Genomic DNA, 60,948 nt, shown 5'->3' with positions numbered 1-60,948 from the left:
GGCAACAATTCCAGCAGGTCCTCACTAGCTCGTGCAGAAATCAGCTAGAAGCGCTCCTGAAGGAGAGGTTCTGAGGCAAAAAGAACTCCAAGCAAGAGGGTCGAGCATTTAAAATGGATGAAATCGTGCAAAGAGGCTGCGAGCTGTGCATGCTCCACTGCAGGACAGGCGGTGACTCGCCTGGCAGCAGCAAGTCCTGCCACAGGTCAAACATGCCACAGACTGAGAATTTCACACACACAGTGGGAGCAGGGAGGGTGGAGGGTTTGATATGAGCATATCTATCCAGTTTCTCAATTGCATGTTTGCAATTAACTCCTTATACATAACATGGAATTTATTAAATATTAACAGTTGTCTTTGAGGGTTTATATTTCATTGCATAGAACATTAGAGATGAGACTTGTGGCTGTGCCCATGATGAAGGGAGGCCCCCAAAGGAAGGGCCTTGGGGAGGAATGCCACCCAGTCCACCAGGTGGATGGACGGTGTCACTCTCCCCCACACAGGGCTCTGGGCCCTTCCCTTGGCTGGCAGAAGCTCTGGCCCCTCTGCTCTGAGCACACCCACTGGTGATGGCTTAAGAAGGACTGGAATTGCACAGTAAACAGAGGCGGGCTGAGTGGCCTCCCTAGACCTCGCCCTGGGGTTGTGCTCTTGGTGGCCTGCTGCCCACTATTGCTTCTAAGTCAACATTCTCCCTGTGCTGAGCAGGGGCAGAGCAGAGAGGAAACCATCCATCAGTCACAAAGTGGTGGTGGAGGGGAGAGGCAAGGCGGTGAGCAAAGAGAGAGAAGGGAAGAAGGAGAAACAAAAGAAAAATGTTTATGAGGTATACACGTAAATCAAACTGAAATGATTAAGGCTGTTCTTGAACTCAAAAGAAATCCCCAGGTGTACGAACGAGGAGCCGGCTGGTCGAGACAATGGCGATGCTGCTGGGATGCTCACGATGGCTGGGGGGGGGGATGGCTTTGAGATGGTGGCAGGCATGCTAGCATGCTGCCATCCACGGGCTGGGAGAAGCCTCAGCGGGCACCCACGCTGCTTTTCGGTGCTATGGCCTCTTATTTCAGCAATGAGACAGTGTTAGGTCCTAATGTTTGTAAAGTTCTCCCAATCCCATGCTAGCCACATGGAAGTCTGCTCCGATGTCACCGAGAGGGCAGGGTGAGGGGACCAGAGCCCTGTGGCCACAGAGGGATCTGGGCCAGCTGGAATGTGAAGGAAATGGAGCCCATGGCCCCCGCCCTCAGTCAAAGCCCCTCTCCAAGGCTGTGGAAAAACTTCTGGCATTGTGGAGGGAGGGCAGCATCCATCAGAAACAGGCAGGCTGTGCCTAAACTCTGTGTATAACGCATTAGAAGCCTGGCTGGCCAGGCCGCAGAAAGGCGGCTGTGGGAAGAGCAGCAAGACTGCCGTGGTGGCAGGGTTTCCGAGAGGGCTCCTCCCTCCCAACAAAGGCTGTGCCTTGAAGGTGGTGCCTTGAGGAGAGCAGGGTCTCTGGAAAGACAGTCACAAGTCCCAAGGCCAGTGGTCCCATTTGTCGAGCAGATGCTTCACCCAGGCAGCTGCTGTTAGAAAACATCCCATCCTCAACTGAGGCCCGCCTGCCACGTCCCACCTGGTGTGAGTCTTTGGGCCAAGGGTTTGCCAGACTGTAGATGATGCTTGGAGGAAAAAAGGAGGGAGGGGCGAAGGAAAGAAGGAAAGAAGGAAAGAAAGAAGGATTTTGTCAAGAACTGTGGACAGCTGCTTCCCACCCCCCCACTCTTCTCAGCTGTCTGCCACATGCCCGCAGCCTAACGCCTCCTCACCTACGGGATCCCACCTCACTGAGGCTTGGGGAACTGGGTGCCTAGGCAGGTTTGAGGTCAAAAAGAAAGACAGGAAGAAAGAAGAATTAGGTTGGCCAGGAAGGGATATTTCTTTAATATAACACAAGTTGTTTTTGTTTTGCTTAGGACTGAGGGAGATGGGATTTTGTTTAAAATGGCAAGCCTTTCCCAGCCCACTTCTGAAATTGCCATAAAAGACACCAGGAGAGGGACCCCCACAGAAGTGCTGACTGCTTAGCGCAGTCATTAGCCAAATGCTAAACCCTAAGAGAGATTCCTTTAACTACAAAGTTGGTGGTCTCAGTGGCCCACCCACATCGTGGGGCAGGACACAGAACAAAGCCATGCCAGTGGTTCTTTTCCCTCCCCAGGATGGAGCCTCGGCCCTAAACCCAAGGTGGGTACTGCCATGAACGTGGCCCATGGGCTGCCCCAAGTCCTTCTCCTCCCCTCAGCACAACGTCTGACTTCACATCTGTTCCAGGGCAACTCCAAGGAAACATCTGCTGAGCAGGAAAGAGGCAGGGAGCCCGCTGTCGTGGGGTGAAGGCAGGAAGAAGGCTAAGGGTGCTGCACTGTGCCTACTGTAATTAGAATAAATTCCGGGCTCTTTACTTTGGCCTACAAAGCCCACCCCAGCTGGTTTCCCCCGCTCCAGACTTCACCCCTGACCACTGTGGCTCTGGCTGTGCTGCCTTTTGCCTGTCCCTGAGGCCCGCCTGTCTCATCCCCACATCAGAGCCTCTGTTGGTGGTGTTCCCTCACCTGGGCACATACCACACCAGCCTCTTCTCCTCCCTCGAGCCTTACCTCACACTGACCACTTTCTCTAGAGCACACGACTCTGCCCCATAACCCTGCTTCACTGGCTTTATAACACTTACCACCTTCAGAAATTATCTTTTTAATCTAATTTTTATTTTTTAACTCATTTATTCTCTGTCCCCCTTAATGGACAGTCAGCTTCAGAGGGCAGAGACTTGGTTTTGTTCCCTGCTGTAACCCCAGCACCTGGAACAGGGCCGGCACCTGCCGAGGGCTTGACAAACATTTGTGGAATAAATGAAGTGGATGGAAGACTGGGCCTTTCCCGTTCCCCCACTGTTCCTCCAGAGACAGGCAGCCTTTTTGATATTATACCCAGCACCGTCCCACAAGCAGTCCTGGCCTAGGGCCAGGGCTCCCTTGTGATTTGCTTGCTGACTGCCTGGCCCTGCCACACACATGCCTGCCCACCATGAGAAGCACCCAAACCTACGTACTCTTAACCTGAGAATTGGCAAAGGAGGGAGAGGAGGAGGGCCCCAGGGTTATGGAATGGTAAGAGGTGGTCCCTGGCTGTTCACAGAGCAGTGCCAACAGCCAGGCTACCCTCCCTGCCATCCTGGACGATGCACCACCTCCTCCTTCCCCACAGAGGCAGGGCTGGGGCCAGAGAAGGCTCCAGGAGGCTTCTCATCCTGCCTTGGCCACTGCAGCCCAGACAGAGCCAGGGCTCCCGTCCTGAGGCCCTTCTACTCTCTCCCTGGGCTCACCTGATCTGGGACTGAGACTGCCTGTCCAGGCGACCTCCCTTTCCTCTCTGTCCCTGACTGCCTCTCTACTCATTCTGCTCTTCTACCTTGCTGGTCATGAGCTCGGCCTGTGAAGCCAATAGTGTCTTGACGTTATGCCCAGCGCTGCTAAGCTCTGCAGAGTTTGGGGACTCTGGCCTCACTTTTCTGGCTGAAGCAAAGTCACCAGGACCAGGCCTCAGGGAAGGGGCTTTGGAATCAGTGCCCAGTGCACAGACCCCAAGTTGTGGGGGACAGTTGGCTTTGCTGGGCCCTTCCCCAAGGTCACTACCTGAGTCATCTCAGCCAGCTCAGGGGTCTCTGCCTCCCATGTAGCTGCTGGGCTTGTCACAGCTGAAGGAAGCCCACCAGGTCCCTCCTAGTTCACACTTGTAGGAACTGGGTGGGTCTGGTCAGCCAGGGCTTGGCCCTTCACCCCTTCCTCTGCCCCACCTCACCCTGGTCCTGACACTCACTGTTATACACAGAGTCCAGAGCTGTGCCCAGGCCTCTGACTCCAGAGATTTTTCCACAGCAATGATACCATCTCCTTTCATCTCTTCAAAAGCCTGTGGAGCATTTACAGAGGCAGGTTGGGGAGAAGCTGCATCCCAGGAGGCCCCACCTACAACCTAATGCCAACTCATAGCTGTGAGAGCTCTGTGCGGGGAAGGGGGTGGTGAAGAAGGACAAGGGGACATTAGCCCTGGCTTCCCTTTGCTGAAGACCTCTACTGAGTTGGCCCCATGTTTGGGCCTCTGTGCCTAGGGTCCCTCCTTTTCTTCCTCTTCCTCCCACACTCATAGGAGAGGACAGTGCAGCTCTGGCCATATCAGCAGCAGCTAAAGACCAGACTCTCCCCGGAGGATCCCTCAGGACTTAGAGGCTCCCATATGAGCGCCTCAGCCTTTCCCAGGGGAGGATGGGTACAGGTAGTTCATACTCACCCTGCAGGGCACAGTCACCAGAATGAGGAAAATTTTTTTCCAAAAGCAGAGACGGCTGCAACATAGAAAAAGAAGTGAAGTGTCAGGAATTTGGGCCAGACTCCCTCCTAGTCAGGGTCATTTGGCACAGTGAAGCCAATCTCAGCCCAAGGGGCAGGGATCACTCAGAGAACCACCAGGCAGCAGCAAATGGGCCCTTGGGCTGGCCTGGGCCTGAGTGACTGAGCCTGGAATCATTCCTCAGACCCAACCTCTCCCGGAAGAGGGCCTTGGAGCAGCTGCCCACCATGGACCTGGCCGTAGGCAGTCCATACCTTCCGTCAGCTTGCCGGCCTGCTCTGCTGCCCCACCAGGGAGGATCTTGGAGAGCACGCTCTCCCCATCGGCACCCGGCTGGCCGGCAGGAGCCCCTGGGGTCCCTCCAGGCCTGGCTCCAGCCTTCGTGCCTAGAGAGAAAGAAACCATCATGAGCGACACTTGGTCTGGCTCTTCAGGCTCTGAGTGAGAGAGGAGCCATGAGGGAATCTGAACACAGCTACCCCATGAGATGAGAGGGTGAGGAGGAGGATAGAGGAATAAAGAAGAAGATGAGAACAGGAAGAAAAGGAGTGGGAGGAAGCAGAAAAAAGGAAGTTGAGGAAGGTAAAGAAGGAGAAAGGGAGGAAAAGGCAAGGGAGGATGAGAAGGCAGAAGAAAGTAGGGAAGGGGAAGGAAGGAGAGAGTAAGAAGCCATGGTCCTGGCCCTGTGCTTACCAGTCCCTTCCAGGTTCCCTGCCCAGAGCTGCCTGGGCCCTAAGCCCCAGGCTGGTGACCCCATTGGCTCATTCTAACTCCAGGCTCGTTTTGTGTTGGGAGGTCTGCAGCCCATCGGGCACCTTCTCAGGGAACAGTGAGGGCATGCAGTGCAGAGGAGCTCAGAGCACCGGTAGGTGTAGGGAGAGGGCAGCCCAGGTATCCTAGGCCATAGCTGAGGGCACCAAAGTGTAGGCTCACCTGCAGGTCCAGATCCTGGTGGTGGCTGGGCCTGAGGAGGCCTCCCCTGCTGGGGTGCTTTGGTTGTCCCTTTAGAGCCATTTGCCTGTTCTGCCCGTGGCTGCAATACAGAACCCAGAGCTGAGATACCACCCATCAACTCTGCCCATGCCCAGCCTGGAATCAAGGGGATGTCCAACCTGCAGTGGCAGCATCCACCCTGGGTAGGATCCATGCACTGGAGCCCTACTTACCGGTCCTGCTGGCTGAGGGCCTGTGGCTGTCATGGGGCCTGGCTGAGGCTTCCCTGCTGGCTGGCTGGCAGCAGGGGCTGGGCCCCGGGTGGTTGGCGGGCCCTGCTGCTGCAGCCGAGCCTGCGATGGGGCCTGCTGGGGGGGCTGTAGCCCAAGACCTTGCTGCTGCTGCTGCTGCTGTGTTTGCAGCTGGCGTGATGCTGTCGCTGAGGGCGTCTGCTTGGACTGCGGTGGTTGTGACTGCTGTGGCCCTGGAGCTGCCTGCCGACCTTGTGGCTGTGGCTGTGGCTGTGGTTCTGGTTTTGGCTGCAGTGCAGCGGGCCCCGAGTGGGCCTGCCGGGAGCCCTTCTTGCTGTCAGAGGCATGATGGTATGCTGACGGAACACGGGATAGTTGTGAGTATTCAGCAGAGCTGGGGTACCCAGGCTGACCCTTCTTCTGTATGACCGTGGAAGGGCTGAGTTGAGAGTGAGGCCGGGCCTCATGATGACCCAGGTCCCGAACGTGTGGTTTGGCAGCACGCGGGCCAGGCTCCTCACCAGCGTGGCGGCCTGAGTGCCGCCCGTGGTCACTGTGGTGCCGGTGTTCCTTGGCTGAGGCATGGCGGCCTGGGCCACCCTCATCATGTGGCCACAGGCCCTCCTCGGGGGGCTCATCGTAGTCATGGTAGCTGTGCCTGGCAGGGCCTCGCTTCTGGGAGGAGGAGGAGACTGCATGGCCCCCATGGTGCCTGAACCGGTCAGAGCGGGCATCCCGGGGCTTATCAAACCAGTCTGTCTCCTCCTGGCCCAGGTGATAAGCTTCAGAGACCAAAAACAGAACACCATCAACCCCTGGGCTGGCCACAGGGGGAGGTCCAGCTGAAGCCATGCAAGGAAACCAGAGAGTGGGTACCACAGCCACAAGCATAACACTAGGCCCCCAGCCCACCCTCCCACTACTGGGGCCAGGACGCAGGTGGAATAGGCAAGAAGGGCAGCCTGCAGCAGGGCCCACTGGATGAGGTGTCAGGCCAGGCCCTACTGGGACATCTCGGGACCCAGGGCCCCACAAGCAGGCAGGCCCCCCAGGTGCTGAGCATCTGCAGAAATCACCCCCGGCTGCCATTACCTTCACTGTCGGAAACTACGCAGTGGGAATCGTCCAGGATGTAGCCCTCCTCACGCTTATATGCGTGGACCCTCGGTCCATCCTTGACATGCTCTTGGACATCAGGCATGGAGTGGCTGGAGCAGAACTGTGGGCAGGTGTCCCCAGGAGGAAGAGGGCCCCCGGCGGGGCGGGGCCGCCCCAAGGGGCTGACAGGGCTCTCCTCTTCAGAGGCCTGGCTCCGCACCGGGGGCCGGGCCCTGCCGCGGGCCATACTCAGGGATGAGGGCTTGGCGCCTGCTTTTTGAAGTCGCTCTTCCTGTTCCCGCTCATATCCCTTGCCCCGGCCACTGAAGTCATGGCTGGATAGCTTCTCCCCACTGTATGCAGATGCCACCCGGGACCGGCTGCTCCCACCGTACATGTGGTCATCCTCCTCCACCGGGTCCCGGCCAGACGCCCCATAGTATCTTTGCTGCTCATACACGTTCTTCTTGAGCCCATGGGTGATTTCATCCTGGAACTTCCTGCCCCGAGAGGCCAGGCTGCTGCTGACTGCAGGGGTTGGGTAGGAGGCCAGGTCTGACTCCACATCCTTGGCCTCTTCAATTGGTGAGAACTTGGAGATCTTTTGCTCCATGCCCTGCTTCCGGTGCTTGCTGCGCTTTGAGGAGACAGCAGCTGGGGCTAGGCTCTTGGAAGGATGCTTGAGCCCCATGGGGCCTGGACTGTACTTCTCTGCTCGAGCCCCATGTCTGTAGTCACTATCACTGTAGTAGTGGGCACTGGCTGGTCGGCCATTCCTCTCCACACTCCGGTGATGGCCACTCTTCCCACGAGGGTCATACGAGTCCTCCTCGGATTCTTCCTCCCCTCTGCCGTAGCAGCAAGACAGTGTAGGCCCCTCAAAGACACCTGGTTCTCCTGGCTCTTTCCCTGGATGCCCACTGCTGCTTGGTCCCATGGGCTCCAGTTGCTGGCTGTCAGGGGCAGTGGAGGTGCTGTCCTTGGTCAGCTCACTGATGTCATCAATCATCACATAGTTCCGAGTGACGTTCTGCTCCAGGCTGGTGTAGTGTGAGTCAGAGGGGTAGGTGGGGGCTGGGCTCAGGCTCACACTGCTATGGTCACTGGCCCGGGGCAGCTCAGGGGCTTTGCCTTGCTCATAGCTGCTGCTTACTGCTGGGCCACTGTAGCTGGTTTCAGATGGGGCTGAAGACATGGCCACGACAGCGCTGGCAATCACCTCATAGTTGGTGGGCACCTTCTGCTCCAAGTCAGCCAGTGATGTTTGGCGTGGCTTCTGGGGAGGAGCACGGCTGTCAGCCAGGACCGGGAAAAGGGTGCTCTGTGTGGTTGGCATGGGTGTTTGGGCTGCATAATGGCCTGTGGGACGGAAAGTCTGCTGACTTGGCAGGCCAGGCTCAGCTGGGTAACTGGTGCCAGGAGGAAAGGCAGGTGCTGGGTATGTGCTGGGGCCAGGGTAGGTGGGTGCTTGGTGGGCTGGGAAGCCGTTCTGAGTTGGTCCACTACTGCCTGCAGTGTACTGTGGGGCTGGAGGTGGGAACCGGGACTGCTGGAAGGCAGTGGGGCCAGAGGGGGTGGTAGGAGCTGCAGCAGTGACAGGGAAGTCTGCATACTGGCCAGCTGGAGTGGCACAGCCCTGGAGCCGCAGCTGGTGGAGCTCGCTGTCGGACAGGTAGTCACGATGCTCACCGAGACCACGCAAGGGTGGGTAGTCACGGACACCCCGGTCTTTGGCCAAAGACTCTTTGCGCTGTGTGATGCCCAGCTCCAGGTACTTGAGCTTGGCGTCGATCTCCTTCTCCTCCTCATCCAGCTCTGCCTGCTTCTTGCGCAGCTTGGTGGACTCATGCTCCACCTGCCGCAGGTCCCGGTCCAGCTCCCGGAGCAGGCTGGCCTTGGTGGCAGGGACAGCGGTGGGCCCCACCAACCCACGCTGCAGCAAGCTGGCCGCATACAGCTGTGGGGGGGCCTGGCCAGCCAGGGGTAGGTGAGCCTCCTCTGGAGGGGGGCTGGGCAGTGTCCGCTTCACCTTGCGGACCAGGCCGTTGGGTGGCAGCGCCGACACCTGAGACAGAGGGAAGGGCGGGCAGCACTGAGACCCAAGGCGTGGGTGGCTTGGTGGGGTACAGAGTAGAAGAGCCCTGGCCTGGGCTGGGGTAGGGGCTGGGCTCCACACTGTCAGCACCCTGATTCACCAGGTAGACTTAAGGCCTACCCAACCCACCCACTGGCCTTGGAGGGAAGACCTGTGATCATTTTACTGAGCTCTGGGCAGCAGGAGAGTAGGGAAGGAGCAGATGCCCCTCTGTGCTGGTGTCTAGTACTGGCGTGGCACATAGCGGCTCTAAGAACCCCTGCACATCTCCAGTGGACCTGCCATCCTCCACCTTCCACTGAGTGTCCTGAGGTCAGGAGAGTACAAGTCTGGCTCTGGGTTTGGGTACTAGCAGCTGGTGGGGGCCAAGCACAGTGCAGGGCCATGGACAGGAGTGGAGTGGGTCCTGGGCCCACCAGGGCCCCTAGAGGACCATGGGAAAGGACCCATGCTGACTGTCAGTTGCTGCAGGCTCTAAGTCTTTTTCTGCCTCCTGCTCTACTCCTCTCTAAAGTGACAGGCAACTCAGCCGCCTGCCCAGTCTCCTCCTCCTGCTGCCCTGCAGCACCCTCTGCCCAGCTGTGCTCTCGGCCTGGCCCCCAGCTCCCTCCACATCCCTGTCAGCCCACTTCTCTCTCCAGCCCTATCTCCAGCTGCATGGCTTCCTGGCTAAGGTTCCCTAACACTGTCCTCCATGGGGCCCTCCTCACCTGCCTGATGCTCCACATTGCCAGAAGGTTTGCCCTAGGTCCTCCCTTTGTCTCTAGCTCCTAGCCTTCCCAGAATGCCGAAGGCTTTTGGGTGTTATGGACCACCAAAATCCCCAAAATACACTGGGGACTGACATTGAGCTTCTTACTTTTTACCTTGCCAGGCAACTACTGAAAAACCTCCCACCTAATCTCACCATATATTATAAAGGAAATGATAATGTGCCCCAAAACCTCAGAATGAAAGGTGGGCCTGTAATATATTTCACTTTCTGAACTCCTCAATCTGTTGTCCCTCTTTCATTATTTTGGCTGCACACCATGAGTGCCCATTGTGGTGTGACCGCAAATGGCCAGCTCTCAGGAGCTCTGTGCTTACCCTAGCCTAAAGCCAACACCACCTGCCTCTCTGACCTGCCCTCCCTGGCAGCCCAGACTCTACTCCATACTCTGCCCAGAAAGCTTTCTAAAATGCTGATCTTGTCCTGTCTCACCTGCCTAAAACCTCCAGAGGCTCCAAGGGCCTTCAAGTAAAGCCCACCCTCCTCAGCCTAGCACTCAAAGTCCTTGGCGTCAGGCCCTCGCAACCCCATCTTCCCCTCCACAGCAGCCCGTGGCAGGCTACCTCTCACAGTCTTATGACATCACTGGCAACTAAAGCCACAGACAACGGTAAGCTTATGCTCCAGGAGCCCCTATTTAGGGGAGCAGACAGGTGTGTAAAAAGATTTACCGAGGCCCAGATAGGGGCAGGGGACAAGACAAGGCAGAGAACATGCTGCAGCCAGTTGGGATGGGCCTTGAATGCTAGGCCAAGGGGCTTGGGCTTCCATGGGGCAATGGAAGATAGGCCATGGCTGGGGAGTCGGGAGCAGGCAGCCAGGTCCGTGTTACTGATTTTCTCAGGAAACATCCACAGTAGAGGTCTGGAGTGGGAGGGGCCTAGACTGGAGGGGAGAGCTGAGGAGGCCTGAAGTGGGAAGCGGCAGGGGCTGGACTACATATAGGCCGTGAAGGGGCAGTGCTAAGAGGAGGCTGAAGTTTCTAGAGGTGTCTGGATGGATGGCTGTGGGGGCCCACGTGTATGTGTGTGTGTGTGTATGTGTGTGTGTGTGTGTATTTGCCAGGATGTCCTTGCCAGGCTGCGGGCTCCACCAGATGTGCATCGAGGAAGGTCCATTCCTTGACTCCTTCCTCTGGGCCTCTGGAGCTGGAGATGACTCCACCCCCTACCCCAGGAGAAGTCCCTCCCTGTGGGGGCCCCCAAGCTAGGAAGAGACCCCTGTCCCACCCTGGACCAGCCCCTGTGCCCATACCTGGCTACCCAGTCCCCCCTGGTGCTGGTAGAGGGAGAACCTCTCTTTGGCAGACTCCTCGGCGGTGGGGCTGAGGGGCTTAGGGTCAGACAAGGAGCGCTGCAGGGTCTTCATGGGGCGAGGCAGCGTCTGCTGGCGGAGAGCGCTGTCAGCCGTGAAGTGCTTCTGGGGACTCACGTGAGCCTTGTTCAGCCTCTCACTGGAAGCAAAGGAAGTGTCCAGGAGCCGGTGGGGGGACAGGGGTGAGACTGGTGAGTAGAGGACCTGGGGGGATTTGGGAGGCTGGCGGCTCACAAGCTGTGAGAGGGACTCTGGGGGCAGGTGGGCCTGGTATCCAATCTCGAGGGGATCCGGCTTCTTTTTTTCGAATCTGCCCAGGGGCCCTGGGGTGACGATCCGGATGCCAGGCAGGTAGGGACTGATGGCTGTTGGCCCTACAATCTGGGACCCGGCCACACCCTGGGCCTGCCCATCTGGCTCCGTCTGGCAGGCCAGGCTCTCCCCATGCCCAGTCTTCTCTGGCGCCGATATGTACCTGACGATCTCCACCTTGGGGTCAGTGGCAGCTGTTATGTGGATGGCTGGAGAGACTCTGGGCAGCTGGTCAGGCTCTGTCTGCACAGAGCAGTCACTGATGGTCTGGATGCCCACGCTGCTCATGGCCCTCGCAGTGGTGGCGGCAGTGGATGATGAGGCAGTGGCATCGTGCTTGCTGTCGGAGCCAGAGTCTGAGTGGCGGGAAAGACGGGACCGGCGGCGGCGCACTGGCTGCTCCCATTCGGCGCTGTCCTCATCGTCGGTCTGCACGCTGCAGTCAGCAATCCGCCGTGCCCGGCGCCGCCGGGTCAGGAGGTAGCGGCCCTCCACATCCTCATCATCTGTCTGCACACTGCTGTCTGCAATCCTCCTCACCACGCTGTGCTCAGGCCCCACCTCTGGCTCGCAGGCATCCCGCAGGCGTGGCATAGAGTGCCGCTTCTTAATGCCACTGCGGCTTGCCTCCCACTGCTCCTCCATCTGCAGTGACATGTCTGAGGCAGAGCTGGGGAGACCCCGGTGCAGCATGGGCTCACGAGGCTGCCCAGACCCCTCAGGCCCTGCCATGGCGATGAAGGCAGTGTGCGTCAGGGGTGGCCAGTACTGGCCACTCTGAGCCAGCTCGGTGGCCGCTGGGGGAGGCCCTCGGCCGGGTGCCTCACAGGCCACAGGGAAGGGGGCCTTCTGCCGCTGTTTCTGCTCCTCCAGCTGCTGCTGCAGCTGCTGCTGCAGCTGCTGGATTTGCTCCAGCTGCAGACGCTGCTGTGCTAGCTGCTCTCGCTGCAGGGCAAACTGAGCCTGCCGTTCCTCCTGCTGCTGCTGCAGCACGTGGTGCTTGATGGTCTGCAGCTCCTGCAGCTCCCGCTGCACCAGCAGCTGCTCCTCCTGGCGGTGCCTCTGCAGCTCCACACGCTCCCGCTCCAGCTCCTCCTGCAGCCGCAGCTGCCGCAGCTTCTCCAGCTCCACCCGTTCTCGCTCCAGCTGTAGCAGCTGCTCCCGCTGCTTCCGCTGCCTCTCCTCCTGCGATGCTTCCTCCTTCTCCAGCCCTGGCTGGCTGAGGGCCCCAATGGTGCCCCCAGGAGCAGCATCTACCGGTGGCTTCTGGCCACCCACTGGGGCCAGGGCTGGGGCTGCTACAGCCTCCCTGATGGCAGCAGGGGTGGCTGTGGAAAGAGGTTCTTCCCGAGCAGCCCCTGCTGGCAGCTCTGGCCTTGGTGGGCCCCCAGCTCCTGGGGCCTTGGCAGCAACAGGTTTCCCTAGGTAGACAGGACCCTCAGCAGGTGGAACGCTGGAAGCCGTGGGGAATCTCCTTGGGGCAGGATATCGGTACAGCACTGAGGGCCCAAGAGGTACATGGGGGGCAATCATGGGCATGCGTGTCAGGCTGGTGAGTGGCATGGCTGTGACTCCACCAGATGCATAAGGCCTGTACATGCTACCACGCACCATGGGCCGCAGTACTGAGGCAGGCTGAGTGGTGATGGGCAGTGTTGCAGCAATTGGGGTGTTGATAGTTGAGTAGATCATGCCATCGGCTGCACGCACAGTGGCTGTGGATGGCAGCAGCTGTCTGACTGTTGTTCCCTGGCCTGCTATAGGCCTGTACTGGGCCAGGTTCCCAGGACTTGGCTGGCCCTCTGGGAAGGTGGGGTTCCCAAGGAGGCCAGGTCTGAGGGGAGTCAGACCCTGCTGGGCATTGAGCCCAGGCCCGGGCTGGGGCTGATACTGCATGAGGTCAGGGCCACCACCACTGCCATGCCGTCCTCCATACTGGTCCATGGAGTTGAGGGCTGCACACATACGGCTGATCTCGCGGGCCGTGGTGGCACTATACTGGGCCAGGCTGGCCTCCTGGAAGCCAGGTGCATCTCCCCGTGGGCCATATCTGTGGTCTGAGTAGATGTTTGACACTGAGCTGTAACGCCGCATGGGAAGCGGGTGAGTTGAAAGGTCTGTAGGATGACGCAGGTCCGTGAATGAGCCATACTGCAAGCCCTGCCCAAGGTAGCGTCCGTCTACAAAGCCCAGGCTGTAGGAGTGCTTCAGCGAGCTGAGGTCCACAGCTGAGTCTCGTCCAGGGCCCTGGAAGAGCTGCCCAATCCTGTGGGCGTGGTAGTTGAGGCCAGCCTCAGCCAAATTGGTGTCAGACATGGAGGAGTACAGCCTGCCAGGGAGGCCCTGTGGGTAGGGCCTCTGCCCCTCGTGGGACCCAGGGCCCAATACCCCCTGTGCCTGGTAGGTGGGGAGCTCGGGAGGCTCAGGGTCCCGGGGACTATAGAAGGGGCCGCTGCTTTGGCCAGGCGGGGCAACATCTGCCACACTCTTCTCGGATGTGCTGGCGGCGGGGTGGAAGGTGCCTGTGCAGCTACTGCCAAAGGGGAACTTGTAGACCATGTCACAGCATGCCAGCTGGCTCTCGGGCCTCATCCCAGTGAGGTCCAGGGCACCCACCGGCTCCTCTGGGAGCAGTGTGGTCACAGTGCCTGCTGTGCCCTCTCCCATCTGCACCACCACTGTGTGTGGCTTTCTCGCACCTGGTAGAGCATGTGACCGCAGCTCTGAAGGGGTGGCCCGGTGGGGTTCGGCACCAGGCTCTGGCACTGGGCCCGATTTGAGGCCAACACTCTGGGCAGTGCCCATATGAGTAATCAAAACGTCCCTTCTGGCCAGAGGCACTACCTGGTTGGGCAGGTTATACCTGGCAAACTTGGCCTCCCTGGGTCTTCCCCGGGGCCCACCTCGGTATGGGGCTGTCTGGACGGCCTGCTCTACCTGCTTGACCTGGGCCAGGCACACAGGGCTACCCGCACTCTGGCCAAAGTCAAGCCGGCTCTGGAAGGGGTCTCCATAGACTACAGGCTGCTTTTGCTGAGCCATGAGCACAGACGAGGCCATGGTGATGCTCACGGTGGTGGCGGTGCTGAGGAAGGCATGGGTCTGCTCCTGGGCATTGAGGTTGATAACCAAAGGCTGCACAGCGGTTGACTGCCGCCCTGGGATTGGATCCAGTGCAAGGCCATACTTCCTCGCTTCCACGGCAAGAGAGGTCAGGTCCATGCCCTGGTCGGTAAGGATGATGGGTGTGGGCTTGTTGGCTGTGCGAAGGTCTACCACAGCACTACCAGGGGGCCTGGGGCCTGGCTCAACCCTAGATGTTCCAGGGACAGAGGAGATCCGGCACAGAGAGATGTTCTCAGCAGGGAGGGTGCCCCAGCCATACAGAGCCAGGGGCCCATCTGCACCAGCACTGGGTGCCCGTGGGAAGCTAGGTGGCCCAGGTGGCTCTGGGTGCAGCTGAGACACACTGGGAGGCATTGTCTGACTATAGCTGTGGGCAGTGGGCTGGGTGTCAGTGGGTGAGCATACTGGGGAGGTGGAGGCACTGGCATGTACCATCCTGGTCTGGCTGGAGGCATCTGACGCCAGTGTGATGACCATAAAGGGGGCCACCTGAGAGGACTGCTGCCATACCAGGCGAGGTGTGCTGGGTCGGTGTGGCGTTTGTGTGCCCTGAGCCACCATAGGTGTTGGGGTGGGGGCACCAGGACTCCGTGGCATGTCTGAGGCAGGGGTTGAGCTTGGCGTCTGTGTTGAGAACTCTGCTGTGGCCCTTGGGCCCAGCTTGCCAGGGGAGAATGTGGGACTCTCTGAGGGAGAAGATGGGGACAGAGGTGGGCTCGAGCCAACGAAGTAGGAATATCCCCGGGCGGGCCGGGGAGTGCTGCTCTCACCATCACTCACACTCAGGTGCTTCTCTCTGGCAGCCCGTCCACTGGCAGCAGGGCCACTGGGGACCTGGGGTAGCTCCTCAGTTTGGGACCCATAGTTTGCAGTGGTTGGGCTCTGTGCATAGCTGTGGCCTGTGGAAGATGGTGAAAGGCTGCGCTCAGAGCCTGCTGGGGAGGTCGGAGTCATATACCCTCGTGGCAGGCCAGCTGGACAAGGAGCCACAGCTGTGGTGGCTGGAGTCCCGGGGCCTTGGGAAAAGGATATGCCTATCTCCTTGGAGGCAGAGCTGGGGGAGGCAGAAAAGCTGTGTAGCTTGAGGGGGTCCTGAGGCTCCTTTGCAAAATGCTGAGTAACACGGACATCAGGAATGACTCGGCCCCCGCTGCTGTCTGAGGAGGTGGAGGAGGAGAAGGACACAGGAGCAGCGAGCTGGGTGGGACTGGTACCAGGGGTAAGTGGGCCGCCATTTTGCTTCATTGGGTCCATGTACGCACTCTCAGCATTCAGAAACTGCTTCTCCTTCTTCTTGTCCTCAGCAAAGGCCAGGTCCCGTGAGGAGGCCTGATGCATGCGGGCAATGCTCTGTGACGTTTGAAGGATCTCCTCGTACACAGCTGCTCCCAGGCCAGCTGGCGTGTCCTCTGAGGCAGGCTGAGCAGCCCTGCCATAGTCATGGTCTGGGGTGTCCTGGTATTCAAAGGAACCTTGGCCTCGGGGGCCTATGGGCTGAGAGGGGCCACCATGGGGCCCCCGGCACCCTGCTGCCTGGCCCTGTTGCCGCTGGAGCAGCTCAGCCTTTCGCATCATCTCCTCGTAGGCCTCCTCAGCACTCTTGAGGGGCCGGCTGGAACTGGGAGTGGTGGAGCTGCCCAAAGGTGTCTCAGTCGGTGAGTAGAGGGACATGAAAGTGGGCAGGTTGTACTCACTGCCTGACTTGTAGAGCCGGGTGGGGCCACCATCGGGGGCTTCAGCCTCTGAGTCAAGGGATGGCGAGGGCGAGTACTCGGAGCAGGAGGAGCGATGCAGCTCCTCCATCTCGGCTGCCTGCCTCAGCTCCTCCGTGGGGGAGGCATCTTCAATGGGCGACAGGTTGCTGGGGGGAGTCTTAGAGCGCTCGCGCCGCCGCTGGGCCCGCAACTCTTCCTTGTCACGCCGTGTCTTACGGGCCGTGCTGCGGATGCGCTGCTGCTCTACCTCCCGCATCTTCTCCTGCTCGCGCAGCAGCTCCTCCTCCTCCCGCAGCTCCTCCTCCTCCGAGGAGTCCTCAATGGTGGGCAGTAGCGGCCCATGGGAGCGGTGCCGGGCCTTGCGCTGCTGCTTTGCTTCTTCCAGCCGCTGCCGGCGGCTGGGGCTGCTGTCACTGTCCTCTTCCAGTGAAGACAGGGAGGTGGGAGAAGTGCCCGATGTGTAGCTGGGCGTGGAGGCTGGCAGTGTGGAGGAGTGCTCCCCGCGGGAGCGGTCCTCAGGAGAGCCTGTCAGGCTCTCCATCTCCAGCTCTGGCTCCCGGTCCAGGCTGGGGTCGGGGCTTGGGCCCAGGTCCAGCTCGTGGCCATAGCTGCCTGTGCTGTTGAGCTCAATGGTCTTGAAGCGGCGGAGCCCACCCTGCAGGGCCCCAGCGCCATCAGTGGCCTCTGCTGGGCCTCCCTCGGAGAGCAGCTCCTCGTAGCCCGTGGTGGCATTGTGGGGCAGGCGCCTCTTGGGCAGTGCTACTGGTTCTTGGCTGGGCTCAGGCCTGGGCCTGGGGCCACCCTTCTGGGTTCCATGTTTGGCCATGCCATGCCCGGAGGTGGCAGCATCATCCTCTTCTAGGTTGTCTTCCTCGGCACTCATCTCCAGTATCTGCCGTCGCATGAACTCCTCATCAGCCAGTTCTGCTGCCTGGGCTGGGGGCTGGGGTGGAAGAGGGGACAGGCCACCCTCGCTGCTGTCCTCCACGTAGTCGTGCCTCAGCTGGCTGCCAAAGTCATCTGAGGACTCCGCTGTGTCCCGCTGCTCACTCTGGCGCCCCCACTTCAGAGAGTCTTCCTCTTCCTCCAGGATATCCTCCAGCTCCTCATCAGAGTCAAAGGTCTCAGGCACGACGGACAAGGAGTGGGGCCGCCGCTTCTGCTTTTCACCACTGCTGCTGCAGGGGGGCTTGCTCCGCTCACCACTAGCAGCTGGGCCCTGGGCCTCCAGCGAAGGCCGCATGCTGCTCCCTACTTTGTGGAGCTCTGATGGGCTGGGTGGGCATGGCTCTGTCACCCCTGCACTGTCCAGCTGCTCCACCTCCTGCTGTACAACACCTGTGATCTCACTCTGGGAGCTGGAGATGCCATCGGAGGAATAGCCTGTGTCGCTGAGGCTCTGTGGGCTCCGAGACAGGTCCTGAGAGTAAGACTTGCTCCCCAGCTCCTGCAGCAGGATGAGAAGCAGACACTGACTCCCCACAGCAGCTCGTTGGGGGAGCCCAGCCCTCTCTGTCAATTCCAGCACCCTGGGGAAGGGTCCTTCCCCCTCCCAGGGGATCAGTGCCCACCACCCACTCCATTTCTTTGGACTTGAATAACTTGCAGTTTCCACGGCAAACCTCAAGCGGCCCGAGGTTCTCAGAGAGAAACTTTCCTAGATCTAATGGTAGCAAAACCCAGCAAAGTATCCAACAAGGCGCTAGACACAGGACCAGCCTAGAACTCACAGGCCCAGGCCCACCAGGGCCTCATCTAAGCATCTCTGCCCTCCTCTGTGACCACAAGGGGCCTGCCCCAGGCCTACATCCCAGCCCCTCAGGGAGCCAAGCCCTTCCCTAGACTGTCCTGCCTGAGAGCGAGGGTCCCTGGGAAGTGAATGGAACTGACCTCCGCCTCCCCACCCTTGGGGACTTCTGGAACGGCCTTGATGGCAGAAGTGGTAGGTTCAGGCCTCCACACCCCGGTCTTTGTTTTAGGAGTTCCAGGGGGCAGGGTAGTCTCCTGAGGTGGTTTTGGCACAGGCTCAGCTTTAGCTGGGACTCCTGTCTTCTTCTCCTGGGCACTGCTTGGTGTCCGGCTGGGTTCAGAAGCCCTAAGGGGCTTGGCCTGGGGGCTGGCCTTGGTGGGCTGGGGACTGGCCTTGGTGGGCAGGAGACTGGCCTTGGCAGGCAGGGAGCCTGATGGCTGGCCTAGCCCCTGTGGCCCTTTCTGCTTCAGAGGGGCTGTTCCAGCTGCACGGTGAGGGGCCCCTACAGGGGGCTGCTGTGAGGTGGGCAGCGGCAGGGGGGTCGGCTCTCCCAGGCTACCCTCCAGCAGCCGCTTAGTTTGGCAGTTCAAACAGAGCCACTCAGTTTTCTGTAAGGAAATGAGAGGGGAGGGGAGTTGATGAAAATCACAAAGACACTGAAGCACTCAAAGAATATTTCTGTGACTGTTTTTGTAACCATAAGGAGGAGAAAGTCTTCCAAAGCATGACACCAAAGGCATGAGGAGAAAAAGACTGATAAATTTCTCGCTCCGAAATGACAGACTTCCCCATGCTTTAGAAGCCCATATACAGAGTTAAAACGACAAACCAAAAAGAAGGGTCCCTTCCTTACCCTCTAGAGAGCTTTTCACCTGGCCAGAAGAGGAGAACTGTGTGTGGGGGGTGAAGTTTACAAGTAGCAGAAGGGTCTGGAGAAGAGGGGGAGCTGGGGGCTCACCCCCAGAGAGTGAACAGCCCCTGGGAGCTGGTGTGGAGTCCAGCAGTCGAGAGCCCCTGCAGACCAGGAATGGCATCAGACAGGGAGCATCCCCTGGATGCACTGCCCTACCCTGGCCTCCTAGCTCAGGCCTCAGGCACCATCCTTCCCCATGCCCTTCCCAAGTAAGGGCTGTGCTGGGAGGGTGCAGATTCCTGGGGCCAGGGGAGGCTGTCTGGGAAAAGCCCTGCTTGGGGGGGTGGGGCTGAGCAGTCCCCTCTGCTCAGACTCCCCAGCCCAAGTCACCTTGTCTGAGGCCAGCAAAGATCCTCAGGCAGAAGCCTCCTCTTGCCCCCAGGGCTCTAGACTATTCCTCTGATGGGGACTGTGTATGCCAGCCCTTAGGCCAGAGGCCCTGCTTCCTCCAGAGCTGGGCTGGGATCAAATCCTTGACCATCATTCCACCACTCTCAGGGTCACCACCTCTGTGTCAGGCTCAGTGCTGGAGGCCGGAGCCATAGCCATGACTAAGAGAGACACAAGGGCTGGCATGCAGCCTTCCTGGAGCCCACAGGCCCAAACAGGTCATTCCAAGTAAGACATGGGTATCAACGGTGAAGTTCCCAGGACAGTAGAAACCAAGTCTAAGTCCCCCAGCTCCAGCTGTCTTCACATGGGTGGAGTCTGAGCATTCCAGGCCCTGAGCGGGTGATTCCTGCAGCAGGTCAGAGGCTGACAGGGACATGTCCCACAGGAGCCTCCTCTAGAATCAGGGCTCCCCCTTGGCAAGACTAGAGGCCCTACCCGGGCCCACAGGCACCTGTGCCTGCTCTCACCCTGGGGGTGCAGACCCTTGGCACTCCCACCTTCCTGCTGCTGCTCATCCTCAGTGCCCAGACACTCAGGCTCCCACCAGCAGCTTGGCCACCTGGAACTACAGGACACAGAGCCACAGGGTCACAGAGCCAGGGGACAGGGCAAGGAGATGGCCCTTGGCTTTTGCCACCCAAAGTGGGCCAAGAGCCTCAGCACCCTTACCTCACACATTGCTTGCCCCTGGGTCCAAGTCAGACCCTAGCCCGCCTGACAGAGCCTTGGAAGCGTGGTACCCCCAGGGTGCCTGCCCTCAACCTGGCATCCTCAGGCCACCATGGCAGGTACCATGTCAATGATTCTTCCCTGGTTTCCTACCACAGAGCTACACACCACATCTCTGCCCTGGGCCCCAGCGGAGGCCAGGTGGGGCAGGTGGCAGGGCCTTGGTGTGTGTTGAGAGGTAGGCCTGCTTCACAGGCTTGTTGCTCAGGGCCTTGAGACCGTTCCCTGAGATTGGAGCTCCGACTGTGCCCTGAGGCCCAAGCCCAAACACAGGTCCTGGGCAGAAGGGCCCAGCTACAGAGGGGCACCCTTCAGAGGTCCTACATGTACTTACCCTGTGCCCTGCAGGGCCTGGCCCTACCACCACTGCTGACTCCCTTGGACCTTATGTGATGCTCTATGTATACCCACATGAACACCTATGAGGCAATTGGTGCTGGCTACTTGTTGGGCCTTGGGCTCACTTGGCCTGGCAGGGTCCACCCCTAGAGGTGCCCAGGGAGAGTGTTGAACAGGCTGAGACCAAGCCCTGAGATGGACAGGGCATGGGAGAGCACAGAGCCTGAGCCAGGACTCCCACCCACACGCCCCCAACGTCACCTGGGGACACAGTAGAAATCCCTCCATGTCAGAGAAGACTGTGAAATGGCAAAAAGACCCTGGAGAAGTGGGAAGGGTGTAGGCAGAGGCCAAGAGAGAATTCTGGAAATAAGCAAACAGCCCCTTCTTCAGCCCCAGGATCAGCATGATGGGGTTAGGATCTGGGCCCAGAGAGGGGGCTGGCACGAGGCAATATTGCCCTGACCTCACCTTGGGTCCCTGCACACAGCCATCCCAGGTTTGCCTCTCAAGGTTATGTCATCTGCCCTGGCTCACCTTGGTGGCTTGGCAAACCTCTGACCCATACCTCTGGCCTGCAGATCCCACCCCAGAAGCAACAGTCCAAAGGAAGCAAATGAAGGGTACCTTGGAAGGATGGCCTGGATGGGGGAGGCAGACCTAATGCCAAGGGCTCAGAGCCAGCCCCGGCAGTGGCCTGCTTACCTGAGCCCAGAGGCCCAGCCCTCAGTAGAGTATATCACCTGTGGTCACAGGCTCCCTGGGGCTTTGTTCCTTCCCACGCTTACTCACGGAGGCAGCCAGGCTGCAGAAGGGGCTGCCCAGTCAGCCCTCTTGCTCCTGGCCTGTTATAGCAGGCAGTGAGAAAGGGAGGAGGGGCAGGCAGGAGGAGGCACGTGAGGTAAGAGCTAAAAATAACCCCCTGGCCTGGCTGCCAGAGGCCCTTCCCCAGGCCTCTGGGGGTAGGGGGAGAAGGGTACAGGGCATTGAGGCCAGTAGGGGTGGAGCCAAGGGATACCTGGCCCAGGGCCAAGTCTTCTGGGGAATGGGGATGGGGTGGGAGGCAGGCCTCGCAGAATCTCTGTGCCTGGGGACTGAAACACAGCTACTAACAGAGGCCTCGATTTCTTTATTCACTCTGCTCTCATCTCTGCCCCCTCAACATGCTCCCCACCCGTGCCCCTGCTCATTCATTCCCTGTTCTTCTCCTCACTTGTTCATTCATTCATTCTCCTCCTTTAGTGTTTATTCCCTCATTCATTCATTCACTTGCACATTCTCTTTCATATTCTCCCCCACCCAGCCCCAGCCCTTGGGGAGCTGCTGCCTGCCGTCCTCTTTGCCTGTTCCCTTTTGCAAGTGGGCAGGGTATGATCTGGGACCTGAGAAGTCTCTGATGACCACTTCTGCCTTGCCTCCCTCTGTCCAGTTCCCTTCCGGGGACAGGAAGGTAGGAGTCCCCCAATGGCAATCAGCACCTAAAGGTGGGAGGTGTGGTGCGCATACCATCAGATGGAGCCAGGTGAATTCGGTGAGGGGAAGGGGAAGTGAGTTGTCTGAGAGAGTTGGTGGGGCACCCCACAGGAGGGTAAGACCTGCTGCTTTCCAGGACCACTGGCTACTATGCCTCACGGGCCAAAGGGGCCCAGTGAGGCTGCCTGGAAGCTGGGCATGCCTCCCATGCGATGGCATCTGCCATCGTCTGAATGATCCTGCAGAACACAATCTCTTTATATGTGCAGCTGGCCTAAGTGTCAGTCTGGTTACAGTGACACCAGCCCAACTGACACCCGATGGCCAGCTGCCTGGCCCAACATACCTCCTAGCCCCACTGCCAGACCAGAAGGCAATGAATGAGAACTCCAGAGAAAAGAATGCCCAGAGGTAAAAAGCCCCAGACTCAGACACTGGACCACAGGTGTGGCCATCACTGGTGCTGCTGTTCCTCTCCTGACTCTGTGACCCTGCCCCTCCCTGTCCCCGGACATGCTTAAGCTCCTCTTTTCTGGGCCTCTGCCTCCAATAAAAGGAATCCTACCTGATATCCCAACATGTGCCTTTATGACCGGGCTGCGTTCCCTTCATGCTCCAGTACCAAATGTGTTTATTCCCTGTGGGGCGTCCCTCATGGGACCAAGATCTTGCACTGGCCACAGGGTTGATTCATACCCAGATGGTCAGGGGCTGGTGGGGACTCTTTTTTCCCCACACAGAGACTCTTTTAGGACACTCTGGTTCCAATCTCCTGGCTTGAGGGCTGACTGTGTGTGGACCTTCCAAAAGTATCTGAGGTATGGCATCTCACCTGGCTCTCACAGAAACCTAAGAAGGAGTACTATCACTCACATTCTACATGGGAGGAGACAGGGCTCCCTGAGATCACTATGCCCAGAGGAAGCCCGAGGCTAGCTGACGCCCCTGCCACAGCCCCTTCCCCAAATAAACCCAACCCAAGCCCACATATCACAGGTGCTAGCTCCTTTGCCCAGGGAGCCCTGACTTCTCAAGGGCACAGCTGGTATTTTGTCATTATAATAAGATGAGAAACTGGCAGTGTTACTATAACAATTCCAATTCCACTAATTTCTTCACAAACTCTATTTTGAACTGAAGGCCAATTAAAAATTAACCCAGAGGGTATTATTATCCTTCAAAAAGATAAATAGGTAAAAAATTTGGAATCAACAACTCTTACTTATGAAATGACTCACTAAATAGCACTTTGGTAATTTTTTCAGAGGAAATTTCAAAGGGAAAAAGGATCTGGTTTTATTGCCTCCTCCATTGTATGCTCTGGACTCCCTGTCTAGAAAGAAGGTAAAAAGATTTTTACAGCTCAGAGATGTTGAGGAAAATTGCCAACCTGGCAGCCCAGACAGGCTCTGGCAGCCCAGACAGGCTCTGGCCTCAGATGGAGCCAAAGCTCCATCTTTTCTCTGGAGCCAAAGCAGGTCTAAGAGGCCCGTGGGGAGCTAGCAGTGGGGCTTCCCTGGTCCATCCCTCCTTCATACTGTGCACAGAGACAGCATGGTCATCCCAAGCCTGGTGGGCTGGCCTCAGTCAAGCAAGGTGTGGGAGAGACAGCCAGGGCAGACCTACCCCTTGGACCTAGAGAAAGACCTGCAGGCCCTGCCACCTCACTCCCAAGGCAGGATGTGTCTGTGGCACCTGTTGAGAAATCAGGAGCCTCTAACCAAAAACACACAAAGTAGGTCACAGGGAAGCACAAAATTGCTCTAAATGCCAAGTGGCCATTCACTGAGGTGAGATCAAAGACGGCCTATGGCCTGGTTAAGGGCCTCAGTGAAGAAAAGCAACAATGCTAGTGGGGAGGGAGAGGAAGAGGGACACACCAAGCCCTAGCGCTGCCCCACCAGCCCCTTGAAAGACCCAAGGCAGACAGAGCACAAGAAGGTTTTGGTCATTGTCTGAGTGAGGAAGGATAAGGGCTTGAAGTAGGGCTGTGGCTGCAGGGATGAAGAGGAGAGGCCAGGTTCTAGTGACAGTGGGGAGGCAGAGCCAGCAGGACTTTGTCCCTGGAGTAGATGCTGAAGTGAGAGATGGGGAGTTGAGGATGACCCCAGGCTGCCAGCTTGTGTCTCTGATGGTAGATGGTGGCATGGTCTCTGCTCTTTGGGGTGGGAACCATGGGAAGGGGCATCATGGCTGCCCATCCACGCCTTCCCCAGGAGCAGCCATAGGCCCTCTGGGGACAGCAGCATTAATAGGCAGAGCCATGAGGAGAAAGGAGTCAGCGAAGCTGGGCCATCCTCTGACCGTTATTAGGAGCAGGAGGCAGGGAAGCAGAGGGCCTGGGGTGGGGAGGAGCTAGGACCAGGACGTCCAGCAGCTGTGCCATCAGGCCCATGGAACCCATCAGATCCTGTGGAAGCCAGGGTGGTCCTGACCAAGGAGGCAGCAGCGGGGCAGGAATGGAGACAGCAGGACGTGGAGGGCAGGGGGCAATGCTGGCCAAGAAGCAGAAGCTCCGGGGTCCAGAAAGACGAGAACCAAGCAGCTAATGAGAGGCTTAGATTAGAATCCAAACGCTCATCCAGAGACAGCACGTGAATGAGACACTTCTGTTTCAGCTAAATCAGCACTTCCCTTGGCCTGGCCCAGGGGCTGCTGAAAGGAGCTGTCAGGAACATTTACTCTCCTGGACAAAGACAGTTTTCCTCTCCCCTCTGTGCACATCCTGCTTAATGAAGAAAGGTGGGCCAGGAGGTCTTTCGGGGACAAGGGTCCTCCACGCTGGGCCAGCTCAGTAATCCAACGGGGTTCACAGTCCCTCAGCATCGGGGCACCCCACCCAACTGGCAGCGAGCACATGCCTGGCAGTCTCCGGACTGGAGCTCCTCTGGTCCTGTGGTGACCCCTTGGTGCCCCCTCCCCACCCAGTCAGCCAGGCCAGCTGTCCTCCAGTGAGCCACTAGACCTAGGGCTTAGGCAAGTGGCAGTGTGGGGCTTGGAGAGCCACATGGGCATCATGTAAGGAGGTTACTTGTCTTGCTTAGGCTGCCCCTCCCTGCATGCTGGAAAATATGACCTGTGGCAGCCAAAGCAGTCTTTGTCATCACACTGGGAAGCTCCCATGGACACCTGGCCCAAGGCAAGTCAGAACAAGGTGCCATAGAGACCATGGAAACACCATGCCCTCCTCTGTTGTCCCACCCTGGGCCAGCAGTGGTCTGCACTCCACCGCACGGCCCCACCATTGGCGGTACAGGGCTCAGCCCAGGAGCCCCAAGGGCTCAGGTGGCTGCCTGTGTGCAGGAGGAGGGGACTTGGCTTGACCATCTCCTGACATAACACAGGTGGGGATACATCCACCTGCCAAGAGGAGCTAAACACAGACCCCAAGGAAGGGGACACACCAGCTATGCCCAAGGCAGCGAAGGGTAAGGTTCACATGGATGGCCCTGAGCAGGGCAGAGTGGGTAAGGAGAGGAGCAGAAGCAGCCTCCAGGCCCAGGCTGGTCCAGCTCTGTCAGGGTACCTCGGCACCTTCTGAGCCTCCCAGGCTGGGCTCCAAGCTTCAAGAGAACACTGGGCCTCCTGTTCCATTCCACCTAGCTCTGCACAGTGCCCAAAACCCTTCCCTGGAGCAGGGACTGCAGAGAGAGAGGCCTCAACTCCAGCAGGCCCTCAAACTTTCCTTTGGGTAAGAAGAGCATCTCTGAGTATCCCCACAAGGAACCCCAAGGAGAGCCAGGCCCAGCCAAGGGAAAATATGTGGACCAAAGGCTACGGCTTTGACAAGTAGACATCAAAACCATGACCTCAGAAAAGGGGATGGAAGGAGGATACCACCTGGCTGGGCTAGCGCATGGACAGTGGGACGTGGCCTGCCCCACTGTGAGAAAGCCTCTGCCCCGCCCTGGGCACAGGAGAACAGCCCTCTGCCTAATAGCCTTTCAATCCCCTGTAAGGGACACAGGCCGAGGGCAGGGTGGGACCTCAGGTTCTTCCTACCTGAGCAGGGGGGCCTGGCATCTTTCATCAGGACCATGTCCATGACAGCTGGGAATAGGTAGGCCAGTTCAGGGCCTCCTAAGCCTGGCTACCTCTGGGACCAGCCTCAGGGCACTGGTCAGCCAGTCAGAGGCAGCGGGCATCATTACCCCATCCACTGAGCCAGTTAGTTCTCTGAGTGGAAGGAGGGCCTGGGGCAGGAGCAGAAAAGGGAGCACAGACCCTCTGCAGCATTAGATGTGTAGGGGCAGCCCCGTGGTTGCGGCAGATCTAGCTCTCTGCAGCTCTTTCTGGCTCCCGTGCCCCGCGTTATCCCAGGCCTTGGCCCCTCACCAAGGCCCAAGGGAACATGCTTGGTCCAGCTCTCTTACCTCCACCAGGTGGGGCGTTGGGTTGAAACCACACAGGTTACACACCTGGAGCTTGCAGGTGGTACAGGTGTTATAGTTGGCTGGGCCCTTGCTGCCCACGTTGAGCTCGGCTTGGCACAGTGGGCAGGTGGCCCTTTCCTTCGGCATGGTCTTTGGCTTGGCAGTAGCCTTGGACACTGCTTGGTGTTCTGCTCTGCCATGCTTTGGACTGGTTGTTCCCCCAGTTCTCGCCGGGCCTCCAGGCCCTGGTCCAGGACCTGTTCTAGCTCCAGGCTCAGTTTTGGCTCCAGGTGCTGGCCCAGGCCCGGCCCCTGAGCCTGGGGGTCTTGGGCCAGGCTCCTTGCTGGCATCACTGAAGATGATCTTGGGCGGCCCCTTGCTGGGGGCAGCTTGGCCCTGGGGGTCGGCCTCGGGCTGCACAGACATGAGGGTGCTTGCCTGGGTCAGGAGCGATGCACCGAGGCCAAAGAGCTTCCCAGTGAGGCCCTCCTGGGTCTGCTCAGCAGCACCAGGCCCAGAGGGCACTGTGGTGGCACTTTTGGCCATGGCCTCTCCAGCAGGTGGCCTGGTCTCAGATGTGGAAGGCTTGATGGGGAAAGGGAGCTGAGGAGGCACCCTCCCCACCTCTGGAGGGGCAGCTGCTTGGGCAGGCCCCGGCACTGAAGTGGCCCTGGCTGTCTGAGCCTGGTGGGGGCCAGACTGTGGTCCCCCTGGGCCCTGCGATCTCTCTTGCTCCGGCTTCCCCAGGGGCTGTTTAGCTGGGGAGTGGGTAGGAGACAGGGCTGGGGAGTGCAGCTGCTGCTGGCTCTTGGAACGAGGTGCAGTGGTCATGTCCATCCCTAGAGCCCTCTGCATCTGGCAGTTCAGACAGAGCCACTCCTTCACCTGAGGAGGAAGCATCATGGTCAGCAGGGTGGTCAGGACTGGTGGCACCCAGGGCCCAAGTCATTGCAGGCCTCACAGCAGCCAAGGCTGACTCTTAGCACAGGCAGGAGTAGCAAGCCCTGCTCAGGATTCTAGGCTGCCAGGGGGCAGGGCTGAAGGGGCAGATGGCCCTGCCCTACCCTCAAGGAGCTGCCAGATATGTGGAACAGAGCAAAGGCAATCACACACTCCCCACTCCACACCACAACCCACTGCCTGCCAGACCCTCCAGCTCAAAAGTCCTCCCCACTGCCCACTGGCTATACCTCAGATCTGTGTACATCACTCCATCTCCATGTCCCGCCTCACCAATCCATGCTACCATCCTCCTGGGTGGCTGACCCAACAGCGTCCAACTAGTCACTCTCTTTCCCCTGCTGCCCCCTGCAGGCCATTTCCACACAGCAGCCAGAGCAATCCTTTGAAACGTAAATCAGGAGAGAAAGCATGGCCCTAGCACAGTGCCCGGTATGCAATAGGTATTCAATAAAAACTTGCAGAATGAGTACATAAGTGAAGAGTAACAGATGGGAGAGATAGGCACAAAAAATAAAAAGAAACCATGATTCCTGTCCTGCAGGAGCTTAGAGGAGCTGAGGAGACAAGACATATGTGAAAAATCTTGAGAGCAGAGTAATACAGTGTAAATGATGGTGTAAAGAGAATGAAATAAGCCTTTTTATTTTCCTTAAGGAAGACAAATTTTTAAAGGAAATGGGATAATTTGTGCCTCCAGAACAAACAAGACATGTATTGCTCTTCACGGATAGACATGTAGCTTCTCTCTGTCACAGACTCTGCCCCGAGTAAAGTGAGCACATGACTCAGGTTGGGCCAATTGCTGGTTTCAGCTAGGGGTGCAGGGATGGGCATGTGACCTTGCAAACAGGAACAATCACAGCCCTTCCCGGGTACTTGGTAACTGAACAAGAGGAGAAGAGGGTCTTTCTTCCTTTTGGATTACTCGTCAGAAGGATGTAGCCTTAGAGTGGTCAGTAGTCTTCTTTCCCAACATGCAGAGACAGACTAAGAGTGAAGTCAATAAACAGTCAGAAGAGGGGCCAAGACAAGGAGAAAGGAGCAGATCTGATGATTTCATTTAATGCCCTGGATTCAGCTATGCCTCAAGTCTACCCTTGGACTTCCCAGTTATGTGAGCCAATAACATTTTTTTCCTCCAAAAAATCTACATATAAATCAGAGCATATCACTTACAGGCTCAACCCCTCTAGTGGAATCCCATTAGGCTTACCATGGGGACTCTTTACCAGCCTCGTGCTCTATCCTAGCCCACCTCTCTCTCTGGCCTCCTTTCCTGCCATCTCCCCTTAGCTGTCTCACCCCAAACACACAAGCCTCCTGTTCTGCCAAGTGGTCCTCCAAGCTCATTTCTGTACCAGGGCCTAGGCACTCACTCTTCCCTCTGCCCTGAGCCCAACTAGCTGTGCAGGTCTCAGATCAAGTATCACTTCCCCATCAAGGCCCTCCCTGGCCACACAATCTAAAATACCTCCCAGGCACTCTGTATCTAATCACCCAGTTTGTTTTCTTCACTGTACTTATTCTTTCCCAAAGTATCTGCTCATTTGTTCACTTGGTTGTCTCCGCACCTGGCCTGTGAGCCCTAGTGGAGGTGTTCTCAGGACTGTACACAGTGTGTGGCACAGAGCAGGGCTCATTCCAGAGAAGCTTGCTTGTGGGATTACTCCTGACAACCCATTAATAGGGGGCACAGCTCCTACAAGGAGGAAGTCACGAGATTGGAGATTTAGTGCTTCGCGGAGGGGACTCCTCCTTCTCAACCAGAGCCGAGGCTGGAGGCCAAGGCTGCTCCATCTATGGTAGCAGCCAGAGGCTTTGAAAGCACCGTGGTGGCCCAGTCACCAGGGAAAGGTCTAGTCTGGCCCCTGGGGCAGAAAGTCCCTCTGTCCACCCTCAGGGGTGCCTCCAGCCCTGCTCTCTGCCTTGAGGCCACAGGGCTGTGCTGCTGCTGCTACTGAGGTTGACTTGCCAGTTGGGGCACCTAGGCTCGGCTGTCTTGCCCAGAAGCCCAAGAGCAGCATCTGAGGAGGGGAGAACACTGCACTTTGGTGAGTACCTTCTTGTGCCCAGTACCACACAGGAAATATTCACAGGCATTCTCTTATTTTGTCTGCACAGTAGAGAAAACCAATATGATTTAGTGACATGCTCACAGTTACCTAGCTAGGAAGTGGTGCTGCTGGCAAGACGAGTCCTGACAGCCCTGCGCAACTTATGATCCATAGCCTGGAGCCAGGTGCCTTGTGCATTCCTGCCTCTTCTGAAGGCCACTCAGCCCCAGGCAGGTCAAGTCATGGGTCTAGATGTTGCCTATGCAAAACACTAGCAGAGCCCTCAAAGACCAAGCCCAGCTCTGGAAACCCTAAGAACAGTGATGCCAAAGCACTGGGGTGTAAAGCCAAGCCCCCAGCTGAGAACTGTTAATTCATTCAGATGTTTTTTTAAGACCCAAGACAGCTTTGTCTACATTTGGACAGAGAAAGCCACAGAGGAAACAATTTGTGTCCCTGGAGCTCAGTCCAAAGACCCCTGTAGAAGTGTCACTCTTGTAGGGGGCTTACTCCCATCAAAGTGGGCAAAGTGGGAGTTCCCAAGGGCAAGCCGTTTCTGCTTATCCTCAGAGGGACCTTGGGAGGGGATTACTCTCCTGAGGGGAGGCCCAGGCTCTGCCCCAGGACGGCAGCCACAAATTCAGTTCCTGTGGGGGGTGCCCAGCCCACATCCAGGGTCCTATCTGTGTTGTGCACCTGCAGGCTGCAGCATGCCCTGAGGTGGGACTTCCTGAAAAGAGGGATCTGGGAGGTAAGGCTCCTTATCCCGGGACTTCAGGGTGACCCTTCCTTGGGTTCTGGACAGGGTTGAACAAGGGCATGTGCTAAAACTGCTGCACTCACCACCAGAACCTTCCTTTACGCAGCCCCCATCACCCAGCCCCCATCACCCCATCACAGGCGTCTCACTTAAAATAGAACCTCTCCAAGAAACAGTTGAAACGCCCCTCAGTGACTCATCGCCCAGATGGGCGCAGCTATTTCTATCCAGCGTCTCCCAGTTGGTGAGGAGCCTTGACCGCGCCCTCCCCCAGCCACTCCCAGGCTCAGGCCCAGGCAGATAGGGCCAGCACACAAGGCCTCCCAAGAGGACACTGGCTGAGGGAGCTCTCTGAACCCAGCAAGACTGCCCTCTCTCTGCCTCCCCCACAGATCCCTAGGAAATTGCTAGGGGGCACATCCCCAGCCTTTTCCTCCCTACTCCAAAGTCCTCATCCCCGTGTTAAGGAGATGGAGGCTGTCCACTGGGTAGGGAGAGAGAGAGCTCTGCACCCCCAGCCCATCTGCCCACCTAGGCTGTGTATGCACGGCCAGGCCTGTGGCAGACTCCCCTGGCCCTGGGACTAGCAGCAGTGAGAGCCTTCCTCAGCAGTAGACAGTGACTATGGCTCCTTGGCACCCAAGGAGCTGCCCACCAGAATGAGAGGGATGGCCTTCTACCAGTGTGACAGGAAACCTCTCAGGGTCCTGCTGTCCAATACCTCCATGAGCCTAACCTGACACATGGCCAAGAGATGGGCAGGCCACCAGCCACACACCTCACATCCCAAGAGCCAGAGGTGGAGCTGAGGGGACTTCTGAGGACTACCCTGAGGCGGATGGCTCTGCCAGACACTAGCTTTTGTCAAGCTGACCCTTCTTGCCAGCAAGGAAGGCTATCCCACCATCTCAGAAGGCTGGTGGTGGCCTCCATGGATACCCATGTACCCTAGCCCAGTGGGGGCCTGGGCGGCAGTAAGGATGGGAAGGTTCAGTGTGGTGTGCAGGCCAAGAGGTGATTTGGGTATGGGGGAAGCAGAAGCTACAGGAAAGTGGCTTCCCATAAGGAGCCACTGCCCGCTCTGCCAGGAGCCTGCTGGGGATTCAGAAAGGCAGGGCCTTATGGGCTCTGAGGCTGTGAAGGGACTTTCTCCTCAAACTGTTCAGTATGCAGCAGGGTGGCTAAGGTGGCACTGCCCACCAAGGATCCAGAAGCCTGGGGACGAGGCTGGGGCTCTGTGAACCACAAGCTGAATGAACAGCCAGCCATGATCTGTCTGCAGTGGTCACTCCCTGACGCTCTGTCCACTGGGCTCTGGGGCAGGGAGGGGAGTGGGGGCAGTTCCTAGGAGCTTCCACATTCTTTTCCATGGGGATACTGGTGGTACTTAAGCCTGCCACCCTGTGTTTTAGCCTCAGAGAGTGGGATCCAGCCTTGCTTGCCATGTCTGGCCCCAAAGCATGCTGCCCAGGGAACCTGCTTCTGCTCCTGGGGTAGAACCTGCCTCACTGTCACCTCTTGGCGGCCAGGAAGCTCTGAGGGCCCCCAGCAGTAACAGGTTCTCTTTCCACTCTCCCTTCCCACCACCCCACCAGCAAGAAAGAAGGAGACTTGCAGATGTCACTTAGCCTGCCTGTCTGCAGAGAGCAGCAGCTTATCTCTGAGGCCCAGCCCTCCCTGGGAGAGCGAGCATTCAGTGCCTCGGATCAGTCTGCAGCGACATCATGCCTGATGCCACATTCATCCTTTTTTTTCCATTTTGGTACAAGCTGAAACATCACAGAAACAGCTTATAAATGAACTCTCCCTGCTGGTGCCAAATCCAGAGGTTCCTTGGAGGGCCCCAGTGGCCAGTGTGACTCCATGCTCTTCCGGGCTGTGAGTCACTGGCCAGGCCTCCACAGGAGGCACATATCCCACTGTAGCCCTTGGACAAGGGTGGGCCAGGTGAGGGAGTCAGGGCTGGCCTGTGCCCTCGCACTGCCCATGGCATTGGATACATCACCTGCCTTACCAGCATCCAGCTGTCCCAAGTCCCTCAACAATCTGCTTCACCTGTCAGCTGGCTGGCCTCAGGCTTAGGGGCAGGCACCACAGGGTCCCATAGGGCAGGGCACATTGATCCACAGCTGGCTCAGCCCGGCATGGCCCACAGGGGAGGCCTGTGCTGATCTCATCAGATCGAGACCCTGAGGGAAGCCCTGGGAACCTGTCCAGCATCTGAGGCCAGGACTGGGGGAGCGGAGGCTGAAACTAATTGTTGCCTGGGGTTGGAAGGCCTTACTGGCCTGGAGCTCCACGAAAGGGAGAGAATCCATCCCCTTGCTGATCACTAGACACATCGCCTCTCCACCTCCTGATACCCCTCAACTCCCCCAACCCTGCCCTGGACAGCCTCCCCTCCCTCCCAGTTCCCTGTAAAATCTCCTGCCTATGTCCAAGCCAACTCCCCTACACACTCCTCTTAGTCCCCAGTTGATCTCTTCAGGAGAGGTTGCACTCCCTGGACTTCAGAATGTGGCAATGCCTCACCCTCTCTTTAAAATCCCTGGGGCCCTTGGGGCTCAGCCCTTGCTTCTCCACCCTACTCCCCTCCTGGCTGCTGTAGCCTTCCAGGTCCTAGTTCTCAAAAGTCCTTGGCCCTTGCCTCCCAGACTTCCACTGAACTGACTCCCAAGTCAACCGCAGATGGCAGACACTCGACTGACCCACCCGACACTTCTATCCTTCAGCCTCACCTCAAACTCACCGTCACCCCAAACTGCATCTGCTCCAAAATCGCCCCTGTGCCTGTCCTCCTCCAGCCTTCTAGGTCATTTCCCAGGCCTCCCCACTGTAGCAGTGCTTGGACTTCCTGGAGACCCCAACACTGAGCCTCTGCTTTCTGTTCCTCCATGGGCCCTTTGCCCTCACATCTCTTCCTCCCCAGCCAAATCTATGGTCTGTCATTCCAGTCACACTCTGTACTCTCTTGACCTGTGTCTGCTTCAGAACTAGACCCAACTACATACCTTTTTCTCCAGGCCTACACCCAGACAGCTGAATGGGCACCAAGCAAATGGGCTCCATTGTAAATTAACTTATGTCCTAATCTCTCCTGGGCCCTCACAGCTGCCTGGTTAACTCACTCCATCTCTCTAGGGAGCCTTTCTCCACAATAGCTAGTTCAATTTCTCCTGTCCCCCTCCCTGCCTGTCACCTTCCCCTGTCTTCTGGCTCAAATGATAGCCCCGCTTCCAACATCTTAAAGAGGAGCCACAAAACAGGATGCTCCTCCACACTCAGGATCTAGACTTGCCTCTTCAGGGGCCCTACTCCTTCAATCACACCCCATCTCCCACATCCCTAGGAATCCCTTTCCTCTCAGAACTCAGACAGTGCCATTGTCTCCTGCTTTTCAAAAACCCTCTCCTGTCTGCACACCTTTCCAAGTTGCTGCCTGTGCTCTCTCCTCTCCTCAGCCAAGCTTCTCGAGTTGTCCACATGATGATCCTCAAAAGACACTGTGCTGAGTGAAAGAAGCCTTATACAGAAGAGTACATTCTGTAGGATTCCATTTATATGAAGTTCTGGAATAGGCAGAACTCGTCTATGGTGGATAAAAATCAGAGCAGCAGTTGTCTCTGGTGGAGGGGCGAGGATGGACAGGGATGGGGCCTGAAGGGACTTTTGTGGTGATGGGGATGTTGTCTATCTTGATAGAGGGGTTTGGGTGACACAGGTGTGTGCTTTTGTCAAAGCTCGCTGAATGGTACACTTACACTTTGTACATTTCATTCTATGTAAATTTTACCTAAAAAAAAAAGCCTTAAACAAATACTGATCTCTAGTTAATGATATGCTTGCAGAAGTGTTTAGTGGGAAGTATACTGATGTCAATATATGCCTGTGAACCTCAAACATCTCCAGCCCTGACCTGCCTGCCACACACCAGGGTCTTAGATTTGTCAGCCTATTGGACTCCACTTGGGTGCCCACAGGCACCTCCAACTTGACATAGCTCAAACAGAAAAATTCTCCATCTCTATCCCCTACCCCGTGTGTCCAATACATGTCTGTCTGTCTATCCTCCAAAGTACACCAGGAATCTGTCACCACTAGTCCAGCCCCAGCCTGCTTCTGGAACCCATCCCCTGTGGGCTATTCTCCACACAGCAGCCAGAGGGGGTATGTGTGTTGTTGTTGTTTATATATATATTAACACACACACACACACATATATATATTAATATATATTAGAGAGAGAGAGAAAGAGAGACATGTGTGTGTAAAATAAACATAAAATTGGCCATTTTAACCATTTTTAAGTGTACAATTCAGCAGCATTAATTACATTCCTAATGTTGTGCAACCATCACCATTATCTATTTCCAAAGAGGTGTTTTTATTTTTTATTTATTTATTTATTTTTTAAAATTTTATTTATTTATTTTTTCCCCCAAAGCCCCAGCAGATAGTTGTAGGTCATAGCTGCACATCCTTCTAGTTGTTGTATGTGGGACGCGGCCTCAGCATGGCCAGAGAAGCAGTGCGGTGGTGTGCTCCCGGGAACAAACCCGGGCCGCCAGCAGCGGAGCGCGCGCACTTAACCGCTAAGCCACGGGGCCTGCCCCAAAGAGGTGTTTTTAAATGCACATCTGAACTTCCCACTGCCACCTTCCAAAACCCTTGAAATCACATCTAGAGACTCCAACAGGATCTGCATGCCCTCTGGTCCTGGCTTATGGCACCCCAGCCACCCTGGCCCTGGCTTGCTCCCAGGCCCCGGCACGGACCACACACTTCCCCTCAGGCCTTCCCAGCCTCCACCTGTCTATGGTTCAGTTTCAGTCTAACCTCCTGTAGCCTAATGGGCCCTCCTTGTAGAAGCCTCCTAGAGTCTTGTCACGGCATCACAGCAAGCCCCTCCAGCCTTCCTCCTGGTCCACCTCAGCCCTGACCCCCAGCTGTGACTGTGTGTTTGCTTGTGTGGTTATTGGTGGAAGGGCTGCCTCTCCCACTGGCCTGCAGGCTCCACAGGGTTGAGCAACACATCTGCTTCAGCTCTGCCTGATTCTCCAGTGTTGAGGACAGTTCCTGGCTTATCATAAGGACTCGAAAAGCAGTTGTGGAGGGAGGAAAGGATGAGAAGAAGGGAGAGGGCCACCCTCTGACTGAGTGGATACAAACAGGGCTGCCCGGGCCAAAGGCTGAGCTAAATAGTAGGAAGAGCAGAACCAACAGGTTACCAGGCAGCAACTGGTTACTTTCCTGAGCTTTCCTTGTTCTCTGCCTCTTCCTGCCTCTGGCTTTCTCCATTATCTCCCTTCCTGCCTCTCCTCTCTGTCCTTTTTCCTTGTTCCCACTTTATTTATTTCTCTTTTCCTCTATCATTTTTACTCTATTCTCTTTTCATTCTGTTTCTTTTGCCCTCACACATAAAAGCAGGTGTTTTAGGAATAAAATTTCATATTCTCTGTTTCAGATTAATTTTACATTCATTCTTAGATAACTTTACAGCCCCCTTTCATAGCTAAAAGTTAGAGTGCCACGCCTGATGGCTCCAGCTATGAAACAGCTCCCCCTCCTGCACAGCCGTCTCTTCCGCATGTGCCCAGTGGCTCTGGCCTCCAGCCCACGGTGGTCCAAGCAAGGAGGCCAAGGGTCCCATCTCCTGGGAGCATGGACTGGCAGCAGGGCTGGCTGCCCAGGGCTGACTGAAGGTTGGGGGGCTTTTCCCTATTGACTCGGAGATTGTTTGGGTCAATGTGGCTACTGCGGGAAGACTGGACTTACTCCAAGGACTAGACATACAGTGGGAGAAAGGCCTCCCAAAGGGCTTTCCACCTGGAGATCCACTTCCATTTTGTGTGGAGGTGGAGATGAGAAGACTGGGCACATGTGCAGATATTACTTCCTCCTGGGCCCAGGAAGGACACCTTTGCCTCTCCTCAGCCCACTGCTGATCCATGTCCTTCTAATACCTGCTCCTCATTCCTCACTAGCCCAGGCAGCAGTGTGGCCAGGAGGGAAGAGAGGGAAGGGGGCAAGGCTAGTGGTTACAGCAGAGGGATCTGTGCTGCACTCACAGCACCACCCCCAGGCCATCTGGTGCCCCAGCCCTTGCCGGAAAGGAGTGGGATGCAGGCAGAAGAGGAAGACACCTGTGGCCACTGCGTTGTCTCCCTCCCTTCTCCACACCACCCACCCTGGGTAAGTGCCTAAGCCCAAGTCTTGCCAATGGAGTGGGGATGAGGGGTGGGCACAGTGAATTAAACATCCTTGGCTTGGTCTCAGCCAAGTCCAGACCTTGGAACAGGCAAGGAAAGACCATGATCACTCTTCTGTAGTTTTCTTAGAGGGGCTTATAAGCAATTCTGACTAGAGCAAGGGAGGTGGGAGGCAGATGGGCTGCCTGGATCTGGAAGGCTAGGGATGGGGTGGCAGCCCTGTTGCTGCTCTCCACTGAGGCAGATGGTGGACCTCCCAGGTGTAGGCTGCAGCCTCACTTTAGGTGTTGCTCTGGGAGGATTCTGCTGATCCAACCTGGAAGCATAGGCATGCAGTCAGTCCTGCCTCTGCACAGCACTCACTCCTACGATGCTGCTCCTAGGGTGAGGACAGACTCACATCTGGAGAGTTCCAGGCCAGGATGTGCTGCTGGGCTGCTCTGAGCAGGGCAGGGAGGCCTCTGAAAGGACTGGCAGAGATGGGCTATGCCTGCCCCAGGCCACTGTTCATATTGTCCAGCAGTTCATTCCCACTCCCACTGCCCTCCTCAACCTCGCCTTCCCACCCTCCACCCAGCCGGCTCATGGCCACACTTTGTCTCCTACCCCCAGCTATCAGAATAGGGGCCTGATGAGTGCAACAAGGGCCTCCCTCCTGGAAGAGAAAGGGGTGGCAGGCCTGAATGTTGAGTCATTGAAGAGCAAAGAGGAGGGGCTAACAGGCCTGCACAGGTTTGGGGCATCAGCAAAGCCACTGAGGCTGGTTCCTGGACCCCTGCTTCTCCTTTAAAGAAATCTGACATTCAGGAAGTTTACGGTACTTGTCTAATAACCTACACCCAGGGAGAAAAGAGGAGAACAATCTTCCTGCCTTCTCTCCATCACTGGGCACCAAATGGGCTTAACTGCTAACACCTCTGGCCTCCTGGTCAGCGCATCCTCACAAGGCGGGTCTCTTGTGGGTGGTGAGAAATGTTCAGACCCCACAAGGAAACCCCTAGTCTTTTGCTATGGTTTCAAATAGGTTAAATTATTCACCTGCCCAGAGCTACCAGGACTAGAGAACACCCAGAAAAAACGGCCTCCATCATGAAGAGTGGCTGGGATAGCCCTGTTTGTTCCAACCCATCCTCATGCTCATGCCTGAGCAAAAATGGACTTTGGATGGGGAAAATGGGGCTGGGAGTCCCTGGGGGGAAACTGGAGACCTAGCCACTGGTTCTGTGTCCCCAGCTCTTTTGTTCCAGAGTGACTCAGAACAAGCCAAGACTTCCCAAGACTTGGTCTCCTTTTCTATAAACAGAGGGTGCTCTGATCTCCTTCCCCAACTTCCACAGAATTTCAATGTGCTCCAGGCACTCAGAAACCCAGCAAAGTATGTGGGCAGGCATCCTCGTCTCGAGGCATCACAGCCTCAAGAGCTGGCCAACCTGGGCATGAGCAGAACAGCAAGTGCCATGTCTGTGTGTGTAGTACCCATCCAGCAGCCTTGGGGTGACAGAAGAAGCTTGAGTCTACCAGCCAGAAAAGCAGTGATTCCAGATCTCAGATACTGCTCTGGTCAAATGTGGCTGACTATTCTACCTATGTGATTCTTATCTCCAGACTTGGTTTGCTGTTTCTGCAGGACCCAGATAAAGTAATAAGACCCTGAAAGATGGCATGAGATAGAAAACTAAAAATACCCAGTTCCAGTGACCACTGGCCCAGTAGTGCCAGTCCTTTCCTGCCTCTCTGCTCATTTGTCCTCAGGCAGCCATTCAACACAACAGTTCTATCACACTCCTAATCTGTGCTGCAACTTGAGTTATAAACCAGCCAGTGATTCTCTACTTGTGACACACATGAAAAAAGGTCCATTTTCCATGGTCGCATTTCCAAAGATTCAAGAGCAGCTTCATTAGCGGTCTCAGAGAGGCCTTGAAACCCTCCATGTCACTTGTGTGGCCCTTGCCCCTCTCCAGGACTGCTATATCCCTCCCTCTGTCAGTGGGAAGCTGGGGAGCATTGCGTCCTGCTGACATGGCCTGATGAGGCTTTGGTGACCTTCGAGGCAGGATGCAGGACCCAGGCATCTTCAACCAGAGCTCAGCATTACCACATTAGCAGTTTCAGGCACAACCCCACACATCCAGACAGGGTCCCCATGATGCTCCCCATGGCCAGTGTCTCCAGTGCATCTGTGCTGGGACCAGCAGTCTCCCCACCCTTTTTCACTCTAGCTGGGTACCCCTCCTGGGAAGTGAGAAACTGAAAAAGGAAGCAAGTCCTGGAGCTGGGTGTCCTGGTAAAGGTCACTCTGCCAGAGCCCCTCACATCTAGACACACTTGACTTCAGAACCAGCCCCTTGCACTGCCCAGAACCTCAGGCCAGGCAGGAGAACAGCCCAGAGACACCAGGGCAATCCTAGAAACAGCCTTCTTGGCCAAAATAACATCTACTTAGAGGTGCCAGAACAGATGTGGTCTGACCAGGGTCAGAGCAAACTTGTTTTCTCATTATGTGGAAGCATGACCAGGGAGGTGAATCGGCTCTTAGCAAAGTGACAAAGGGCAACTTCCCTGACTCAAGAATCAGGCTCTGCCAGCCCCTCAGGAAAATGTGCTGAGGTTCTTTTTCCTTGACAGGAATACCACTGAAAGCCAACCCTGGAGAAGAAAAGTTCTGCTTGGAGACCCTGGCAGAAAAGGGCATCCACCAGGTGAGAACCTGGAGAACGGACTAGGTCAGCATTTCCCAAACTGGATGCCATGAAACAGCAGCTCCTAATGTTCTGTGAAAGAAAATCTGGAACAGGTTGCCAGATACAGCCCTGTTTTGGAGCTCCACGGTGCCCATCAGGATGCTGAAGGCCCTGAGAAGTCTCATAGCAAAGAACCATTGCATTTGTCCAGCCCAGCATGTGTTTACAGTACCTGGCCAGGAGGCCTGCTCTTCACCAAACATTGTGAATCTGCAGTAAGTTTGAGGCCCCTTTTCTGTTGGCCCTGAGCCTTGGCTTCCTCCCAGTACGATGAGGCAGATGGACTGAGTGTCGCCAAGGCCCTCCCACTCTGCTGTTTTTCCAGGCACAAAGTCTGGCTCTCTTCCCACCTCATCGAAGGTCCTAGGCTTGGGGGAGCCTGTTGTGTGGCAAGGACTGGTATGCCCACCAGCAAACTGGTGCCACCATGTGTGGCTCTCCCTTGATCTCTGCCCACCCCACCCAGAGTTGTTCAGGTCCTGCAGCTCGAGGGAGCATCTCAGGGAGGCTGGAACCCAGAGGGGCAAGGCCCGAACAAGGGGGGATGCCCCACAGCGGCATCTCTCATCTCGGCCTGCCAAGCCTCCCTGTTCCTGTGAGGCCAGGTGCTTCTGGCTTCTTGCTGACAAAAACACACAGGTAAGCTTCCCTGGCTTTAATCACACTGTTCTAAATACTGGAGAGCAAACACTTACCTAACTGATCAGTGCCGGGATGGGCCCATTTCTAATCATAGATGTAATAATCACGAGTGTGCGTGCCTCCTCAGGAAGCCCCCACACTCCAGGAGCAACTCCAAATGCACTGAGTCATCTCCCCACACCGACAGCTCCTTCCTCGGAATCTCACACTTACCTCTCACAAACCACACGTCCCACACCCACAGCACCTCATGTCACAAATAGACCCCAACCTGTGAACAATTATTCTCACTTGTCCCCCCACCCACGTGGTCCAAATGGCTCCTGCTGCTGGTAATCCCAGAGGCAGCCATGCCTGTGCCTGCAGTCAGCCACTCTCCATCCTGTTCAAGGGCAGAGCCCTGGGGGGCAACCAGAGACTTCCATGGGTTACCCCAGAGGAGAAGGAGGAAGCCAGCAAACCTGCTCAGTTCATTTCAAAGGCATGGCCCCAGCTTGGCTAATAAATTGGAGCAGCCAGCTCCAGGTCACCAAAGAGAGATTCTAGGGGCTTGGCTGAGCATCTCACAGCAACTCAAAGCATCCTGAACAAAGCCAGGGTCCTCTGGGGCAGAAAGGAGGCCAATTTCATAGAAATGGCCCTACAGTGGCCTCTTGGTGAGCATAGGACACTGTCACCCATTGTGAATGCTTGCCCCCCTGCCTGGGTCTCTACTTTACCCCAAGGTTGTTTCTCTGGGGATGGGTAGCTGCTCTACCACCTCAGGCCCCAGCTAACTGGAACTGAATCCCAGAGGAGGAGCTTCCCAGAGCTCACCTGGAAGGCAGTTTCCTGGCTGCCCTAAAACCTTGCTCCTCTCACAAGCATCCCCCTCCAGGGCCCAATGTAAGGGAGAGAGGCTGGCCTAGGGCCAGGGAAATTTGCCTCCCTTTGGGTCCTGCAGCCGCCCATGGCCCTCTCCAAATGAGCATCCATTTGGCAAAAGTTGTCCATAAGATCATCTTTGGCCTTCTCTAAGGCCATTTTTCTAGGTCAAACTTCGACCAGGTAAGAAAGTATCTTCTACTCTGGGACTCTGCCCAAGCTCTCAGGAGGTGCAGGAATCCCTCAGGAGATCTGGGGCCAGGCCTTGTTCTCTGCTACCACATCTTAGAGCCAGGATATAACCTCCAGGAAGACACAGATGCAGGTGGCCAAGGGAAATGACTACCATTTCCTCCAAATGAGGAGAAGAGAGTTGGTGAAAGAGAGGAAGGGAACAGGGAAAGCATGGGAAGGCAGGTGGGGGGAGCCGCCGCAGAGGTGGTTACCTGGCTGAGGTGAGGGTTGGGATTGAACCCACACTGGTTGCAGACCTTGTTGTGACACTGGGTGCAGGTGTTGAAGTTTGGCTGGCTGGGAGTCGACGTGAGGTCCGAAGTCTTACATATGGGACACAGAGTGCTGCTAGGAAGGGGGGCGATCTGGGGGACGGAGTAGGGTGATGTGGGGGTGCTGCCTCTGTCCGGTGACACAGAGGGGGACCGCCCTGATCTCTGCGTCCTGCTGTCTACCTGCAGCGTCCTGCGGGGGCCATCAGTCTCCTGGCATGCTGGGCCCTGTGCCCTCGTCTCCTGGGGGCTCTCACGGCCGGGAGCAGTAGCAGAAGCCTGCTTCGGGGTTGGGGAAGCTGCTCTCTGGCTACCCAGGGGCTCCTTGGGGTCCAGTCTCCTGGAAACGCTGAAATGACATTGAAAATCACTGTGTTAGAGATACATCTTAGAGAAGCAGGCTGCAGAGGTCTCTACCAAGCTAGGTGAACCTGCCAAGCCCATCACCACCCTCTTCTTCCTGCCCAAGGGCATCATCACGGCTACCATTTGCTGAGTGCTGACTGTGCCCTGTGCTGAGCCCTGACAAGCATCTTCCACTTCAACCCTCAGCACCTGGCCATGTGGTAGGATCACGAGTGTCCCCTCTTACATCCTGATAAAGTACAGATTCTGATTCCGTATGTCTGCAAAGAGGTCTGCATTTTTAAGAATCACTAAGGTGATACCTATACTATGGTCTGCGGACCACACGTTGAGTACCAAGGCTCCAAAACCATACATTAGAAACACCTAGGGTAATTTTTAAATTTCTGACTCTCAGATTGTACCCCAGACAAATTACATCAGAAAGTGTGGGGGCACCAGCATCCTGCTGGGCAGGATCCCAGCATTAGTATTTTTTCCTCCTTAGGTGATTCCAATATGCAGCTCACATTCAAAGCTATCACCCTGGCAGGTCTGGCTTGTTGGAGATGGGTAGGGGAGGCACCCCAATGCCTAGTTAATGCCATCTCCAGCAGGGACAAAGAAGCCTTCCTTCTGGCAGTCCTCCAGCAGGCCTGATGCCAGACCCAGTCCATCAAGATGGGTGAAATGTTACTTTTCCACTTGTGCAAGGCTGGGTGGGGTTGGAGTTCTAGGATCCAGCCCTTGAGAAACAACTGAGGGAGGTCCGATGTGCCTGACCCCCATATCCATCCTGACCTGGCCCAGTGGCAGAGGAGCCAGCAGAGTTGAGTAGTTCAATGAGGTAGAAGGCAAACCATCAATCTAAACTCAATTCCCTTATATTCCTCTTGACCCAACTTAAGTTCATTCCTGCCAATTTTCCTTTTCTAATAAAAGAAGCTGAGCACAAAAAGCCAAAGGCAGTGCTCTATATTTCTTCTTCTCACAGAAATTCTATGCTTGCTCCAGTCTGCATTCATCTGGGTGGATAACGGCACCCAAGAGACAGGGCCGACTGGCTGAGATCCACTGCGGAGGCCCGGCCACAGCTGCCTGCGGGGGAGCTTGCCCTGGCCCCTTCTGCTCCAGTGCTCCCAGTCCTTGTAGGGTTTGACCGACAGGAGGGGATTCTAAGTTTGCTGCCCCTAAATGAAGGCCATCTGCTTGCCAAAAAGATTCAGGAGCCAGTTGGTAGGATGTCCTGAGACAAGCCATTTCAGAGGGGAGATAAGAAGCCCACTCCAAGACACTCTGCAGTTCTTCCTCCCTTCTGAGGAACTGCTGGTGGAAAATCACACTCTTGGTCTAATAAAGACTCTTCCAGAAAAAAGCAGCACTACTAAATGTCCATCAAACATTTTTTTCATCAACCAACAACATACATCCACCCATCCAGTCCATAGACATGCCACTTTCTTCTTCAGCAGGATAACCAGAGTCTAAGTCCAGCCCCTCTGGGCCATTTTGCCACCAGCTATGAGGGCCAGTACGGTGGTGGCCACAGCCTCTACGGCCCACACTCAGAACCTAGGCTCTAGGGTCTTTCAGTAGACTTATTTCTAGTCTTTTTGTACCGTAAAGAAATATTCCCACTTGGTTAAATTCATAGTTTCATTTTTTACATTAATTATTTGGAGCCGGAATTTAAAAGCTTGAAAGCTAATCAGAAGTTATGGAGAAGGCTTTATAACATGTAAAGGGACTGCAGCTCCTTCCCAGGCTATACAAGGTCTGTGGGTTCTGAGAAATTTAGCAATTTCTACTGTATTTGTGTTGCCTGATATGTGACAGGCAATCTTGTGTATACACAGTGACTTTTTAATTCAATGTTGAATTACAATAAGTCTTTGGGGGACATTTAATATGACAGTTGGGACCCAAATTTGTTAACTTTCAACTGAGCCGTGGTGACAGTGAACAAACAAACAATGCGCCCAGCCAAGTCTGCACTGAAGGGGAAGGCTCCCTGTACAGGCCTGTGCGTCCACACATCACCCACAGGCTACAGGTGACACCTGGCAATCGCAATACATGTCTGCGATCCCTTCATGCTCCCGTCCTCTGGGATGGTTCTTCATACCTTCTCCTTGATCTTCAAGCCTCTGACATGTCCCTCCCTCTCTTCACTGTCACTAACAACCAGCTTGTCATCTCACTGAGAAAGTGGGAGCTGCTGGAAGGGAACTGGCACATTCATGGCCTCTTGACGTCTGTCCCCCAATGTCTGCCTGTCTCCTGTTCCCAAGGCCCACTTCTCACCTCCACAAATTCTGCCCTCTCCTTCATCATCCATTTTCCCCTCTGTACTGGATTATTTCAATTACCAAACAAACATGCTTCTCCCATCCTAAAAAGAAAAAGAACTTTGACCCACTTCCTCCTTCAGCTACTATCCCATTTCTCTGCTTCTCTTTACAGCAAAACTCATTGAAAGAACTGTCTCCACTCACTACCTCCTGCTCCTCTCCTTCCTTCCTCTCAACCCAATCCAACCTGGCTTTTGCCCACCATTCCACAGAAATTGCTCAGATCACAGTCACCAAAGGCCTCACTGGCCACGTTATTAAATCCGACAGTCACGTCTCAGTTCCCCATCTCACTTGCTCAGCAGCAGCAATTGATACTGCTGAGTACTCCCTCCTTCCTGACGTAAGTTCTCCACTTGCCTTCCCGAGCACCACCTTCTCCTGGGTTTCCTCCTCCCTCCTGGCCACACCTTTCTAAACTCTTTTGCATGTTCTTCCCCATCTCCCAATCCCAGAGCCCCACTTCTTACATTGGAGGGACTCAGTCTTTGCGCAAATTAGCTTCTCTGAGTACACACAATCCCTGAGTCTGAAGGCCCACCTAGACTTAAGGATTTAAATCTTATTTCCCACTGACAACTACCAACTGTGTATCTCTGGCCCAGACCTCTCCTCTAACCCCCCTACTTGTCTAACAGCCAACTGTACACCTTCACTGAGGTGTCTTACAGGCATCTCAAAATCGACAGGTCCAAGCTGAGCCCCTGATCTTCCCTAGATATGTTTCTCGCAGTCTTCCTCTTGAAGTCATCTCTGACTGCCTTCTTCTCTCATCCTACACCAATCATCAGTAAATCTTGTTAGCTTCAGAGTCTGGTCACTCCCATTCCCTCCTTTCTTCACCTGGTTCAAGCCACTGTCCCCTCTTTTTTCAGTTCTGCACAAGCCTGGCTTCTTCCACTTGCCCCTCTATGGTCTTCTCTACACAGCAGCCAAGATAATCCTTTACATACATAAGTCAGATCACTTCCTCCTCTGCTTAAACCCTCCAACGGCTTCCTTTCCCTCCCAGTGGAAAAGCCAGAGGCTTTACGATGGCCCATGAGAACCCAGGAGATTCAGCCCCTTTCCCTCTGGCCTCATCTCCTACTATTCTCTCTCTCCCTCCCTCCACTTCCCTTATGCTAGGCCCATTCTTGCCTTTGGGCATTTGCATCTCTGTTCCTGCTGCTGGCACTTGCATTCTCTCAAGTCTTTGCTCTGGTGGCATCTTTGCAGGGACACTTCTCTGGCCACTCTATTTAAAATGCCGCTTCTATCCCTCCTGCCTCTTTATTCTCCTTGGCACTGAATACTTTCTAACGCATTATACAACATATGTATTGCTTTGTGTATCCTCTGTGATCCCTGCATAAGATTGCCAGCTCTGTGTGGGCAGGAACTCTGTGTGGGCTGTGTCCCAGAGCCTAGTACAGCGCCTGGCACACACTGGACACTCAATATGTGTTTCCTGAATGGGTGGACTGTAGGTATGTCATAACTCAGAACAGTAAAATGTGGCCCCAAATTGTGTTAGAGCTGAGGAAACATGGCATGTACCTGGCATGGCACTTGGCCCTTCCCTGGATCTGATCTCATGCCAGAGAGGACTACAGGAACGACATTTGGAATCCTCTGCAGCTGCTGGCTGCACCCCTAGCCCCACCACACAGAATACTCTGCTGGCCACAGCGGTGGTAGTGCCAACCGAACCCTCACCATGAGCCTCACTATGTGCGAAGCACCTGTCACATATTAACTCCTTTAAGCCTCGTAGCAAATCCACGGGGCAGGATCCATTTTGCCTATTTCACAGACAAGGAAACTGCCACATATAGAAGTTAAGTAACTTGCAAAGCCATTATGACTTGCAAGTGGTGGAGCTGGGATTCGAATATCAAAGCCATTTGTCCATGTCCTTAACCACTGTCGACACTGCCTCTCTAGGGGAGCACAGTGAGGCTGGAGAGGGGTGGGAAGCACTGCAATCTGCGTTCTGTGGATTATTTTTTCCTTTTTCTGAGGAGCTGTTGAAGTGGAAGCTCCCTAGGAAGAGGTCTCTGACACTTTGCTCCCCACTGTAGCCCAGGACCCAGCATCATGCTTGGCACGAGGTGGGTACTCAGTAAGCACATGCAAAGTAAATAGAAAGACATGTGAGCGGTACAGCAAGCTTCCAGAGTGGGGCTGAGTTAGGGCAGCGACATGATTTAGTTAGGACCACTTTACCTAGAGTTTGCCCAGTAACGCTGAGAGACTTACGGAGAAAACCACATTCATTCATTCAGGCATTCAGTCATTCACAAATGTTTACTGACCCCTGGAAATAGTTCCAGGCCCCGTGATAGGGATTGATGGTAGGAGCGGATCATGTCTCTTACAACGGAAGGCAGGCCCACAGGTGTTTAGTGCATTGTTGTCCTTTACATCTTATACATATTTTATAAGTATGTTTACATTCTTTATAAATATGTCTTCAATATTTAAGTAAAATAAATTTTTAAAAAAGTGAATCAGACAGGGATCCAATCCTCTGGGGGGCCTCCCATCTAGAGGGGAGACAGACGTGCAAACGAATCACTGCAGGACACACTCCCCCGGGCTGGCGGAGGGGCAGGAGGAGTCTGAGCCAGCTCTGAGGATGAGGAGACACGTAAGCCAGGTCTCAAAGGACAGGCTGTTCTCCACAAGGTGAAAGGGCAAGCGAGGCAGAGGGGCAGCACACACAAAGGCCCAGGGGCAAGTCAGAGCATGCTGAGTGGCAGGGCAGGGCAGGCACAGCAGGTGTACAGCAGTGCTCTCCCAGTCCCTGGAACAGCTCCTGGCTGTCATCATGTGTGCTGAACTACCTGGACTACAGGGAAATTCAGAGTAAAATGGGAAGGGCCAGGAGAGCAGGGCCCTTCTACTGAAAGGTTTTCAAACAAGGGAGTGCTCTGGCTCTGCGTCAAGGAGATGGTAGAGATAGAGAAACAGCGAGAATAAGGCAATGGCCCAAGAGATAGTCCATGGGGGGAGATGGAGGGAAGGTTCAGCAGGAGTATTCTAACTTGAGGTCTAGGGAGGAGTGGTCTTTTGACTGAAATGGGGGATCCAGCGAGAGAAGCCAATTGGTGGGTGGAGAATGGGGAGTGAAATGGCAAAATTATGAGGTTGGGTTTGGTTCTGTGGAGTTGGTGGTGGGGCTGGGGGTCCAAGAGACATCAGGAGATGGGTCGGAGCATGGGTTCAATTCAGATAAGTCTAGATATTTTTATCTGGGAGAGTTAAGGGTTCAGTTCACAGGTCAGCCTCAGGGATAGAGATTACATGGAGAGCAGTGGTCCAGGAAAGATTTGTGGTGAGCATCAACATTTATGAGAGAAGGTTGGAAACAGAGAAGTCAGAGAAAGAACAAAAAGACAAAACCCCCAGGGTTAGAGAAGTTTGCAGGAGGAGTAGTATCAACAATGTCCTGTGAGGAGTCTACGCACCTGAAGGCTGAGAAGCCTGAGAAGCTGCAGAGGAAAAGGCTGCACCCATGAGGGCTGCATGCTGTGACCGCCCAAGCCCTCTCCCACCTAGTCCAGCTTCAGAGGGGTCAGCTCCCTACGCCACTGAACACAAGGGCTCACCCATGGCAGGAGATTCAGGAGACCTATCTGTGACAAACCCCTTGATAAAGTCCCAAGGGGGCCAGGGTGGCTGGAGTAGACCTCCAGGGCCTCCTCAGGAGGGAAGAAGTGTGCCCTCCAGGAGGTCCTCCTTAACAAAGGTCTCCACTGGGCAGAGAAGGGAGGGAGGGTGGAAAGAGATTGGAGGTGTCCACAGGCAGGCCCCAGCCCAGCCCCAGGGAAGATCTGGTTTCACGGATATGGATCATCAGCAGTGAGGCCCCTTGAAGTCAATGCTCCTCTCAGCAACCTCAGGGAGGCCTATTCCTTGGGAAGGGCTAGGATAAGGACAGGTGAGCAAGGAGGAGAGAAGGACACTGCCATAAGGCAGCAAAGACACAGGAGGACAGGTAGGTGGAAAAGGAGGGAGAGGGCAGAGATATGAAGGAGTGGTTGGAAGCCGAGAAGGAAGAGACTAAAAAGGCCTTATCTAGGGACAGATATTCTTTAAAGAAGGCCAAGAAAGGTAGAGGATGTAAAAACAGCTGGATTTCTACCAGCTTTCCTCCCTTTCACCACTTAAGGCTATTGACTGATCAAAAACAAGTCTTACAGCTGTTTAGCAGGGCAAAAAGGAGCCCCCTGCCACAGGAGGGCTGCTGGGGAGGGGCACAGACAGTTCAGTCAGCCTCCCTATCAGCACTCCTCAGTGCCCCTGCAGCCTCCTGTCCCTTACCATGACCACTACTAGGAGACATAATCCAGACTGCACTGGTCAGAAGCTGGGTTCCCCTCTGTCAGAAACCCCCAGGAAAGGCATGAGGCCAACAAGCTCCAGTGACCAAAGATGCTTCAGACACCAGGAACATCCATACGGGCAGGGCCACCATGGAGAGATATGGTTGCCCTGGTCCATGGTGGGAAGAAGCCTGGAGCCACTCTGGTAGCTGCACTCAGGGAGGGCCTGCTCAGGCTAAAGCAGACTGGAAGGAAAAGCAGGGAGGCATGGAGACAGAGCAGGCTTCAGAGGGAAAACCACGCTGGGTTCCACATGGCAGCATTCTAGAGCATATGCCCCCCACCACCTCCAGTGGAATATCTGAAAGAGAAATATTTCACACCAATAAATGGCTGTCTTTGTTCACCAAGAGGGGAGTGAACTTAAGGAAACCGGTTTTCTAAGTCAGGGCAGCCGGAAGAGTCCCACAGCTTCAAACAAGGTTTTGATAAATTCATGGCTGACCTTTCTGCAATAGGCAATTACGACTGGGCAGATGCTGTGGGTGGACCCTCTCCTTTGAGACCCACTCCAGGAAAGATGACTGGGTCGCCCCGGTGGTCCCTGTGTATTCAGGTAGAGAAGCAGGGGCTGCAGAATGGTGGGCACCAGGGGCCAGGTCCTGGGTCCTGGAGCAACTCTCTCAAGAATGGATGGGAGAATTCAGAAAGTTCGAGTTTAGAAAAAGTCCAGTTTTCACACAAGAAAACATTTCTTGACCTGCCCAGCTTTCAGGCCAGTGGACTCATGCCTTTTTGATCATGTATCCCTATCGATAAAACATATCTTCAAAATATGAATATTTATCCACCAATTACATGTATATATATTACTGATAAAACACACCTCCCCAAATGGAAACGTTTGAAAGGCTGAGATAGGAAATAAATGTACATGGGAGTTTTCATGTGTTCTTCCTATGCCTCAGTTGACTCTCTTGTCTCCCTCCCCTCCTTGGCATGTGTGCTCCAGTTTGGAAGCCACTGCTGAGGAAATTCTTAATCTCCCAGTCTTTAAAGGAGTCTCTGTTGGTTGCCCAGACCGGTTTCTCTCCTGCTCCCGGCCTTCCCCACTGAAGGTATACTTAGGTTAGTGTCAGGGAGGCCCCAGGCCATTGGGGGCTGCCCTCACCAGCCTTCCTGACCACCTATGAACCAAAAAGAATTTGTTCAGCAACAGCACAGAGGTGAGGGTCTCCATAACACTCAGCTGCAGCACTCAGAAGGAGTCCGTGATTGGACAGGAAGCCAGCACCATGGGCTCAGAGTCTCTGAGATGCTCTCTTGGAGCTAGGGGATGCCCTGCTGGCTGGGAAGGGAAGGCACCACACACAGAATTCCTGGAGAGAGTGGAGGGAGGGGTCATGGTATAAGCAGAGCTCCCCAAGAGGCTGACATCCTCCCCTCCTAACTTCCAGCCCCTTGAAGCTGCTGTCCCACTATGAGGGTAAGGTTCCAAGACCCAAAAGACTCCAGAGAATTAGCTCCTCCTTGATACAGGTGGGGACAAAGCACCATGCCAGCCTGGTGACAGCCCCCCCCAGCAGGTGTATACTGACGCACTTGAGCATACACGTACTCACACCCCTGAGCAGACAAACTCACAGGAAGAAACCATTAGTGTTACCCAGAGAACCATCTCTACTCGTCCTTTCCACTCAGAAGCGTCTAGCAGTTGGGACTCTCTGTGTGGCCAAATAACAAGCTTCAATTGGTCCCACGCCAGTCCATCTGGGCCAGCAGAGAACATGTTTAAGGCAGTGAGCTCTGACTGCTTTGCTGTTGCTGAGGGAAAAGAGTTTGGGATGAGACTGCAGGTGGGTCAGGAAGGCAGAAAATGTGACAAGAAAGACTGGTAGGAATATGAGTCGCTGCCATCAAACACAGGCCAGGGGAAGCTGCCAGAATAAGAGGAGAGACCACCAGAAGGCAAGGAGCAAGGTGGAGCCAGCCCATAACCGCAAGCCCTGGGGACCTCCTTCTCCAGCCCTGGGGTCCACGTGGGTCCTCTAGGTTGAGAGCATCTCTCAGGACAATCTGATTTGGCCTTGATTCCCTTCAGGCCCAGCCAGTCTCCTGAATCCAGAACAAGGACAGGAAATAAGGGTAATCTTCCTCTCACCCCATTAATTGGTAGTGACTGCCTGGAGGGCTGGGTTTGAGAAGGATCAGTGGGAAAGATTGTTGCCATCAATTAGTGAGGTCTGTCATGAACCCAGGAGTAGGGCACATAAGCACAAAGGCCATGAATTTGTCATCCATGACAGAGAACAAAACCAGTCCTTTAGACCTGCCTCAAGTGACATCCAGCTTCCTAGAGTGTCTCACTCAGAACTGGGCCAGGCCAACCTCAGACCAAATTCATCCCCACTAGAAAGAGAGCAGAGGATGCATGTCGTGTTTACCTCTGACCTTCCCCTCAGTCCCATGTTCACCTCCAACCCATGGCTTTCCTAGAGTCCCAAGAGCTGTATGCGGGCATCAGTCAGCTGAAGCATCAAATGCCATGAGCTCAGAGTAACTTTGAAGGCTGGATATCTCTTGCACCATGGTGCTTGTGACAGGCATCACGTGAGTGATGGATGCCATCCTCTTAGTCTGTTGAGGGGTTACTAGTCCTTTAATCATAGCTTCTCCATTCATGTCTTATGGAGTTTTTCTGTAGAAATTTTTATTCATTCATTCATTTAAAAAGAGCTCATAGGAACCACGTTCCCTAGTTCTTGAATGTCTGAATATACCTCTGTGGTCATTAAACTTGAACAACAGCTTGGCTGGATATAAAAGTCTAGGTTCACACTTTCTTTCCCTGAGGACTTTGCAGGTACAGCCCCGCTGTTTTTCAGCATTGACTGCTACTGTGGAGGGCTCTGGGCCAGCCTGGTGAGTTCCCCTTAGAGGTATAGTAACCTTTTCCTCTGGTGCAGTAGAACTCTTTTTTTCTCCTTGAAGTTCAGGAACTTCACTAAGATATGTTTTAGGGTTGAATATTCCATATTTATTTTTCCTGAAATTCAGTAAGTCCTTTTGAACTAAAGATTTATGTGTTCCTTTATTTCAGAGGGAAAAAGTTTTCTATTCTATGTTTGAAAATTTCTCTGTTCCATTTGTTTTGTTCTCTTCTCCAGGAATACCAATTATACCTATTTTTAATTTCTTTTGTCTTTCCATTGTCTAGGCTGCTGGCAACCCATGGTTTTTTCCCACACCTCCTCAACTTCTTGGGCAACTCCATCTCCCTAGAAACTCCTTGGCATCACGCAGGGTTCAGAGACACTCCTAAATGTCCCCACATATGTTGGCTTTGCTAACCAGTCCAAGAAGGGGATTATTAGGTCTGACCCTCTGGACTTTGACCTCCCTGCCCTAGTTCCTCAGAGGCAAATTCCCCCTCCTAGAACCCTCCCTCATCCGGGACTCATTTTCCCTGTACTTGGAAACCATTCTTTGTTTATTGCCTTTTAGCCTATGGGTGTGTCTTAGTTGTGTTGAAGATAGAGTTTTCTGTTCCTTGTTCTTCTTGCAGTTTTTGGTTAGTTTCATTAAAGAGATTGAGCAAAGAGATACTTTTAATTCATCATATTTAACCAGAAGACATTTTACAACTCAAAACAAAGGCCATTTTTCTCTGGCTTTCTACCTGTGCAAGTTTTAAGTTTTCTGAAGCATAGACCCCTTTATAAATCTGATTTAAAACCTTAAAATTTATCCCTAGGAAGAAGAAAATTACACATTCATAAACATTTTTGTTTTATTTCAGAAGGTACCGGACCTCTTGAAACCCATGGATGCCAAACTCCTCAATGGCTGATCTGGCCCGTGACCAGTGGGCCCCTGCTCATCACACCAGACTATCCGTTGAGCGTCACCCCAATGCAAGCCTTGCCTGAGGCGTGCGAGCTAGCTGACAAGCCAGGGGCCTTCCTGCATCCAACCCACAGGCTCTCCAGAAGGCTAGCTGGACACCTCCACAGCACCATTTGAACCTGACTTCTGGTGTGGAGCCTCCTGGGGTCTCCCTCCCTATGCATCCCCTACCAGCCTGGTCCTTGTGCTGCCCCTCTGCAAGGCACTATCTGTTCACTGTCTGTCTCTCAGGTCAGACTGAGCACCCCATGAGGGCAGGGGTTCCCAGGACTTAATGTGGGTGCAATCCCTGTTTGCCAGTTGGAGGCGGAAGTTCCACAGGTTGTTTTAATCAATTGATGAAAAATACTTTGAAATTAGGCAAGGTTTGCAAGCAATGACCCTGCTAGGGCTTGAAAGCAACTCCTTCTTTTAGGTGAGTTAAAGAGTCATATTTATACCATTTACCTTTTTTTTTTTTTTTGTAAGGAAGATCAGCCCTGAGCTAACATCCGTTGCCAATCTTCCTCTTTTTGCTGAGGAAGACTGGCCCTGGGCTAACATCCGTGGCCATCTTCCTCTACTTTATATAGGACACTGCCACAGCATGGCTTGACAAGTGGTGCATCGGTCTGGGCCCGGGATCCAGGCCTGTGAACCCCAGGCCGCCCAAGCAGAGCATGGGAACTTAACTGCTACACCACCGGGCCGGCCCCACCATTTACCTTTTACAAAGGTCTGGTTCAGCTAATTATCACAAATTCCAAAGGGAAGGGATCCAAAGATTGGGTTTTACTACAGTGCATAAAGGAGCTGGCTTCGTTAGCTAGAACTCAGTAGGAGGGGTGTGTTATTGCTTTTAGTGCCTTAGTGCCTTTTTTTCCCACTTATTCATCAGACTTGGATAACTGCTTATCAGTAGGAGATTCCTGAGGGAGCCAAGGGAGGTGGAGGCCCATGCTGGGAGCCAAGAGGGCCAGAGGAGGGAAGAGGAAACAGGCCGGTGGCAGACCGGAGTCACCGCCCAGAGCTGAGACCCAGGTCAGCAGCTCCTTCAAGGGCTCTCCCATCACGTCCCAGGCTTTCCAGGTGGCTGGCCTAGAATTCCAGAGGAAACAAGGGCCCAACCTTAGGAATTCTTCCCTTTGGGCACCATAAGGACTGAACCCAGGACCCTGGCATTTGTCTGGCTGGGCAAATGACAATACGTCCCTGCACCAAGAACTACAATGTGCACAGCATTTGAATATTAAGGAACTTCCTGGCCTTTCCAGCCTGTGATGACTGGGGTACCGTTCAAAAGTGCCTCTAGGCCAGCCAGACACCCCCACAGACTCCCCTACCAGGCTCAGCTTTCTGAAGGGACACATGGCCGGACAGGCGAATTCTTAGCCCCATCTCCACAGCCTTCTCAAGAGCCTTGGCCCCAGTACCAGCCCCCTGTTCACATTTACCTATCATGTCTTCTGGGAGTGCTGTGCCTCCCAAGAGTGGCTCCAGGAGTTCTGACCCAGCCCAAGCCACTGAGGCTCCTGCTCCCCACCCAGTCTCAAGCTTGCAGACATCTGCGTTGGGACCCTACATGGGGACAACTTTGAGCTGTGAAGTATCCCAGGTTTCTGGCTCAGGGGGAAAGCTCCTAAAGTTAGGAAGCTCTAATCAGGAGTCAGAAGTCATCCCAGAAAGCTGAGCCAGATTTTCCCTGCTTCTAGCTCCCACAAATTCTACTATTACAGCCTTTTACCAAGGGGACAGTGTGGCATTGTCAGCTCTCTTCCAAATTGTGCTGAAATCAGGAAGTTGAGATAAGTTAAGAGAAAACTGCAAGTCTTTTTGACCATGGAGGCAGCAGGCCCCAGTCTCCCCATGCCGCCCCAACAGAGCAGAAGACAGAACTCTGGCCCAGAAAGCTCGACAAGCTCTTGCCCAGTCTTCAGATCCAGGGCTGAGAACTCAGCACTCGGCCTGTCCTTGGGGGCTGCCAGGACACCTCCCCAGCCCACAAAGATAGCTAAGGGCCTACTTCATGCCCAGCCCTGCTCCAAGTACAGGAAGAAAGACAGGGGCCAACAATGCAGGTAGAAAGATAACCCAGTGCCTACACCATTAATACATGAATCGGCTGAACACCTGCTGTGCACAGGTACTGGGTTGGACGTGGAAACACCCTAGTGTGTGAGGCCTCCAGAGCCTGCTCTTCCAGACTTCCAGGGAAACCCCACCTGGCCTGAGACCCCTTGACTCCTTTCTCATGGGAAGCCAGCAGAATCCAAAAACTATGTCCATTGTGTATTTTAGGGAAGAAAGAAACACCAAAGTAATGTCTGCCCACTCCATGTTAAAAACCTCTCTGTCCAGAATTCAGGCCTGCTTTTTTTTTTTTCCTTAAAATTTTAAAAACTTTTTTTTAATAGCAATAACTTGCTTGTTTTTTATGTTTCTATACAAGAATAAGGAAAAACTTATCTGTGATCCAAAAATGGTAAAAGAAAATTGTGACTGAGGATCATCTATGGTCGTTAGGTTCAGCTCTGAGTAAAACAATAGAAGGGGCCCCACCCCCACCCAGCTCCCAGAGTCACTCTGTTGGCACTCGCCCTTCCTCACTTGCCCCCACATCCCAGAGCACTGCGCTAGCTCTTGGGCAGGGCTATTCCAACAGCTGAAGGATCCTGCCTTTGGACAAAGGGCCTGCAGAACTGGTGTGGAGCTGGCAGTGCTTGGCACTGGAAATAACAGGCAATAAAATGAGAATGAAACTCTCTGAACTCTACCTTTGCCTTGTAATTTCAAATTTATTACTATCAAAAAAATTCAAAGCAAGCGTTCTCACACACACAAAAAACCTGTCCACAAAATCATTAGAACTTGAATGTGCACGCATGTGTGTGCGGTGGGGTGAAGGCAGAGGGTTCAGGGGACTCCCAGAAGCAGAAATGAATGTGGGCTGGCAGAGTCAGAGAAAACCCTGGAGGAAAACAGGGGGAAAAGGAGAGGACTCCAGAGAAAAGTGGGCCATCTGCCTTTCCTCCACACATGGTCACCACTGGGTCCTCAGAGCCTGGCACAGGGCCTGGCACAGAGCAAGGTTCAGTAAATGTTTATAGACTGAATGACTGATGGACTAAGTGATTGATTAGGGAATCAAAGGTCCTCTGTAGTTGTAGTGGCTAACATACTGGGCATAGAAGAGAGAGGATGTGCTGCAACAATCCTGGGGCCTCTTGAGACTTCCTAGGCTGATGATAGACAGTCTGTGGGGAGAAATGACTCTGAAATCTGCGACAGAGACATAAGGGTAGGCCCCTCTCAGGAATTCGCTCAGGAAGCCCATTTGAAAGAGGTCTGGCTTTCCTGCAGCAGCTGCCACAATCACAGTCCACAAGCCGCCTCGAGCAGCCCACACTGTGCTAAGTGCTCACTTCCTGCCCAATGAGGCGCAAGAGAAATCCATCCGACTAGGGGGACACTGCACAGCAGCACTCCAGGGTTACCACCTTACCCTGGATGCACTCACCCTCTGCCTTCAAAGCACTCTACAATGTGGTCCCTCCTACCTGCGCAGTTTCCTCTTCCTGCACTGCCTTGGGCAGGGAGTCCCGAGGCTCCTCACCTGATCCCCACGACACCCAGCTTATGCTCTGCTCTCTTTCTAGAAGCCTCTTTCCTTAAAACCAATTCAACCTTCAAAACCGGGCTCAAATACCCTGCCCTGTATGGGGCCTTCCCCAGAATCCCAGTCTCCAGAAATCTGCTGTGCCTTCCCACAGGCCCCACAAGGCCTCACGAAGGCAGCTCCTTGTGGTGCCTGTGGGCCCCTCTCTGGCCTCGCTCTCCCCTCAACTATATGCAACATGAGACCAAATGCCCGGGGCTGGTGCTAAGGAAGTATTGATCTACTGAATGGAAGTCTTTACAGGGTTTGTGAAAGAAAATCAAAGTGACAAAAAATGGCATCTCAAGATGGTAAATGAGACTCAAGATTCCAGCAGGAAAAACATGCCTTCTCCTAACTAATACCCACTGTGACATTAAAGGACATTTAAAAAGGAAAGCCATCCACCACCCTTCCAGCCTTCAACACCACCATGTCCATTGTTTCACCCACCCTGTCAGCCTAGTTGCAGAAAAATGTACACGGATGGTGGCTCATTTTCCTTTTTTGCCAACTCTGCAGTCTTTCCTCTGTGGTTTTCTCGCCTCAGTTCTGAGGAATCTAACTCAGAAGGAGAAATCTACTATCTACCTGGGGCACTTTGGCTCCCACCCCTCCCTCTCCCTTAGACTGTGAGGTCCAGGAAGGTTCTGGGGGTTCATTTCTAGATCCCTCCTGTCAGAGATTCACCTATCAGCCCCCAGGGAGCTTGCCTCCCACTGGTAGAGATTTCCCAGGGAGGTGACAGGCTGGGGAGGCTTCCTGCAGGAGGATCACGCATCCCCTCCCCTGCCCATTCTTCCCTCCATCCTCAGAGGCTGATCCTCATGCCACCCTCACTGTTTAACCTGATGTGGCCTACCTCTCCTGAGGCTCTATGGGCCTCATGTAAGGCCCAAACCTCCCATCCAAGGAACCATCAATCCCTTGCAGGTGGCTGGAGCCACCCTCGACTAGGAGAGGCCCTCCCTCTGGCTGACCACCAGGAAATCCCTCCTCTACTCTCTTCCCCTTCCCAGGGCTCCGCAGCAGGGGAGGAGAGGCTCAGGGATGCCCATGATCCTACTTGACACATTTTCACATGTCGAGAGCTTTAAACTCAGCTATTTGTGCTTAAAATCCATCAAGACAGATGTTCTTATAAAGAAAATATCTGCCTGTGGTTCTGAGAGTGGTGATTAAGACCTGAAGAAAAAAGCATGATGAGACGCTGTGTGAGCGTATGTGTGAGAGTGGTGCGTGTGAGTGTGCTCACATGTGTGTGAAGGGTTGTGTGCATGTGCTCCCGTATGTGAGTGTGCATATGCATTGCATGCATGTGCACGTAAGCATGGGAGAACATGTAATCACCTTCTTTATGGCACATGGCTAGCCACTGAGTAATGAATAAGACATAGCCAAGGAGGCCTGCTTCCAAGGTGAAGGGCAAATGCTCTGAGGGACTAGCCCAGCCCTGAGTCACCATGTCCAGAGTGCCTGGGCCAGACTGAGTCAACAGAGGAGCCAGGCTCACCGCAGCCTGAGGGACAGCAGTGCCAGGTGCACACTAAGCACTAAGAAAAACATTAGCTCTTTCCTTCCTCCCTTCCTTCCTTCCCTGGCTTGACAGCAAGTAGAGTGGGCAGGAAGCCTGGGATTCTGATGCCAAAGTCTTTAGGGAAGTGGGAAGTAATGAGAAGTCCAGCCAGCAATACTGAGAGAGAGAAAGTGGTAGAACCATGTGGCCTATGGCCGATGGAGAGGAAGGATCAGGGTCTGAGGGGCAGGCTCAAACAGCAGGACAAAAGGCCCCCTGGCCAGGAAGAACCAGTGAGCGAGTGGGGGTCTGGACAGCCCTGCTGAGGGGATGAGGGAAATACTGTGTACTCAGGCACAGCCAGGCTCTCACCTGGCAGCAGGCAAAGGGACTGTCTGGGGAAGGTGCTGGGGATCCAGGGTAGTTTGGGGCTCCAGAGAACAGGGTGGGCTGTCTGGGATAGAGGATGTGGTAAATACAGATCCAGATGCAAAAGGGGGAGACAGAAGGGATTAGTGCTCCAATGGCAGCCAGAGCAGCACAAGTATGAGGATGCACTGAACATTAGATCCTTAGCAAGAGCTGGGTGCACTGGATTGGGCTGCACTGCAGACAGGGGTTACCCAGCTGTGAGCAAGGCAGACAAGGCCAGTCATCTGGTGGAACTCGCCTTATGGTGCAGGAGACAGGTAAAGACCAAGAAGACATATAGGTAGGCCCGATTCACTTAGAGTATGATAGGTGCTTAGAACAATATGAATAAGGAAGGAGGGAGATGATCCTGGTGAGTAGGGGGGCGCTTCTGAAGAAGGGACACCTGAGCAGAGCCATGCAAATAGCCTGGGAGGGGCTGAGACAAGGCCTAGGGAAGGGCATTCCAGGGGAAGAAATGTCAGGGGTTTAGGCTTTGCGGTGGGAGTGTGCACTGCAGGCAGGAAGTAGCCAGCAGGCCAGTGTGGCTGGGGGTGTGTGGGTGGCAGAAGCGTGGAGGAGTAGGTCTAGGAGGCCTGGGACATGGGAGCAGACGCTGCTTCTGGACTACTTCCCAAACTTTAGCATCTGTCTCAGTGCTTGTCTACATGTCTTTGTTCTAACTGTCCACCAGGCTGCTGAGACTCAAGAATCCCTGCATTATTCACAATAGCCAAAAGGTGGAAGGAACCCAAATGTTCATCAACAAATGAATGGAGAAACAAAATGTGGCATATACATACAATGGATTATTTTTTCATTATTATTTTTTTGTGTGAGGGAGATCAGCCCTGAGCTAACATCCGTGTTAATCCTCCTCTTTTTGCTGAGGAAGACCGGCTCTGAGCTAACATCTATTGCCAATCCTCCTCCTTTTTTTCCCCAAAGCCCCAGTAGATAGTTGTATGTCATAGTTGCACATCTTTCTAGTTGCTGTATGTGGGACATGGCCTCAGCATGGCCGGAGAAGCGGTGCGTCGGTGCGCGCCCAGGATCCAAACCCGGGCCGCCAGTAGCGGAGCGCACACACTTAACCGCTAAGCCACGGGGCCGGCCCACATACAATGGATTATTATTCAGCCTTTAAAAGGAAGGTAATTCTGATACATGCTATAACGTGGATGAACCTGGAAGACACTACGCTAAGTGAAATAAGTCAGATACAAAAGGACAAATATTATATGATTCCACTTATATGAGGTACCTAGTGTAGTCAAATTCATAGAGAGAGAAAGTAGAACAGCAGTTACCAGGGGCTAGGGAGGGGGAAGGGGGAGTTACTGTTTACTGGGCACACAGTTTCAATTTGGGATGATGAAAAAGTTCTGGAGATGGATGGTGGTGATGGGTGCACAACAATGTAAATGTACTTAATGCTGATGAACTGTACACTTAAAATGATTAAAATGGTAAATTTTATGTGATGTATAGTTTACCACAATAAACAAAACAAAAGGAATGAAGTACTGATACATGCTACAGTGTGGATGAACCTCAAAATTATGCTAAGTGAATTTCATTATGCCAAATGAAAGAAGCCAGACACACAAGGACACAGATTTTATGGTCTCATTTATATGAAATATCCGGAATAAGTAAACAGATAGAGACCGAAAGCAGACTAGTGGTTGCCTGGGACTGCAGGCAGGAGGAAATGGGGAGCAACTGCTTAATGGGTATAGGGTTTTCTTTTGGGGTGATGAAAATGTTTTGGAACTAGATAGAGGGGGTGGTTGCAAAACATTGTTCATGTACTACATGCCACTGAGTTGTACACTTTAAAATGGTTAATTTTATGTTATGTGAATTTCATTTCAATAAAAAAAGAAAGAAAGACAGAGGAAAAAAAAATCCCTGAATAAAATCAGAGAACGCCTCTACTGGGCTGCAGAGGACCTCTTCTGCTCCCCTTGGCCCTGCCGTGAGGCAAGCCCCACCTAATCCACCAGCAAACCTGTGGACACTCGTTCCCTCCCTGACCGAACACTGAGCAGCTCTAGGGTCCCCAGAGTTCTATTCTTCTCCCATCCTTGATCTGGTCTTCCCGTTACCCCTCAGACGTGTTTAAGTCAACAGATCAGTATTTATCTAGCCTTTTTTCTTCAAGTTAAATCACTTTAAATTTGTTTTCCTTCTAAATGAACTTTGTTCATCAGTCTTTTAATTATCTGCAGTGCAATGGCTGGAAGATCCTAAATGCTTAAAAAATATCATGCTTCCTCTCCGGAAAATGTAACACAAACTGGACATGGACCCACAACTTAAAAAGGTCCAGGTTCAAAAATACAATCAGGGCCGGCCCGGTGGCATAGTAGTTAAGTTCACGCACTCTGCTTCGGCGGCCTGGGGTTCGCAGGTTAGGATCCCAGGCGTGGACCTACACACCACTCATCAAGCCATGCTATGGCGGTGTCCCATGTACAACATAGAGGAAGATTGGCACAGATGTTAGCTCAGGGCTAATCTTCCTCAGCAAAAAGAGGAAGATTGGCAACAGGTGTTAGCTCAGGGCCAAACTTCCTCACCACAAAAAAAAAAATACGAGACGGAGGCACTTGGAAATTCATTGCAGAACTATTTGTAACAGTAAAATTCAGGAAACAGCCCCAACGTCCTCAGTAGGGACTGGCTGAATAAAGCTGTGGTCCAACCACATAATGGAATTCTCCACAGCTGTGAAAAGGCATGAGGACATCATCTATGGACTGCCATAGGACGATCCCCAGGATCACTGTCAAGGGAACAAAGTCAGGGACAGGCTTGTGAAGCCTAGGATATCTTATTGTGCTAAAATTAAGAAAGCTAGAGCAGAGTCAGCCCCAGTGGCCTAGTGGTTAAGTTCAGGGCACTCCACTTCAGCAGCCTGGGTTCAGTTTCTGGGCACAGACCTATACCACTCGCCTGTTGGTGCCCATGCTGTCGCAGTGGCTCACATACAAAAAGGGGAAGATTGGCAACAGATGTTAGCTCAGGGCGAATCTTCCTCAGCAAAAAAAAAAAAAAAAAAAAAAAAGCTAGAGCAAACCAGGGAGGCTTGTGTAGGCCTGGTCAGAGGCTAGGGGTCCAAACTCCAGCTCACAGGGTCAAAGCAAGTTGGTGTTGGTTGCTGGCAAGGAGAAGCTGCTTTGTGGATGTACTAGGAAAGGGAAACACCCAACCCAAAACGCAGGGGTTATCTGGGTATGGGAAGTTCTGCACTTGCTGGGAGCTGGCAAGGTCAGCCAATCACTTCGTTGGACTGAGCTGGGTCTTGAGCTTCAGCACAGAGTGACAGTGACCATGGCTCACCAAGGACCTGTTAAAAGATTGGCCAACAGGAAATCTTCCTTCCTGGGCCTTCCGTGCTACTGGTATCACTGCAGAAAACGGCTTCTGGGTTGTCTCTAGCAATGGAGCAGGGTCCACTCAGCACTCCTCACACAAGGGGGACCTCCTGGACAGGCTCTGGTCATTTGCTAACTCAGTAATCATGATGTAATCTGACAGGCCTGTATTGCCTAGGGTGGCAATCTCATGAGGCAACTCCCATGATACACCCTGTGTGGTCAGGAAACTGAAGAAGGAATTAGGTAAAGCTGGTGGCACGTGCTCACAGGGCCACACAACCACTTCAGCTGGCTCCAAAGAAGGAAGAGTCCACCAACAGGTCGAGATAAGCATGAGTCACAGAAGCAAGGGCACTTCCTGTG

General features: G+C 54.4%; 1 protein-coding gene across 1 annotated transcript; it reads right to left on the bottom strand.

Moving 5' to 3' along the window:
• Positions 1-493: 493 nt before the first annotated feature.
• Positions 494-41,289, bottom strand: BSN (bassoon presynaptic cytomatrix protein). The gene is made up of 11 exons (XM_058567682.1): positions 41,282-41,289; positions 40,667-41,075; positions 25,985-26,869; positions 17,905-18,372; positions 10,802-17,461; positions 6,675-8,745; positions 5,565-6,364; positions 5,332-5,431; positions 4,653-4,784; positions 4,339-4,393; positions 494-1,670 (listed from the first exon to the last, which is right to left on the bottom strand). Exons 1-10 carry the CDS (start codon positions 41,287-41,289, stop codon positions 4,353-4,355), a joined length of 11,574 nt encoding a protein of 3,857 aa, XP_058423665.1. The 3' UTR covers positions 494-1,670; positions 4,339-4,352.
• Positions 41,290-60,948: the final 19,659 nt, after the last annotated feature.

Source organism: Diceros bicornis, chromosome 2 (assembly GCF_020826845.1).
Source record: "Diceros bicornis minor isolate mBicDic1 chromosome 2, mDicBic1.mat.cur, whole genome shotgun sequence".
In the NCBI taxonomy this organism is placed as follows: domain Eukaryota; kingdom Metazoa; phylum Chordata; class Mammalia; order Perissodactyla; family Rhinocerotidae; genus Diceros; species Diceros bicornis.
This window is presented reverse-complemented; position numbering and strand designations above follow the sequence as displayed.

Coding starts and splice junctions, on each gene's coding strand:
- BSN (XM_058567682.1), bottom strand. Junction 6,365..6,674: donor CGTAGTTTCCGACAGTGAAG/GTAATGGCAGCC, acceptor TGGTCTCTGAAG/CTTATCACCTGGGCCAGGAG. Junction 5,432..5,564: donor GCCCTCAGCCAGCAGGACCG/GTAAGTAGGGCT, acceptor TCTGTATTGCAG/CCACGGGCAGAACAGGCAAA.